The following is a 72,089-nucleotide window of genomic DNA, read 5'->3' on the forward strand; positions in this document are numbered from 1 at the left end:
GAGAACCTTTCAGAGGTTAGCTCTCCCTGAAGGACTTTTGGAGCCCATAAATGTGCTCTCCAAGCCCCAGGAAGGCCATGGTTTTTCCGAAAGGCTAACAACATAATCATCCCACTAACTGTTCCCAGGGCTGATTTTTCACTTTCGTTGTCAGGATGCTTCATATTGGGCCTTGTTATGGATTGAATTGTGTCCCCCCAAATTTGTGTGTTGAAGTCCCCAGTACCTGTGACTATGACCCTATTTGGACAATGGTCTTTGTAACTATAATTAGTTAGGAGAAGGTCATTAGGGTGAGTCCTAATTCAGTATGACTCATGTCCTTATTTATTATTTAAAAAAATGTTTTAAAAATATTTATTTATTTTTGAGAAAGAGAGAGAGAGAGAGAGAGAGAGAGAGAGAGAGAGCAAGCAGGGGGAGGGACAGAGAGAGTGGAAGACACAGAATCCAAAGCAGGCTCCAGGCTCTGAGCTGTCAGCACAAAGCCCGATGTGGGTTCGAACTCATGAACTGTGAGATGATGACCTGAGCTTAAATGACTGAACCACCCAGGTGCCCCATCAGTATGACTCATGTCCTTATAAAAAGGGGATATTTGGAGACAAACAAAGACAACAGGGAGAATGCTTTGTGAACAAAGAAGGCAGAGATCAGTGTGATGTTTCTATAAGCAGGAAGTACAGAAGATTGCCAGCAAATCACCAGGAACTAGATGAGGGCCATAGAAATCCCTCATGGTCCTTAGAAGGAACCAGACCTGCTGGCACCTTAATCTCAGATTTCCAGCCTCCACAACCATGAGACAGTACATTCCGGTTGTTAAAGCAGCAGCAGCTCTGGAAAATTAATACAGGGACCACTTGAAGGTTTGGACTTCCCAGAAGCAAACACACAAATTCATCACTGCAGGGATAATCGACTCCACGTTGTCCACACAACCCTAGATGTGGCTTTTGCCAATAACGTTTTGTGCAGTGACTCTTGGTTTCGTTATGTTCCGGATACCCCTATATCTCTCTGGTGGAAAATTTCCTTGCTGCTTGAGGGTGTAGGGGGGGGGGGGACCAAGAATGGAACTCTTTGTTTAGAATTTGCGTGGTATACATAAATAACGAGCATATGGGGAGCTTTCAAGCCAGAGGCATTTCAGAATTAGGCAAGGGAAGAGAGGCTTCATTTGTTAAAGACATTTCCTGTTCAAATTCATCAAGAGCTTCCCTACATCCTCCTTTCCCGGTGTCCTGCTTTCCCCACAAACCCCAAGTATGTAAGAGGCTTTCTTAGCAGCGTAGGCCCAGCAGGATGTTGAGAGAAATGGATAAGAAAAAATAGTACATCAAACCAGATGAATGGAAAAAGCCCTGTTTCTTTCTATGCCTGTAACTGCAGAATTGTGAAAAACGAGTAAGAAAATTTCTTCTCAGTGAACATGCCATTAAGTGTGTCTAAAGCATTTATACAAAGGCCAGCCTTTAGAAATTAACCCCGGTTGTTTCCTTTTAGATACTGGGATGTGTCCTCAAGTTCTGCCTTCAGGCTTCACACAGAGACTTCTTATACTACTGGCTTGTGTCTGCCCCAGGTTGTATAGTGTGGTGAGTGGGTCAAGTTTAAGGTACAGAAGTTGCTCTGCTCCAGCCCTGGCACTCCAAAAAAGGCTTGGCCCTGGGACGATTTGGACTCCTTGTTCCCTGAATGCATGATGCCCCACTTAGTGAGTGTTATTTCTTATCATCATGTGAATGCTCCATAGCAGCTTTACCTAGTGGTTCTGGAAAAGCCCTTTTAAATTACACGATTTCATTAGCTGCCAGGGAAGTAGTGAGGTGAGCTGTGAAAAAGGCAGTTGCATTTGCTTGTGTCTGGGAAGGAGGTTGCCTTCTGGTTAGTCCAAGCATCCCATTTTCACACCCCATTAACAGGGTGTCAGTCTGATTTCTTCCTTTCAACCCAAACCACAGCCTTGGGAAAGCCAGCCAGCCTTCCAGTAGCTTCTGTTGCAGATCCTCATGGCTTCTTGGCTCAACTTAGTCAAGTGGTTTCTTACAACAGTTTCAGAAGAGGCACTTCCACATTCAAATGTAGCCACAGGAACACATTGTAATGATAAATATACATTATCTGATTGGTTCGTATTTTGACTATGGTGCCTTCTAGACAAACCTCCTGAAGACCAATGTGTATAATTGGTAATTGGTAGTAATATTAGAAATGTAGAAGTAACAAAATAGTCATGATTTCTGCTCATACAAATATTTGCTAAATGGTATGGTGCGAGAGGTAGACTATAGAATGAATATAGAGCATAAAACTGAAGAAGTCAGATTTAGGGAAGACTTGTTTTGTGCTAGGAAATGCATGTGGTTCTTTATCACGTCTCCTTACAGAGAAAAGAGACTGAGGTGCAGGAAGGGAGGGAAAGAGAGAGAGGCAAGGAGAAAGAAAACTTAGGTGCAGTTAGAGAACTTCTCCCATATCATCGAAAGGGTTATTTATATGAGTGTCATGAAAAGTCATTTAAGAGTCTGAGGGGAGGGGTGCCTGAGTGGCTCAGTCCATTAAGTGTCTGACTTAGGTTTAAGTCATGATCTCGAGGTCTGTGAGTTTGAGCCCCGCGTCAGGGTCTGTGCTGACAGCTCAGAGCCTGGAGCCTCCTTTAGATTCTGTCTCCCTCTTTCTGGCCTCCCTCCACTCATGCTCACATGCTCTTGCTCTCCCTCTCTCTGTCTCTCAAAAATGAATAAACGTTAAAAAAAATTAAAAAAAAAAAGAGTCTGAGGGGAAGCATAAGGGAGGTAATCATGTAGTAACCAAACCAAACCATGTTTCTGATTTTCGGTAGGGTGAATTCCTTGAATAATGTTTTCAAGGTCAAGGCCCAAGCTGTTCTTTGAAATAATTGGCCTGTTGCCTGGAGTCAGTGGTTTGGCTTTTGAAGACAAGTACACGAATTAAAAACAGCTTTCAGGAAGATTTTATTCTGCCCCAAGCCTACCACAGCTACTTGCACATAGTATGTCCTCAAATAAGATTTTTGTCTAATGGATGCATATAAGATTTTATACTGAAGGGTTGTTTGTAGCAGGCGGTATCTGTATGTATTTTTTCACTACAAATGAAGAGGAGAGACTTGTCTGAATTGCACTAAGAGAAATACAGTTTAGAATTCCCAGCTGCAAGCAGAAAGAGTACTGGTAAGAGCTTAGCGGGGTTAATGAAGTTCTTTCTGGAAGTATTTATGGCAACATAAAGGCCAAGCATAGTCCCCTATAGAAGAAGGGTAGGGCCTTGATGCTCTGTTCCTTACTTCCCTTTCTCCCTCAATTTATTCTCTGCTAGGAGACCCAGCCATGCCCAGAAAAGTACTAAATCCCCCTGAGTGATGGGATTTTTTTTCTTATAGTCAAGATATTCTGTCTTTTTGAGGACACAAGAGTGACTCAGCTCATATTGCTGGAACCATGTTATAGTATAAAAGGGGTTCATATCACTTAAGAATTGGTTCACCTGAGAGTAAAAGAGAACTCTGAATAAAATGGCAGAAACAGAATAGACATTTAAGAATTTCAGTTGATGACATCATCAGGAACCACTCTTCTGCCATCATGTCTACATTCTACCCAGGAGGAAAGGAAGGATGAATAAGGGCGTGATCCTTTCCTACAAGGACAATTCCCAGAAGTTGCAAAAGACACTTTTGCTTACATCTCACTGGTCGGAACTTTCATGCACATACTCTAACTTTAGAATGGCTGAGTAATGTGGTTTCTTCCTTTCTTTCTTTTTTTAAAATTTTTTAATGTTTATTTATTTTTGAGAGAGAGAGAGAGAGAGGCAGCCTGCAAGTGGGGCTGGGGGGGTAGGGTAGATAGAGAAACACAGAAACTGAGCAGGCTCCAGGCTCTGAACTGTCAGCACAGAGCCCAACGCGAGGCTCAAACCTACGAACTGTGAGATCATGACCTGAACCAAAGTCCATTGCTTAACCCACTGAGCCACCCAGGCGCCCCAGTGTGGTTTCGTTTTTGGGCATTAAAATACCAACTAAATATCTGGGGTTCTATTCAATGAAACCAGAGGAGAATGGTTAATAGGGGACAACTTGTAGTCTCTGCTATAGGGGTAAAATGGGCATCAGGGACGTTTAATGCAAAGCTTGTCACCTCAGCCATCAAAACATTATCTTTTCCTCTAATTGTCCACACTTAGATTCCCACCAATGGTAGGCTACTCTCAAATGGGAATCCCTCAACACTCCCCTTCATTCTTCTCTGGGTTTTTCTGAGTAGCTGAATTTGATTTTGAAATCTTGACAGCAGGAACTTAAAAGGCAAATCCTGAAGGCATTTACAAGGTCTTAGGGTCAGCCTGGGTTTCCTGGAGCACAGTACCATTTCTAAGCTCTAATAGAAAAATGCAGAGGCAATAGGACTGGCTGGGGCCTGGGATTCTGCAGGTCCAACAAGCTCCCACGTGCTGCCATGCTGCTGGTGCCTAGACCATGGTTTCAGTGTGAGGATTTAAAGAAGGTTCTCTATGGCCGTCCAAGTCTCAATCTGTAGTAGAGTTTTTAGGTAGAGATGATGAAGTTTTTAGGTAGAGTTTTTAGGTAGAGATTTAGGTAGAGGTGGTGGTCAGAGTGTATCTGTCAGTGGTTCTTACATGCTGCTGTTCATAAGAATGCTTTGCAGAGCTTGTTAAAATATAGACTTCTAGATCCCAGCTAGCATGTCTCATGTAACAGGTGGCAGACATTTGAGTTTTATAACAGGCACTCTGGCTAATTTCTGATTAAGGTGTTCTAGGAGCTGCATTGTGAGTAATATTGGCACCAGGTATCTCTGCAGGCAACTGTCTGGGTCAAAAGCCTGTAAGATCCTGGCATTCTGAGATTTCTTTAAATAACGTAGCTTACAGCAAGTTCTTACTCAACATGTCTCCAGAGGCAAGGGAAACAAAGCAAAAATGAACTCTTGGGACCTCATCAACATAAAAAGCTTCTGCACAGTGAAGGAAACAATCAGGAAAACTAAAAGGCAACTGAGAGTATGGGAGAAAATATTTGCAAATGACATATCAGATAAAGGGTTAGTATCCAAAATCTATAAAGAACTTATCAAACTCAACACCCAAAAACCAAATAATCCAGTGAAGATATGGGCGAAAGAAATGAATAGATACTTCTCCAAGGAAGACATCCAGATGGCCAACCGACACATGAAAAAATGCTCAACATCACTCATCATCAGGGAAATACATGAGATACTACCTCACACCTGTCAGAATGGCTATTAACAACTCAGGCAAAAACAGATGTTGGTGAGGATGCAGAGAAAGAGGATCTCTTTTGCACTGCTGGCGGGAATGCAAACTGGTGCAGCCACTCTGGAAAACAGTATGGAGGTTCCACAAAAAATTAAAATTAGAACTACCCTATGACCCAGCAGTTGCACTGCTAGGTATTTTTCCAAGGGATGCAGGTATGCTGTTTCGAAGGGGCACATGCACCCCAATGTTTATAACAGCACCATCAACAATAGCCAAAGTATGGAAAGAGCCCAAATGTCCATGGATAGATGAATGGATAAAGAAGATGTGGTATATATATATACAATGGAGTATTACTTGGCAATCAAAAAGAATGAAATCTTGCCATTTGCAACTATGTGGATGGAACTAGAAGGTATCATGCTTAGTGAAATTAGTCAGAGAAATACAAAAATCATACGACTTCACTCATATGAGGACTTTAAGACACAAAGCAGATGAACACAAGGGAAGGGAAGCAAAAATAATATAAAAAACAGGGAGGGGGACAAAACGTAAGAGATTCTTAAATATGGAGAACAAATAGAGGGTTACTGGAGGGGTTGTGGGAGGGGGGATGGGCTAAATGGGTAAAAGGCATTAAGGAATCTACTCCTGAAATCATTGTTGCATTATATGCTAATTTGGATGTAAATTAAAAAATAAATAAAAAAAAATAATGTAGCTTAGTTTATTAAAGGGGAGACATTTTACTAATCTTTGTCACCTAGGAGAATGTCATCAAAGGCATATTCATCTCCATTTCCTGTTTTGGAGTTAAGGGTTTTGTTCCTTTTTTTTTTTAATGTTTATTTAATTTTAAGAGAGAGAGAGCATATGATCAAGGGTGGGGCAGAGAGAGAGGGAGACAGAAGATCCGAGGCAAACTCCACACTGTCAGCACAGAGCCTGACATGGAGCTCAAACCCATGAGCTGTGAGATCATGACCTGTGCTGGAATCAAGCATCAGACTGAGCCAACTGAGCTACCCAGGTGTCCTGGGTTTTGTTCTCCCAGGAGGTTTGGTGGTGCCTTTGTCAGCTAGAGTTGCAATAACAAAATACCACAGACAAGGTGGCTTAAACCACAGGCATTTATGTCTCACAGTTCTGGAGGCCAGATGTCCAAGGTCAGGGTACCAGCATGGGTGGGTTCTGTTGAGAACACTCTTCCTGGCTTACAGTTAGCCTCTTTTTTTAAATTTTTCTTTAAATTTTCTTTTTAAAATTAGTCTGACTAATTTCACTTAGTATAATGCCTTCTAGTTCCATCCACGTAGTTGCAAATGGCAAGATTTCATTCTTTTTGATTGCCAAGTAATACTCCATTGTATGTTATACCACATCTTCTTTATCCATTCATCCATCCATGGACATTTGGACTCTGTCCATATTTTGGTGATTGTTGATGGTGCTGTTATAAACATTGGGGTGCATGTGCCCCTTCAAAACAGCACACCTGTATCCCTTGGATGAATACCTAGTAGTGTCATTGCTGGGTCATAGGGTAGCTCTCTTTTTAATTTTTTGTGGAACCTCCATACTGTTTTCCAGAGTGGCTGCACCAGTTTGCATTCCCACCAGCAGTGCAAAAGAGATCCTCTTTCTCCACATCCTCGCCAACATCTATTGTTGCCTGAGTTGTTAATGTTAGCCATGCAGATAGCCTCTTTCTATGGCTGCCTTGTACCTGTAACTTCATGTGTGTGGGAGAGAGAGAGAGAGCTTGGGCCTTGTCTCTTTTTGTAAGGGCACTAATCCCATCAGGGCCCCCACCCTCATGACCTCATGTAAACCTAATCATGCCCCAATACCATCAAATTGGAGGTTAGGGCTTCAGCATATGAATTTTAGGGGCATAAAAACAGAACATAACAGGGAGATTTTGCATCACTGAGAAGAGTGCTGGCAGATTAGCTAGACGTCTCATGGGGAAGGGGCAGTTGTGGGGAAGGGGAGAGGAAGAATCAGAAGGGAGGAAGGTGGAGGGGAGGGGAAGAAGTCAACCTCTCCTGCCATCTTCTGTATGCAGGCGCTGCACTAGCAATTGTGTTAGCAGTCAGATAATCGTCACCACTACCCTGTGAGGTGTAGGGACAATCCTCATTTACCTCAGCTATGTTTTAATACTCTTTGGCACATATTAAATCTTTAATTTAATAAGAGTTGGAGGAAAGGGATGGGTTTTGTGACCATAGGATGCTAGAGGCCTTTTTGCCTCTACCTTTTTCACTGACTGGAAGGTATTCTTCCCTCCCTTCCTCGCTCCATCCTGTCTCCAGCTCCACTTTATCACTTCTATCCTCTAATCATCTCTACTTATAAAGACCTAGTTCAGCCTTCCCGACTTGTTATCTCTCTTTTAATATAAATAAATAAATATTAAGAAAGATAAAGGGGTACCTGGGTGGCTCAGTCGGTTAAGTGTCAGACTCTTGATTGCAACTCAGGTCATGATCTCACAGTGAGATCGAGCCCTGAGTGGGGCTCTGTTCTGAGTGCAGAGCCTGCTTGGGATTCTCTCTCTCCTCCTTTTTCTCTGTCCCTCTCCCACTATTCTCTTCCTCCCAATATAAGTAAATAAACATTAAAAAAAAAAGCCAATTTCAGGTTCCAAGTGGATTTCTCTGTCACCCTCTCTAGGAGTCATAGATCATAGCCTCGTGAATGGTTTCAATCTTCCATTCACGTGGAAGAGGTTTCCCCAGCTTGGGGACTCATTATATTGGCCACGTCTTTTTATTTTATGCATTTTCCATGCTTTGACATCTGGGGCCTTGCAGAGGCTAGGACTGCCCCTCTCAGGGTTAGCCAATGCCTAGAGATAGGGAGTGATGAGCCTACTAGTATCTTTTATTTGCAAACCAGCAGATATAGAGCCCACCCCTCAACTACCTCCTTTATGGAGCTGTGATATCCCAGGCCACTGTCTGCTTGCTCACATGCCCTCAGGGCTGGGTACCAGGCAAGAAAGGGCAGCCCCTGTGCCATACAGGCTATGGAAATCATTCAAGCTATCCAGCCTTAAGCCTCATCATCTTGCCTGCAGCTCTCATTCCTTCCTGTGGAAACTATAGTTAAGGCTCTTGCCCCCATTTCCCTCCCCCCTCTCTCCCATCTACCTCCTGACTCACTGGTGCTTTCCTGGGTGACCCCCTTGGCCAGGCATGCCCAGCCCTTTGGGATCTAAGTATAACACACTATTTTTTCACTGACATTCATCTCCTGATCTATAGGTCTTACTATACCTGAAAAACAAGAAACCCTACATTTTATTAGCTTATTTTTTATTGAGGCATAATTAACATACCATATTATATTAGTTTCAGGTCTACCATGTAATGATCTGATATTTGTATGTATTGCAAAATGTTCACCACAATGAGTCTAGTTAACATCCATCACCATATTGGATTTTTGTGTGTGTGTGTTGAGAACTTTTAAGATCTACACTTTTACCAACTTTCACATTTTGAAACAAGGCCACTTCCTTAACAGAGCATCCAGTGTTATAGTCACATAGATATTCCCTGTCTTCTGTCCCTGCAAATGTTTGGAACTAATGGTAGTAGCCTCTGCTCTACTACAACATTGAAGTGTATATTATTACTTTTTCTTGATACTGTGATATTTTGACATCTTGGCAAGTCTTTCTAGCTGGGGAGAGACTGCCCCTCTGGAAACCAGGGCAGACCCAGAGATAGCAGGGGCTCAGCAGGACCATGCTTTTGATATGCAAACCAACCAGTCCAGAGGCAACTTCCTCCATCTGGCTCTACATCCCAGGAAGCAGTACACCTCTGCCTTAATTATCCCAGGGCCATGTATGAGGCAACTAGGGACAACCCCTATAGCCAAAGCCCACCAAAATTATTCACACTAGCTGATCCCAAACTATCCTTGCCCTGGGAGGAACCCCAGTAAAGGCCAGGACATAGTTGCTCTCATTACTCCTGTCTTCTGCTTTCTGGCCATGCTAGTGTTTTTCCATGTGATCCCACCTGGTCCCATTTCTAGGACCTGGGAGTGTAATAGATTTTGTCTTCTTGAGTTCTCTTGTGTCTCCTCCTGTGGCTGTACCTGGCTGATCATCTCATAAAAGAAGATAAAACAGCTGACCTTGGGGCTTCAGGTTCATACATGCCTGGCTAAAGCTCCTGGGAGAGAGCTCAGGGGACTGGGCCTTCTACTACTACTCTGCTTGTCATCCCCTCACCCCCCACCATAAACCCTGTTTTCTGTTTGTACCATGCATCATAAGTGCTGTGTGTCCATGACCCCTTTGTTAAACAGTTTCCCAACTGGGCATAAGCCACTCCTGCGTTTAAGGATGAAGTGACTTCTGTGATGACAGGGAGTTAATTTAATCCTCTGATAGATTGTGGACTAATTACAAGTGGTGGAATCATTGCTTTCTTCCCACCTAATAAATATTCCATGAATAATTGAAGCTTATTGAGTTAGTTGGGCCACAAAGGCTTCCTCCTTCTTCGTTGGGAATGCAGCCAGAGCTGTGTTTAAAAGACATGGGCACAAGTGCTCATGCTAAACAAATTCCCTGGGAGAGAGAAAGCAGAGGAGTTAGAAAGGCAGAGAAAAGCAGAAAGCAGCACCAGAGGGAAGAAAGATACCAAAGCTTCAGTAGTTTATACAAAAGGAATGGCGACACATTCCCCATGAGAACGAGATGATGCTATTTGTGCCTTTGTCTATCCTGTTTCTTTTTGTGATTCAACTGAAAGAAATGAATAATGTGGGGAGGGTGGGAAAGCTGATAGAAATTGAGAGTTTGATACCTTGGTGTTCTGATGCTGCCTTTGTCCTTCTTTTCTGACTGCCAACGAGAGCAGCCTCTCCTGCCTACTGGAGAAACAGAACTTGTTTCCACTCAGCCTAAACAGCTGGGACCAGAGATAAGGTGCAGAGTTTTCTTATTGGCTCAGCAGCCTGTGCCTTTTCAGTTAGTGCAGCCAACTTGTGTGGGAGACATGGGAGATAGAGAGTGAACATCTGCTCTGTTTCCAACAGTGGAGGCAGGCCACAAGGGCAGACTGCGTGGAGCTTGTGTTCTGCTTTCTCTCTGAGAGAGGAGGACCATCTCAGAGGCAGTCCTGTGAGTGGAGAAGAGAGAGAGCTCTGGACAAAGACCACCTGGGTGCAAATCTTGCCCATTCGGTGACTCCAAGTCCTTGGGCAAATTACACCATATACATGCCAAGTAGAGTTCTGAGTGCTGAAGATAGAGTCTGTACAGAGGGACTTTGATTCTAATAGAGAAGATACCAGGTCTAAGAACAGGTAAAGAGAAAGCAAATGAATAGCAAATTATAATACATATTACAAAGGAAATGCAGGGGCTGAGAGACTGATGGTGAGGAAGGTGGGGAAGATAATCAAGTTGGCCATGTTCCTACAGTCAGGGGACTCATGTCCTAGTGGGGGTCTCTCTCTCTTTGTCTCTCTCTCTCTGTCTCTCTCTGTCACACACACACACACACACACACACACACACACACACACACACCATGAAAAGTTATAAAAGAAATAAAGAAGAGCCTGAGAGAGAGAAAGAAAGAAGAAAGGCAGCGGCACGTGGGTGGATGAATCTACTTTATGTGGGTTTCAGTGAGGTCAGGGGTGGCCTCTAAGGAGGTGACACCTAAGGCAGTAAAAGATGAGACAGCACTTGCTCTACAGCAATGGGAGAACATTCTGATTCCAAGGGCAGCAAGAACAGCCTATACAAAGGCCCTGAGGGGAGAAAGAGGTTGGAGCTCTAGAGGAAGTGGCAGAAACCCAGTGTGTCTGGAGTGTCTGACACAGGATGAAGCCAGGGAACCTGCTGGGGGCCTCCTCACACATGGCCATGTAGGCTCTGGTAGGGATTTTGGATTCTCCCCTAAGTGCAGAAGAAGGTATTTTGGGCAGGGAAATGACACAAGCCAGTTTTTGTGTGTGTGCGTGCGTGCGTGTGTGTGTGTGTGTGTGTGTGTGTGAAGAGGTTCATGTCAGTTATTTTTTTCTAGTATTATTTTATTTTATTATTTATTTATTTATAATTTACATCCAGGTTGGTTAGCTGTGTACACAAAGGCACAAAATAGAGCAGTGAAACATAATTTTGATGTCACTGAAGCAAATATCCATCTTGGCAGAATGGAGACAGTCCAGTAATTTTAAAGGACCTTGGGTCCTTAAGAAAGGCAGTCACCCACAGGTAGTTGGAGCCATGTTCCATGTATTACTGAGATATGTGCAAAAGGTCTAATTGTAATAGGACAAGTGACCAACCAGAGGAAGGTAAGAATTCCCAAATCCCTTAGAATAAATGAAACAAATTTCAAAGAAGCAAGGAGTTGGTGTCACTGATTGACAGTCCTTTTTCCTTCTTAGTGGTACATAAAGAAATGGTGTGTCTTACAAATTGCTGGCATCTTAGATTCATTGAAATCCTGTATTTCCTAGAATGCCATTTCCTGATTTCTAGCCCATGTATCAACTCCAGTCTTACCTTTCCAGCAGATTTACAGAGAAACAAAGCATAGCAGTTATCCTCAGACTGGTGGAAGATGTGTTTCTCGACATCCCTATTCCCAGCCTCTGATCCCATATACCACAACAGTTTTTATATTGAGGCTTGAGGAGTTATCAGACCTCTAGAGAGGTCCATAGTCTCCCCAAGTGCTTGGAGAGGAAATTGCTACCTGGAGGGACAGTTCTCCTTAGCTGGGGTAATTCGACATTTTATACCTACAAGTCTTGATGGAATAACTGAGAATAGGCCTTAAAATATGATTCTAAGAAGAAATCAGGCTTCAATCAAATAAAAATTCAGTAAAATAGGAACATGTGACCTTCAGCATTGCTGCTATTTTTGTTCAGGATCCTGATGGCCAAGACCACAGTGTCAGATGGCCTTGCTGGGGAAGCTGGTACAGAGGCTCCTCAGATGGAGATGATGGACGCATAGCACTTTATTTAAGTAGAGTTGAAGTTGCGTAAACATATCTATTTCCCCAAATGAAAATAAGCATGATCTGCTCATGTATATGTATAAAAGGTAATGCTGCTTTTCAAATATGATCTTCCCCACATGATGTCCTCATGGATAAATGGCCTAAGTGTGGTCTCTGTGAAGATGAGTTTAGAACTCTGTCCTCAGAGTTGAAAAGAAACTAACTTAAGTAACATCTAGAGGTCTGTTAAAGGGCCATGTACATAAAGGTAGGAATCAGAATCAGAGATGGATGGAGAAACTATGGAGGTGGACATTTTATTTTCAAGATAGTTCAGGTGCTGTGCCAGGTATCCCGCTTTTGTTTCCTGGTCATTCCCACCTCCCTCATTCTCTATGGTTTTGTTTTTTTCTCCACCTGGCTCTGCTCTGAAAGTTGACCTGTGTGGATTCCACAAAGTGCCTCTCTTTCTTTTGGCTTCCAGTTATGTCTGCTCAATGCAGAGCCCAGAGGATCAGAAGAGAGGGATGGATGAGGCCCAGGACTCCTCATCCTGGTTCCCCACTGCGAGGTCACCTAAAATGGCCATAGCCATCTGTGGAATCATAGCTGTTCTCAAGTCGTGGTCTCTCCACATTCTCTACTTTTAGGTTCCGGTGCCTTCTCCTTTCCCTTCCCCTCTTTAGGCCTCGTCAGTAACAGTTTGGCTACTAATAAGTTGCAAGTTACTTCCTTGTCCCTGCGGCTCCCCTATATCCACACCACAGCTTTGTAAATAAATCCTCCTTATGTTATCTTGACTTCAAGTGTTCCATCTGCTTCCCGCAGAACCCTGATGGTGACAGGTCCAGATACTTCTATTTTCATGGGGAATGTTGTCCTCTACATTGAAAGTGAGAAATTGGAATTATTCTGGTTCATTTCATTAGCCCTGAATTTCAGGAGGTAAATGCAAACTGACCTGATGAGCTACTTCTCTGACCCTTTCTGGGTGTCCAGAAGTTTGGATGAGTTTAGACCATTGATTTTTGGGGTTTTGGAGCTCTAGGACTGGGACAAGGAGGCTGACTTATTTGGAAAGTGATGTGTTGGCTTTAGTGTTCATCTGAATAAAATAGGTTAGTGATGACCATTTCCACATCTCTTACTCTTTAGCTTCTCCAACCCTTCTCAGAATAGCAAAATCAGAGACAAGTTCAAGCCTGAAAATTAGTGTGGAAAGCTAAAAAATTTTTGTTTCTCCACAGTGGAGCTTGAATAATAGTAAAAACTTGCTGAATATGGAGTTCGGTGAATTTGTCTTTCTAAAGAGAATTAAACTTTAAGATTTTGTAGTTATAATTGCAAGGGATACCCATGGGGGCAGTAGGGTTTCTGTGGATAGTTGTTGAGGATGTGTACTGATACCTGCAGGGGGCACCATTCATACACACTATTATGCAGTGCACAACCTGCACAAATGTGTGCAGTAGCCCACAGAGGGGCCATAATTACCTTCAGTGCTGATGTGACACAATTCAGGTGGAGCTGAAGTATTGTCCACACTGCCTTTGGCCCTTCTGCAATTTAAGCTTATGCCTTAACTTCAAATATCTAATTTATGGTATGAATTTTGCTTTTATTTTTAGCTCTTTATGTAATATAGCTAAATATTACACTTAAGATATTTCAGTGTTTGAGAATGGTAATTTTCAATGGTAAATTAAATTTGAGGAGCACCAGGATGAAGAGAAGGAACAGTGGATCTAGTATTTGGAGACCTGGATTCAAAACTTGGCCGGACATTTATGAACAGGTTCCTTTGGGACTCTCAAAAGCTCAGGTTTCTTAACTGTAAAACAAGATTAATAGTTGTTATTTTGTAGATTTCAATGGATAAAGAAGATTACATATTTGAAAGAGCCTGACACACAATAAATGCTTGGTAACTATTGGTTTACTCTTATGGCAAAGCCCATAAAAGAGAAATAGCTTCTTATAATGCTGTTATATATAAGCTTTTAGAAAGACATGCCAGTTTAGAAACATCTTCATGCTAGAAGAACTGAGAAGCTTAAGAGGGCCATTCAGTTGGAGTTGAGGCTGGCTGCAGATAGAATTCAGCTCCAGGGATAGAAGTCTGAAATAACTTAGATAGATCAGAAACTGTTCCTTGGCTTGTGCTTTCCTCTCTAACATCTTGAGTTTTCCTATCTATTGACAGGGTCATCTGGTGAAAAGGCATTTATCTTTGCATTCAAATGTTTGCACAGCCTCTTTTGTGATTGGAAAAGTCACATAGTTAGAGCCAGGTTTTTTCACCTTTCTCCTGATTTGGAATTCATCTCATCTATTGATGCTAGATATTGGGGAGGTGATATTTAAACAAAAGCATGGTCCTTCCTATCAAGATATTGGGGTATCCTCAGTGTATAGATGCTCTCAAACACAGTATGTGTGAGGTCCAAAAAGAAAAATAAGGTAAAACCATTGGGTGAGGTCCCCAGGGATGGTCACCTCTGCAGTAGACTCTGGTTTGCTGGCTTGCTGATCTCAACTCTGCTGGTCATGTGTCTTGAACATTGTTTTCTATTGTGATAGGATTGGAGAATGGGAGGTGAAGGATGTTATAGAGAAGGGTTTGATTTGAAAAGGGCCACCATCTATTCCACTAATAAATGACTCCTGATTATTAAAGCCAAATTTTTCCATCTTTTGTGATTCCAAGAGTCAAAACAAGCAAGGAGGATGAGTTCCAGTAACAATAAGGGTATCTTACATTTGTATAATGCTTTCTGTTCTGGAAAGCAGATTTGCCTCTGTAGTCTTATTTGACCCTCATATAAACCCAGTGAGGTGGTTTGGAAGGCATTATTTTCTTTATTTTACAGCTGTGGAATCCCACAAGATATTAAATGTCTCACCATGATGTCATAGCATGTAAATGATAGAGTCCAGGTCTCCTGGGTCCTACTCTAGTATTTTTTTTATATTATACTGAATCATCTTGAGCATTCATATTCTTCTTAAAATAATTTAAATGAAGATTTAATGCTTATGTAATATGTGCACATGATTTAAAATTCAGAAAGGTATAATAGATATGGAATGAAAAGTAATTCTTCCTTTTTTCCACTCCTTCAGCAATGTATTGACCCTTTCTGGTTGTAGTTGCCATGCCTTGTTATATGTTCCTTTGGTGATAGTCTGTGCATTTATGAGTGTAACTGCGTATCTCTCCCCTTTCTCCAAGGACTTAAAAAATAAGGAAAACTCTAGGGAAGTTTTCCTGGAGAAGTCAGGAAATGATCTTACTTGGAGTTTATGAAAAATATAGCTGATCTTTGTAGTTTACCTTTTGAGGGGTCTGAATGGTCCATTTTAGCTTTACAAATATAAAAGACAATAGCTTTGCACTATAGATCTTGAAAGTAATTGAGACACATTTTAAAGAAGTCCTTACTGTGAAACTTTTTCCTCAAATGATAGTAATAATAATAATAATAATAGTAATAATAATAGTTATTAAGAGACTTACTAAATGCCAATTACTATTCTAAGTACTTTTTGTGTAGTATTTCCTCTCATGCTACTATGATAAAGGTACTATTATTATCTATTTTTACAGCTGAGAAAACGGAGTCTCAGAAAAGTGAAGTAATTTTCCCAAGGACACACATATAGTAAATATTTGAACAGGTATTCAAAACCTGACCCCAAAGTGCACATTCTTAACCATTTTATCAGTGTGAAGAAAATAATTCTTGAAAGTTGAATAGCTCCTGGGAAATATTCCATTTAGAAAGCAGGAATAGTTGGATAGCTTGCCCTTTTCACTCCTGGCTTACTTCTGTTGTTAAGGTTATCACTTAGTCTTGGTCTGTTTTTGCTTTCTATCTGAAGTCTTTCTCATTTCCTGCCTAAAATTACGATTGAGAATATGGAATTTGCTTTCTGGTTCATAAGGTAATTTCCTATATTCCTTTACAATCTCTAAACTAGGGCTCTAAGAGTTTTCTTATTAGTGTTTGACAATGTTTTCTAGGACTTGAAGTCATCTAGTTGGGACTTGAGAAATGGCAGTCGGAGAAAGCCACCTAATGTAACAGAACTTTGGGTCCTTCCATACCGAGTCTTAGAGTTACCTTCCCTAATAAAGCTTCACTATTCCGCAGTGTAGCAATGTATCAGCTCTCCTGATAGGGTCTATTGTATATAATCTTGTTCTCTAATTCTCTGAGGTTAAGGGCAAGGCTGGTTTTTCCTAATCTATTGCACACTGATGCTAACGTTCAGTTCACTCCACATGAAAGTCACCAGGTGAGTCCCACACCTGAACTGTTCTGCTCCTTATTCAACAAGGTGAGTCCACAGATAGTGCACTTGGATGTCATGTTATTGTCAAGCTGCTTTAGAATTTATAGGTGCTGGCTCTCTTTGCAAATCAACAGACACAGAATCTGAAGCAGGCTCCAGACTCTGAGGTGTCAGCACAGAGCCCAATGCGGGGCTCAAACCCATGAACTGCGAGATCATGATCTGAGCTGAAGTTGGACACTCAACTATAGACTAAGCCACCCGGGCTCGCTGACAGAACCTATCATTTAACTGACATTCTGAAATGTGGTTTGAGGAAAACTTGTTATTTCTTTGAAAAACAGAAATCCTCAATTGAAGTTTCTTTCTCTTAAGTCAGTGAAAAAATTTCCCCAAATACTATTGATCATTTCTGAGCATTATTAACCCATCAATGGATGCCAGAGACTCTGTAGAGAAGAAAGACTTTGTGATGTTTTGTTGTAGTCCTGGATCACTTAGACAATGCAAAAGATCATGAGGCCCAACTGCCTACTCCTGTGAGTGTTGCTGCATATTGTTGTACACTTCCTTCTTACTCATTGATAGGTAAGACTAAGTTAAAACTTCATGAGAATTAGCTGGAGCTGCTTTTGATGAGAGGCCAAGAAGAAAAATCTCTTCAGGAAAGGTTCTCAAGCTATCATCTGAGTATTATACAGACAAGATAACTTGGTACTTAAAATAATGCAGATACCAGAGACTGAATCAGAATCTCTAGAGGTGGGGTTGTAGCATCTAAATTTTTAACAACCTCCCTATGGAGTCTTAAACTTATAAAAGTTTAATAACCACTGGCTTGGGGGTGACACTCATTTCAATGTAATCTGTAGGCTCTGCCTATGTATTTCCAGGTGTTTCTCCAGATACCATTATCCCAAGTATGCTAAAATGAAAGAATTTGTGTCAAAATAACACTGGCAGCAATGAAAAGGCCTAATCTTCCCAAAAGTCCCAAACATCTCCCTGAAGCTGTCACTGTTGATAGGCTCCCAGCTCTGGTTTTCCCTCACTGTTGGCTTCCTCACTTATGGCGCACTCCTCCTGTGCTGGGGTCTGCTTTACCCCTAGTACACACTACCAGCATTTTCTTGTGAGTCTGTCACGAGCAGGTTGCTGTCAGTCTGTAAAAGCTCAGCTCCGAAGGTCGGACCAACTAGGGTTGGGTCCTGGCCCTGTTGTTGACCATCTGTGACCCTATGTTGGTTAAACTCTTAGACTCAGTTTCCTCATTTCTGAAATGGAGAGAATAATGGTCATACTTTATAGGTTTGTGTCAGCATTAAATGAGACGATCCATGTGCCTGACACATATTAGTACTCGGTAAATTTTAGCTGTCATGATACTAATATGAAACATGGAACCATAGCATTTATTATCAACATTACCACAATCCCTGGGTATAGGGCCATATCCTTGGGCTTGCACCTCAGTCTAGGTGGTGGACTCCTCTACCCAGTCCCAGGCAGAGCAATTCTTGCCTCTTGAGGCAAGCACTCACTTGGCCAGAGTGCTGTTTGTGAGTGCACAAATCCACCAATTATCCCTGCCTACTCTACATCTTTGTCTGAATCTCCCACAGGGTCTGTATACTCACATGTCCGAAGGTGAGCATCCACCTTCCCTCCCAGGCTGAACTCTTCCACATTTCCTTTCTTAGCAAAAGGCACCACCATCTTTCCAGTTGTACAAAACAAGAAACCTGAAAGTCATCCTTCATCCTGACACCACCTTACCCTTTAACCCTCGTACTAAATCTGTCACCAAGGCTGGTAAACTTAACTTTAAAAATTTCTCCAGCCCATCTGTTTCTCTCATCTTTACTGCCACCACAATAATTCAGGCTATACTATTATTATTTTTTAATAACCTGGGCCATGTTGGTCGTCCCCCTAACTGTTTTTCTGATTCCCCATGTGCCCTCTCCAATGCATTCTCTCCATGTCAGACAGAATAATTCAAACACAAATTTGGTGAGAGGACCATCCTCCCCTTTCCATTTATTCCAGGATATTGTTCTTAGCATTTATTTTACTTGACATTCTTGACAAGTATATTACTTGACATTATATTGCACAGTTTTTGCTTGATTTCTGGCTGCCCCCTGGAATATGAGCTTCATGAAGGCAGGAACTTTGTGTTTATTGTAGATGAGTCCCCGACTCATGGGAGACATTTGACTCTTCAGTGAATAACCTCACCCCCTTCCAAGGCCTTCCCATTGCTCTCAGGTTAAGGAACAGATCCGTAGCATGGCCTACCAGGGCCTGTGGACTCTGGCCCTTAAAATCTCTCTGGTTTTAGCTCCCACTCATCCCCTCAACCTTGAGCATTGAGGAAAAGCCACTTTTTCCTTTCCTGAACAGGTCAGGCTACTGTCTGCTTCAGGCCCTTTGCACATGCTGTTCATTCTGCAAGGATCCTCTTTCTTCACCTAGCTGACAACTTCACCTCAGTTACATCTTCTCTCTGGAGGGATATCTATACTAGCCTCCCCAGACTAGGTTAGGTTTCCTTGTTATGCTATTGACCCTGTAATTGTCTTCGTAGCATTTATCACAGTGTGCAATTCTATACCCGTTTAAGGGGTTATTTGATTCATATTTCTGGTCTAGTAGACCAAAGATCTGCAAACTTTGTTCACAGACCATATCTGGGCCTGCACCTGTTTTGTACAACCTGAAGATATTGTCACAGTTGTTTATTTATGTGTTGTCTGTGGATGCCTACATGCTAGAATGGAGAGTATGTGACCTCATCGACTGAAAATCTAAAATATTTACTATCTGGCTCCTTAAAGAAAAGTTTTGGTGACCCTTCTCTAGACTATAAACTCTACAAGGGCAGGGGCCATGTTTGTCTTCTACATTAGAGCCCATTGTAAGTATTCAATAATTATTAATTGAATGAATGAATGACTTCAAGTAGCTAATATTCCTTTCTCCTACCGCCTCTATAGAAGGTAATAAGTCTCCATTTTGGTCTCCATTCCTAGGCTTTTATTTTATTTTTTAGAGTTTATTTATTTTTGAGAGAAAGAGAGAGTGCAAGCAGGGGAGGGGCAGAGAGAGAGGGAGAAAGAGAGAATCCCAAACAGGCTCCATACAGTCAGGGCAAGATCCCGTGAACTGCAAGATCAGGACCTGAGCTGAAATCAAGAGCTAGAAGGGGGTGCCTGGGTGGCTCAGTCCGTTGAGCGTCCGACTTCGGCTCAGGTCATGATCTCATGGTTCATGGGTTCGAGCCCTGCATCAGGCTCTATGCTGACAGCTTAGAGCCTGGAGCCTGCTTCAGATTCTGTGTCTCCCTCTCTCTCTGACCCTCTCCTGCTCACACTCTGTCTCTCTCCCCAATATAAATAAACATTAAAAAAAAAAAAGGACCGGAAGCCTAACCAACTGAGCCAATGGGATGCCCCTCCATTCTTAGACTTTTAATTGACTTGAACTAGTAGTTGCACAGAGGAAAGTTATGACTCTCATGCATTCATTATGATTAGTATTTGTTAAGTGTGTTGAATTGGATGTATGCATATTGTACAGTGGCAAGTGGAATGGTTGTATAAGCAGAACTGAGAACGCCATTTATTTGTGGAGATCAATCAAAGACAATAGAATTAATACCTATTGTCTTTTATTTATAATGGAAGCATCAAGTAAGTCTAATAAAAATGTTTTAGGTGGAGTAGAAGTGCATATTTGGAATGAAAAGAAAAGGAAAGAAAAGAATACATTGTCTGAATGTTTAACATTCTGTTCCATTAGTTCTTCCTTCCTCATCTTGCTTTGGGATTCTGAACTCCTCATTAATAGCCTGGGGCTACAGAAAACACTTTTTATTGGAAAATAAAGTATCCATTGGCTGAAATTTTGATAGATGTTTGGGTCAACTTAATGGTTTTTCTTTTCTTTTCTCTTTTCTTCCTCTCTCCCTCCTTTCCTTCTTCCAGAAAGCAGTAGTATCTAATAAGTTCTACTGGGCTGATTTCCTGGGATTAGATAGAGTAGTGTATTTTACCAATTAGGAGTTGGTTGGCTACAAATAACATGATATCCTTGTTCAAGCTGGGTTCCATCAATGAAGAAATGTATTATGTCACAAAAATCAAGTTCAGAGGTGAGGCAGTTCTAGGTGTGAGGCATTTGTTCATTTAACAAATATATATTATGTGTGCCAGGCATTGTTCTAGGTATGAGCAATATGACAATAAATAAAACTGACAAAAATCCCTACCCTCTCAGGGATACACTCTAGTGGGGTCAGGGAAGATCATTGTAGGGCCATAGTTGGCCTTTCTGAGACTTTGGATTTTACTCTGAGCAGTATTGAGAGTCATGGAAGGATTTTGAGGAGATGAGTGACTTAAATTGATCTAGGTTTTTAAAATGTTTATTTATTTATTTTGAGAGAGCAAGAGAGAGAACTCAAACAGGCGAGGGACAGAGAGAGAGAGAGAGAGAGAGAGAAAGAGAGACAGAGAATCCCAAGCAGCCTTTGTGCTGCCGGTGAGGAGCTCACTGTGGGGCTTGAGCCCATGAACCATGAGATCATGACCTGAGCCCAAACCAAGAGTCTGACACTTAACTGACTGAGCCACCCAGGAGCCCCAAACTGATTTAAATATTTAAGAGGATCCCACTGGCTATTGTGTTGAGGATAGTTTGCAGGGACAAATTCATAAGGGTAGAAGCAGGGAAATCAGGAGGCTACCACAGTAATTCAGACCTTGGACCAGGGTAGTAGTGGTGGAAGCATTAAGAAGTGATTGGAGTCTGTATACCTCAGGATGAAATATAGTGAAATTTCAAGAGCTAGAGATGATACTACTGTTCTGGTGGTTGTGAAATGTGCCTGAAAAAAATGTTTGGCAACAGAAATCTTTGTAGGCATAGAGTGATTTTCATTAAAATAATAATAGCAGCAACAGTAACAAACAGAAAGATAAATAAAAAAAAGAGACTCAGATTCTATAGACCTCTGAAGAGCATTTGTGTCAGTTATTAATTTGTTACTAACCTATTAATTCCATCTCTATCCTTCATTACTTGCTCTGAGATGATGGATCTGGACCCTTTAAACATTCTTCTTTGCAGCAAGAACAGTGATGTTGATAGAAGGCACTGGTAAGGCATTAGAGGAGGAAGGGGGCTATTCTTGCTGGTTCCAGTACGTTCAGCTTATCAGTCTTCCATATTGACATGGCTGATGAGTATGCATACTGTGTACCTGTAATGGCATTTTGCCAAGTTAACCTGACATAGATTCTAGGCAGCATGGCAAATGATGAATCAGTATACATTCCACTTCCGTGATCAGAATATGCCACATAACAATACTGCCACTGTCACATTCAGTGCAGTCATGAAGATGGTCTGGATGCTGTTATCCACTAACGCACATCAGATGGTCTCAGTTTTTCCTCTGTTCAGGATGAATGCCATGTTTTTTTGCTCTGCTCTTCTCTCAGAACTAACAAAGGACAACTGAACAGGGCTTAGAAATAGCTTTGATTGTCCCATACCTAGAAGTGGAAGGGCTAGCCACTTCACACTCCCTGAAACACAAGTGACCCACATTTCCCTTTTGTCTGTGTCTTTTTTGTGAATTTTATTTATTTATTTTGAGAGAGAGAGAGAGAGAGAGAGAGAGAGAGAGAGAGAATGAGGAGGCGTGAGTGTGAGTGGGGGAGGGGCAGAGAGCGAGGAAGAGAGAGAATCCCAAGCAGGTTCCATGCTCCATATTGAGCCCAACAGTGAGAATATGACCTGAGCTGAAATCAAGAATCCTTCACTTAACTGACAAAGCCACCCAGGCATCCCTGTGAATGTCCCTTTTTAATGTTTCTCTGAGATACTCTCACCCCACTCCATTCCTGGTTTTGCCGCGTAGGTCCCTTTGCTGTGTGCCACAGAAAGTTGACAATAGGTCATTTAATGCCTTGGTGCTACATGTCTCAGGGCTAGGTCCCATTCTGTTGTTCATTTCTGCTTATCAGCTGCAATTCTCTACGTGATCCATGTCTCTATCTGATGCTTTCACTATGTTTGTAACATACTTCCAAAGTTATACTCTTGCCCTGTCCTAGATCAGATGTCACTGGTTCTCTGTGTATACCTGGGATTGGCCCTGCCTCTCTTGAGTCTGGTCTCTGATTATGGATCCTTGCCTGGAATTCAGTACGTTTTGTCCCCTTTTTTGCTCTGATTATCTTCCTACCAGCTCTCTGCCTCCAATTCAATACCTCCTTTGCTTCCTCAGGCTGAGTATCCAGTGCCACTGCCTGGAAGCAAAGAATTAACCCTGATTTGGTCTAATTACATTAATTGTGAATCTAGAGCCTAATAAGAAACCATCTGGGGTTTATTGCATCCCATTTATATATGGGAATATATCATATACCAAGATATCAACAGTGGTTATCTATGGATGATGTGATTGTGAGTTTTAAAAATTCTCTTCTCTTTTATTTTATGTTAGGCTTTCTATGATGAATATACATTACTTTTGTTATAAGAAAAAGAACAAAGTTATTTATTTTTCTGACAGGAAGCATCATTTATTGGTGGGCATGAATGGGGAAGGGCAGTGCTGAGGTTCTCATGAGTGCAGAGCCTGCCATTTGTCCAAGGGGCCATGATTAGGGATGTATTTGACCCCATAGCCATCTGGGATGAACCGCTTTTCAGCCACCATGTCTTCAAATTTGTCTACATTAAACTTAGTAAAGCCCCACTTCTTGGAAATGTGGATTTTCTGGTGGCCAGGGAACTTGAACTTGGCCCTATGTAGGGCCTCAATCACATGCTCCTTGTTTTGCAACTTGGTACGGATGGACATGATGACTTGGCCAATGTGGACCCTGGCCACTGTGCCCTTGGGCTTTCCAAAGGCACCCCGCATACCTGTCTGGAGCCTAGATTGGAGAAAGAGTGAGGCCAAACCTCAATGTCCACTGGAAAAAACTGTCTCCAAGGTCCCTTAGGGCAACCTGTACAATCAACAGGCTGCATACACTACCAAGGAGGCTGCTGTTTGCAGCCATTGCACACTGGGCCCCATGGAGAAGAAAAAAGTTACTTTTAATTTAAAAATGTATACAACCCTTCATCTTCACAACTGAAAACAATGGCATGCCTTCCTGGTTTTTAATATTAAAATTTCCATGAGAGAAATAATTCAGAGATAACCTCATTTAGCTGTGATTTGGGGAGGGAAAACTCAGACTCTCCAAAGGAGGTAAATCTTATTTTTATCATTTTCCCCTGCTTATTTTCATTGCTACATGCACATCTCCAGGGAGAAGTCATGTGAACATTTGAACTTCCTGAACACATCCTAGTTAGAATAAATATCTGTAGTTGTTAGAGGTACCTCAGGGGCCTGGTGTTACTGAAATTTGAATATATCCTCCATTTTGGAAGACAGGTCTATAATAAGGACATGTCTACTGTTGTTTTGGGACCTCATTTGCAAGACTTTCCTTTCAGACCTACAGTTTGGACAGGGTTCACATGCCAAGGTGTACGATGAAAAATAACCAGACCCAAAATAAACCAGGCAACAGGACAAGTTTTGAATTTTAATGCATATTAATAGTGTTACTCCATCTTGGGGCTGCATTCCAAAGAGAGATTGAAAAATAAAGGTAGGTATTTGGAGGTATATTTTACTGGGTGACATTGTATGGTGCAATAAAAGCTGACAACTGCTGTGTTGGACAACGACTACTTAGGGGCTCACTTACCATTCGTTTATTTTTGAATCTATGAACTGTAGGGGTTAAGAACATAAACTCCGAAGCCAAACCGTGTGAGTTTGACTCTGCTGCTCACCAGATGAGTGACTTTGGGAAGCTACTTACTCTATATGTGCCTCAGTTTCTTCACCTATAAAATAGAGATAGTAGAATCTCAGAATTGTTGTGAAGATTAAATAAATTAATAGGTGCCAAACATTTGCATTTAGAATAGTCCTTGGCACATAGTACGTGCTGTAGGAGGGTGAACTGCTCTTGTTGTTTTCATTCTTTGGGGAACTGGGTAGATGAGGAATTGTTGAGATTGCGGTATGGCAGACATTCTTGTGTGGTTAAATCAACAATCCTTCTCAATCCTTCTTCTCTTACCCTTTTCACCACAAAGGCAAGAAAAGCTAACATTTGCTCTTGCAGTCGACCTTGCAGTGAGGGATGGTCGTACACACAGCTCTACCTAGGAGACATCAGTGAAATTCTATGGCACAATTGTTTGGGATGCTTTTGCTTTCCCTATAAAAGGGACAGTTGCATGTGTCACTGCTCACCCTTCTTACTCTTGCTTGGATCATGTGATATTTGCCACTTTAGCAGGAATTTATCACCCACAAGATAACAAACAACTAGAAACCAGAAGAATCTCAGAGATACCAGCTCTAATATCCAGAAGCCTGATGTACATTAAATTTGATAAGCCCTGTTCTCAGGTATTCATTTTTGTTGGACACTCATGGAGCATTTAAGTGTTAAGTGCTTTATTAGGCACTGTGGATACAAAGGTGGGTAAAACAACAACTTTTCCCTGGAGGGGCTTACATTCTGGTAGTAATTTCAGTACAAGGTTGCTTGCAAAAATGTTAGCAAAGCAGGAGGCTGGTCTGGGAGATGTACAAACTCTACCTGGTTAGGAAGGATATTTCAGTCCTGTAGTTCCAATCAAATGGATGGTTTTACGCTGCTAACTTGACTCTGTGGATGTTCCTTCTCTATATTTGTGAATGTAACATTTAAAATAGTGTCATCTCCACTTTGATAAAACTGACAGCATATTGTATGGAGCTAGTTCCATAAAGCCAACTTAATACCTCCATCAATTTTCCAGATAGTTAAAGTAATCCATTACTATCTATTTTTGTTATTATTTTACCAAAATTATTTTCCTTCAGAGAAATTCTTTTGCATGGAAAATTCACAAGGACAGTTTGCCAGCTTATAGTTGTGTAGTTGTTGTATTATATTTTGTGGTAACTATGTCAACTAGGCCTAATTTACTCAGTGAAATATTGCAGATTCACATTTAGTCAAGAAGGGTTGATTTGTCTGTCAAACTTAATTTTTACCATGTCATATTTTAGTTGTGGTTAGTTTCATATGATTTTGATTATTTTTCATAGGATAATTTTAGGTTTACAGCAAAATGTAATTCTTAAATAAGGTTTAAAAAAATCTTTTAAGGCTTCCACTTATGGGATGAATATGTCACAGGAATAAAAGGTACAACATAGGGAATATAGTCAATGATATTGTAAAAGTGATATATGATGACCGATGGTAGCTACACTGTGGTGAGCGTAGTGTAATACAGAGAGAAGCTGAACCACTAGGTCGTACATCTAAAACTAATATAATATTGTGTGTCAACTATACCTAAGTAAAAAAAAAATCTGTTAGAAGTTTTCCACATACATTTTTTACTTTGTCACTATTTTAAGTTGATTATTTCTACCTGTTTCTATTCAATTTGAGTTAAATATTTCTAATATTTACTATAAAATTAAAAAAGCGTTATTTAGTTTTCTAAGCTCATTCATGAGAAAATTGGACCAATATATCTCAGCTATTGCAGGGTGAAATTTTAGGCAGTCCCTGGGAAGAAACGGAAGGAAGCCCCACTGAGGAAAATGCTGAAGTGCAGGGAAAGAGGATTATCAATAGAGCACCACAAATGAGGAAAAGTGAAGAACAGGACCAAGGGCACAGATGGAAAGCTCACTTTGAACTAGAAGGCAGGAGTAAAGGTTGGTGCATACGTTACTTTTCCCAGTAGAATAGGAGGCTAACTAAGTTCTCTGCTGAGTAGCAAGGATAGTTGAGGACTGGGTTATGTAGTGGGGTATGGAAATGATTAATTTGTCTTGGCCTGCAGGCTTTTCCATCTCCTTTCTGGTAATAACACTCTCCTTCATTTGAGATTTGGCATGGAATCCAGACTGAGTCATCAACTGAAATGAGGGAAGCCTTGTGTCAGTCTAAGTGAACACAATCAGAAGGTCAGTTTGAGTCATATTAAATTTAACGATGTCTGTTACACAACCAAAAGGAAATATTAAGTAGAGAACTGGATATATAAGTAGACATGTGGATGTATAAGTTCAGAGCTCAGAGGAAAAGGTAGACATCATCTGAGTAGATGGCATCCAATGACAGAACTGGATGGATCAGAGATCATGTAGATAATGAGTCTCCATGAATTGGAAAGGAGGCCAAATAAGGAGTCCTGGAGCATCATTTAGCTCTACAAGGTGGGCTGGAAGAGGAGGAAAAGGTCTGAGCTAGGAAGAAAGCTGGAGAGCATGGATTTGATGAAAAGCATGTTAAAAAAATTAAAAAGGTGGGAGGGATTCACTGTGCAAATGATGCTACAGGTCATGAAAATTGAGGACTGCGCTGACATTGGATCTGGCATGGTGAAGGTTTTCGGCTTTGACAAGAGCAGTTTTAGTGGAGAGTAGAGATTAAAAGTCACATTAGACTTGGTTGAAAGAGACAGAGTGGGTTGAAGAAGAGGAGAGGAAGTGTAAGTAATCTTGCAGGGAGCAGAGAAATGGAGTAATAGTTGGATGATGGATGTGGGGTTAGGGGAACGTTTTGGTTTTGTTTTGCTTTTTGTATTGTTTTGCTTTTTAATAAGAAATATTACATCACACATATATGCTGGTGGAATGATCCTATAGCAAAGGGAAAACTGAAGAGGTAGGACACAGAGGGAATAACTGTAATGGCGAAGACCTTCAGAAGGTAAGAGGGGATGGGAATAGTATCAAGTGGAGGGTTTGGACTTAGGGTCAGGGACAGTTCATCTTCTGTCATTTACATGAGGTAGAGTATATGGTACAGATGAGGCTAGGTTGGTAAAATTACTGTTAGGGAAATGAGGCAGTTTTCTGTTGATTGCTTTTAGTTTCTTAAAGAAGTAAGGAGCAAGATTATCAGCTCTGGTTTCCTAGGGTAAGGTCAGTCAGTTTGGATCATGTAAGAATGTAAATAAATTAACACTAGTGTTGGAAACATTGAGGTCATTGGTGACCTTAACCAGAGCCCTGACCAGGCTGTAGGGGTAAGGCAGGCAGTGCTGGGGCTGGGGAAGGAACTGGCTCTCTAGGAGCAGGAGCTCTGTGCTTCTTCTGTTATCCTGCTGAAGCCAGGATTCAGACTGGAGGAGGGGGGAGGTGGCCACAATATCACTGGAAGTGAGGATATTTCCAGTGGGAAAAGTTAAGAGAGGAAAGATTTTTTTCTGCTCTGGTTCCTAAGTGTTACCATGTAAGCCTGGTACTTTGTCTACTTGCACAAAAGAAGAAGCCTGACTCCAGAGAGAAGATACCTCAAGGAAGGCTAAGGCAAGCAACAGTGAGAGAGAGAGAGAGAGAGAGAGAGAGAGTGAGTGAGACAGACAGGGACACATCATATCCACTGTTGCATCCAACTGTGCCATCCATTCGTCCTCCCATCATTTCCAAATTGTGAAAATAAACAAAGACCACTCAAATGAGAACAAGAAAAGCCTATTTATTTAGAGCTTGCTTTGGTGAAGGAGTCAGCCATCATCACTTTTGCTTGCCAGAGACTCAAGGACAGTCAGAGCAGTGTGAAGGCTTTATATTGGAAAATGTAAAGGCTTCAGGTGTGTCCTAATTGGAGGTTGTTGTTATGGGACATCCTGTGTGATTGGTTGGGGAGCCATACTTCACTTTGTCTCGTTGGTCCTAAGTTGGAAGCAGGGTCAAAAATTAGAGAAGCGGGAAGTTACTGACCAAATCTTGAATATTTTGAGCCAATGGCCATGAGGGTTGTTGTTTGACTTCCTGGGGTGGTTGCTACAGAGATTGGGGATAAGAGTTCTCTTTTTATATATGGTCTGGCCATTGTCTGTTTCTATATTCAGTTTCTCAAAACCTCTATATTCTCTTTTTGCTTAAGCTAATTTGCACTGGATATCTGTTGTTTGTGATTGAAGGACTCCTGACCACTATGGTAAGGGAGTTTGGGGGCAATTTGAGAATGACATTGGAGGTTGGAGGGCTGGGTGGGTAAGCAAAACAAACCCCAGAGATGATAATCACCATTTTTAACATCTACTTTCTTTAAAAAATTGTTTTAATGTTTATTTATTTTTGAGAGAAAGAATGAGTCAGAACACAAATTGGGGAGGGGCAGAGAGGGAAGGAGACACAGAATCCGAAGCAGGCTCCAGGCTCTGAGCTGTCAGCACAGAACTGGATGTGGGGCTCAAACTCACAAGTTGCTTCAAGAAGTGGAAGAGCCAAGGATTCACACTTGAGTCCTCTGTTCTGAGGTGCAGGGTTTCTGCTCTCAGGTTATGCTACTTTGGATCAAATAGAAAATGGATTTTCTTCCTTCCAGGTCACCAGCTGGTGACTCTATACCATTACTCAGAAAAATACCTACGGATTGTCTGCATGTTTCCTGCATCATATTTAAAGAATTCCTAGCAATGTGTGTTAACACATCCTTTATGGCTGATTTATTGGTAGATGTCTATTTTGTGACCTGACTTTATAAAGAGCAGCTGTGGTATGCATGAACACTTAATTTTGAATCCTTGACCAAAGTTTTCTCTCTTTCTTATCTTACTTCTTGAAACTCATACAGCGTTCAAGATGATTTATTGATGCTAACAATGATTATGATGGGCAATTCTGCCATGCAAATTGATCTTTAAATTTCACATTGTATGGTCCAAGAGACATCATGTCTTGATGATAGTGGGTATGTGTTAAAATAAATGCACAAACAGTAAGAAAGAAATTATCAGTGTATTATTGAAGGAGCATTTTGTGAGAAAGTTATTTTCCAACATGAGGAAGAAAGTCTATCCCTTAGGAGAGCTGTGGGACAGGGAGGGAAATAGTCTTTATGAGGGTGGAAGGGTTCGTTAGAACTAAATAGAAATTGACTGGCATGATTTGAGAACTCTGTTCTCCACTCAGATCAAATCACATTGCTTTAGCCAAGAAAGACCATGTATTTATTTTGTTTTGTTTCATACATTCATGGAATCTCCATGGCTGATTAGGCAATTTCACTGCTTTCTGGATCTTGATAGAATTAAAACAAGCTCATCTTTCCTCTTCTGTAAGATTCTTGGTTAGAATTCTTGATTTTCTCTTGTTCCCTCTCCCCCTCCTTTAAAAATCTTTCTCCCTTAGAAACTTTTGGTAAAGATGACATGTTTATTATGTGCAGGTGATAAAAATTATTGATATCCCTAACGAGGCACTCTTAGTCTTCAAGTCATAGAGAAGTTTTTCTTTTAGCATTTGTATGATTTGATATACTTTACCTAGTTTTGCATACTAATACATTCCAGGAAAAGAAGGAAAGATCCACTTGGAGAGATTACCATGATCCCCAGGGCTGGTCCAGATCCTTAGACCTGTGAATTTGTTGTAGTCTCTCACGTGTGAATTTGGTTAACACCTCATTAATTTATTAAAGCCATAGAACAAAAAGCTGGATAAAATAATGGCTGTGTTTCCAGAATAATTTTCCACAGATGGCTGACTGAGTCTAGTGAACAAAACAAAACAAAACAAAACAAAAATCAAAGGTGTCATTTGGCCTGTTGTTGATGGTTGCCTCTAAAACTTCTTATTCCCCTTTTGGAATTTGGCCTTGGAAATGGGCCAATCAATCAGCCAACCTTCTTGCAATAATTAGTATTGATTTCGGTTAGACCCAGGAATCTTCACTGGATTTTATCTACTCAAAGTCACAGCAGCTTTTTTAGAGGAGATTTTACCTGGTGTCCATATGGGTAGATGTTCTTCAAGACAATGACATGTAAGCTTTAATGTGCAAAAATCTTTTGATGTAAAGGATGAATATCAACATGTTTCCTGAAGTGAGCAATGGTGGGCTTGCTTTAAAAATGATGAAAAATTTTCATACATATAAATTAATATTGATAATATCAAGAATAGCTAAATAACATCTGTGTAGTCACCATTTACCTTAAAACCAAAACATTCCCTGTAAATTTTAACACTTGTCATATAAATCTCTCTCCTAATCTTATTTCCTTTTTGCCCCATGTACTCTCCTTCTCCATGAAACCACCATCTCGAATTGTGTGTTTATCATTCATTGATTTTTAAAGTATTTTTCCGTATTTGTATTACCCATAAACAATACATTATTTAGTTTTGCATTTAAAAATTTCACTAAACAACATCTGCTCATATGTAATTTCCTTTCCCACCCCTCAATATAATGCTTGGCAGTTGGTGTTTGTTAATAATTCTGTGATGGGCAAATCAAGGGCTGTGTGTCTAGTGGAGGGGGAGAAGTAGACACAAATGGAGTGAAGTCTTGGAAGACAGAGTCTGTGAAAAGAAATTGAGAAATTAAGGCACTGGGATAATGTATATGCAGATTAAAAGGTGGCTGGGATGTTATAAAAACAATGCTTTTATAATGGATTTTTATGAAAGACTCTAGATTTAAACAGACCTGGGTTCAATCCTACCTGCGCCACTTAGGGGAATTCCAAAGGAATATTGTTCCTATGTCACCTTTGGAAAAAGTAGGGTGAGAGTCATTCTGAAAAAGTTTAGGTTAAGATGTTGAATGTGTTATATGGATTCGAATGTTTTCTTTTGAATAAATGAAACATGACCAACCTCCCAGACATCTGTCTTGGAAATGTTGTTCAGACTGAAAATATTCTGTCCTAAGGTCCTGGCAGGGTATGGGGGTGAGTTGATATGGGAAAGGCTAGTGATGATGAGGCATTTCCTTTCCTTTTCTCCACCTCCTGCATTTTTAAAAGTGGGTAGTAATAAAGCTCACTTTACTTGGGCTTGGTGAATGAGTTAGGGAAAATCTGAATGTGTCCCAATTCTTGCTTCTCTGGCTAGTTCACCAAAATAATTTGGAACAACTGCATACTTGCTATGTAATCTTTTAAGTCTTTGTTTCCTTGTCTGTTAAATAGAGATTCTATCTGAATTGGGACAAAGATAAATGAGATGATGCTTGTAAAAATGCATCATTTTATTGCATAGGTGCAATGCCTTGTTCATGGTTGTACTATTATTATTATTAATGCAATTACTTGTTTCAAAGGCTCAACTTAGGAGTGACTGAACTATGGAAGTCTCCTCTGACTTTCCTCTGTCCTCATTCCTCTTGTCAAATCTCTTATGTGTTTTTTTTGTTTTGTTTTGTTTTTTGAGCACTTAGTGTTTTTTAGCATTTGCTGCTTATGCCAGTTATAGCTTTTAACATTTTAGTGCAGAACTTGCTTACTTTTTTGTCTTTCACATTAGTCTATGAGTTCCTGGATATGGAGCTATTCCATGATTAGATTATTAGATTAAAATATGATTAGATAAAAATATGCCTTAAGACATTAATATTATATTGACTAAGTATGATTTTGTATGACTCATTTTCACATATTTATCAGCAGCATTCATTAATGTTAATTTAGTGTCAATGAGCTGTTAACTCTCCTAAACACTTGAACCATAGACCAGCATGGGAAATAGCCACCTTGTATCACCATGAATGAAGAGCCAAAATAAGATATGGACACAACTCTTGGAAAACTAAAACAAACAATTAAGACAACCAATTAGAGCTCAGAACCCACACCTCAAGTGAAAACATCTTTCTGGATTTTTTAAAAGTCTGAAAGTTTAAAATTTCTGTTACTAGTTTAATTGAAAACCTATTACATCTGCGGAAAATTGTTCTTATGTCTGATGAACTGCTTTCATAATTAGGAATCCAACAGTTTAGAGCTGTAAATGGGAGGAAAATTTATTGAAGTTCTTAGCAAAAGAAGGCATTTTAAAACAATTTTTGGCCATCATTTTCATGAGAGAGTAGAATCTTCATTTTTTTGAATAAAGAAATGAAGCTCGGGGTGGTTAAGAAATTTATCCAAGGAAATTTTAAGCGGGGGTGGGGGAGTGGGAGTCACAATTCCAAGTTTATATTACCTCTCTAAATTTTTAAAAAAAGTTCCAGTCCGCTGTAGTGGGCCCAGTCCATCAGATACTGCAACATTTGGAGTGTCTTAGTGGGTCCACAGGTGGTGCCTTTAATGAATAAGATGCTCTAGGCCATTAATTTTAGTTAGAATTTTCTTTACAATTAGAAGTTGCCTTTGTGTGAAATTTTTAGAGTGTAGCTTAAGTGTAGAGTGGGCCTTGTACAGAAGCCCACCCTCCCTTTTCGGTTAGCTCTCTCTGCTCCTTCCTGAGAACTCTATTGAGCAGGAAGAGAAGGGTGAAGCAGTCACCTCTAGGGATAAGTTTAGGTCCTAGGTGCATAGCTGGTCAAGGGCAAGGAGTCCAGTGTGAACTCCAGAAGGGTCAGGGAGTTATACAGAGAATCAAGGAAGTGTGTTTTTTCACAAAACATGCTAGGACGGAGACAATATCCGCTGAAAAATAACATTAATAAGTGGCATCTGTCATTCGAAGAGCTCAAAGTATTTGGGAATATTTGCTCACTGAGCTGTGAGCCACACCTATGTTGTATCTATGGATCATTTAATGAACGAGAAACTGCATTTTAGCTTAAAGTTTGCTCCTGTGACTCAACGAGGAATTGGGGAATGGACAAGAACAGAACCCAGGTTTCAAGTCTTTTCACTCAAAATAACCATGGGGGTGAACAGATGTTGGCAAGTGACAGTAAGCATCTTTGTTATATTTACAACATTCATTGGCCATTATTTTGAACTGTGGGAATTATAGAGAGAGGGAAGTAGCTTCTTTTCTAGAAGAACTTCCAGTTCAGTTTGGGAGCTTTGGCTCATAGGCAAAAACAAGAAATAGATGAAGCCAGCATATGCTAAGTGCCAAATAAAGAATCCAGACAGGAAGTTCAGAGGAGGGAGCTGTTGCCTAGGCTGAGGCAGTCAGGGAACACTTCATATAGAAAGACCTCATAGGAGCTTTGAGGAAAGATAGAACCTGGATATAAAGAGAGGCATGGGCAGGTGATTTACATGTTGAGAGATGTGAGGGGAGTGGGAGGTGCATGGAGTCTTTTGGGGGTGCCCCCACAGGTATAACAACTGAGAGGCATGTGCCACCTGAAGTGAGTTATTATTTTGTATTTTTTATTAAAATTTTTAAAAATGTTTTTATTTATTTTTGAGAGAGAGAGAGAGAGAGAGAGAGAGAGAGAGAGAGAGAGAGAGAATGAATGAGGAGCAGGGGAGGAGCACACAGAATCCAAAGCAGGCTTCAGGTTCTGAGTTGTCAGCACAGAACCCATTGCAGGGCTCAAACTCACAAACTGTGAGATCATGACCTGAGCTGAAGTCAGCCACTTAACTGATTGAGCTACCCAGGCACCCCCTGAAGCAAGTTTTTAAAAATGCTTTAGAGCCTGTTTGATCAGGAAATGAGCTATCTTTTCTCTGAAATTCCTTGAAGTGTAATTTCTTTTGGTCTGAGGTAACTGACCCTGTCCAATGAACCCTTCTTTGTTATGATGACCAGCCCAAGCTTCTACTTTGCTGGTTGAATTTCTTTTCGGCACAGTTCTGCTGAGAGGAGCAGTCCCTCTCATTGCTTCCTTTTCTGAATGGAGAAATTGTTCATGCCTATAGGGAGTGGACCAAGGCAAACTGGGGTAGTCCAGTTTTGTGAAAATCAAAAGAAAGATTTTAAAGAGAGAACGGTCAACGGTTTTGACAGATGCAGAGAAGTCATGGAGAATGGGGTTCTGTGTGTCTGATTTTCTATGGTCAGTAAAGTACAATTACATATTAGTTTATTCTTGAATTAAGGTGATGCAGAGAATATGAGTCAGCCATTGCTAGCTGTTCTGCCTAAACTCGAATAACCTTTCCTATGATTCTTACAATTGTTAAAAAAAATGTTAAAAAATTCCACCATTATCTATATTAATAAATTTAAATTCTGCTTTAAAAAATTCTTTTTTAATCTACCCTCCTTCAAAATGCATGTATCTGATGCATGTGTTCTGTAGGCTTTTTATTTTTATTTTTATTTTTATTTTTTTTTTTTAATTTTTTTTTTCAACGTTTATTTATTTTTGGGACAGAGAGAGACAGAGCATGAACGGGGGAGGGGCAGAGAGAGAGAGGGAGACACAGAATCAGAAACAGGCTCCAGGCTCTGAGCCATCAGCCCAGAGCCCAACGCGGGGCTCGAACCCACAGACCGCGAGATCGTGACCCGGCTGAAGTCGGACGCTTAACCGACTGCGCCACCCAGGCACCCCTGTAGGCTTTTTATTTTGTTAAAGAGTTATTATAGCCTGTTAAGAAAGTAAGAAGTTTATTTCAACATTAGGCAGAATGGTGTGATTAATGTTAATATTCTGAAAGAAATTATGGAAAATGGTTTTAAGTTGAAGTATCAGTGCAACTGATACTAATTACTAACTTCCCAGTAAAGTTTATACATTTTTTTGCAGGGAAGTTGAAGGAGGCCTATCAGTGGAAGAAAGGACCCAGTTGATTTCCTAGTTAGAAAAAGTCCAGAAATGAATCAATGGGAAGGAGAGATGCTTTTAGTAGGGAAGTAAAGGAAGAGTGAAATGGACAGATTTCTTTGGGAGGGAAATATTTAATTGTAATGGAAGCTATTAAAGAAAAAAATGTTGGGGCGCCTGGGTGGCTCAGTCGGTTGAGAGACCGACTTCGGCTCAGGTCATGATCTCACGTTTTGTGAGTTCGAGCCCCGCGTCGGGCTCTGTGCTGACAGCTCGGAGCCTGGAGCCTGCTTCGGATTCTGGGTCTCCCTCTCTCTCTCTGCCCCTCCCCCGCTCATGCTGTCTCTCTGTGTCTCTCAAAAATAAATAAACATTAAAAAAAATTAAAAAAAAAAGAAAAAATTGTTAATTTCAATTCAATACCAATATCACAGCAACTATATTTTACTTTTTGAAATATCCTGCCCCTGCCGTGTTAAGTTACTGTCCATAATCATGCATTTTTAAAAACATTGTTGTAATATGGGGTATGTAAAACGAAATATTCTGCCTTTGACTTAAGATGCACCTGATGTATGTGGATATTTCTACTTAGTCTTTATGAGTAACTTTCAAAGTTGCAATGTTATATTCCAGCACGGTTTCCTTTCCATTCCTGGATCTGGCCAGTGACTTCCATTTTTCTCTCTGATGATTGTCATCTCACAGCCCAGGGGCAGAGCCAATGAGAAGTTTGGGTTTAGGATCTTGAAAATAATTGCTTTTAGTTGATCTTGACAGGGATATGCTGTCAGTGGGCATGCCATGCCACTGTCAGGCTGCAGAAGACCATTCAACAAGAGAAAAAGGCCTGTGGAGCATAAGAGAGTGGAGCTCTCAGGAAGTGGGAGAGGTGCTAAGGTGGTGGGTGGTGGTGGTGGTGGGGAAGATGGCTTCCTTTCTCATACTTGCCCTGCCTCTCCTTCTCCTTTTGACTTTCTCTTTCTGCCTATGTTCAAGCTCTCTGCATCCCTCTTGCTTATCCTCTTGTGGTTCCTTCATTATCTCTCTCCAGGGACTTCTGCCTGTGCTTGGTATAGTTCAGAGATTCTCAACCCCATCAATGTCTACCTTTTAAATACATATTTTGTAATGTCCCTTTTATTATCTTGAAATGAAATTTATAGGTCATTGAAACACAAAACACATAACTAAATAATCAATATGAGGTTCTAACTATAATACAAAGAATAAAAGGAAATCAGTTTAAAATAAAATGATGCGGGGGGGGGGGTGCCTGGGTGGCCTAGTCGGTTAAGCATCCACATTTAGCTCAGGTCATGATTTCACGGTCCATGAGTTTAAGCCCCTCATCAGGCTCTGTGCTGACAGCTCAGAGCCTAGAGCCTGCTCTAGATTCTGTGTCTTCCTCTCTCTCTGCCCCTCCCCGCTTACTCTCTGTCTCTGTCTCTCTCAGAAATAAACATACATTATAAAAACAAAATAAAATGATGCACACATGCAGATACTCAGGCACAGCCATACTAGAAGTCTTACTGAAAGAGACAGATGCTTGTAGGTAGTGATAATGAATGTGCTCTGTTTTAAAGGAAGCAGACATCATTTAACTGGATATTGTTGGCTCTAGAAATATTTGACAGTGTGCAGTAAGGGCAAGAGAAACGCAACATCTTCTTTTTAAGGCATCTCTGGTTCCTTCCCATTAAATGCCAGTTGTACCCCATGGTTCATTATGACAATCAAAACTGCCCTGGTAACATTTTAAATACCTGTAGGGTGGAGTTACACTTCCATTAAAAATCACACCTGTGTTGAAAGGAATGCTAAATTCTGAGCTTAGGAACCTGGGCCCAAGTCCCATTTTTCTGCATCTATGTCTTGACGAACAGGACCAGTGGGGTTTTCATGGTTGCTGGAACTTTCTGATTGGTGTCTGGGAAGGGCTTTTTGAATGGGAACCAATCCTCTAGGGAGATCCTACTGATTTCTGTGACACAGTCACATGGTATGCTTGGCCTGGTGTGCATGCATCACCTCTTTTTTTTAGAAAGCAAGCCTCCTCTCTCCTTTAGCCGTGAGGTTCTGGACTCCACACTAGAACTCTGAGGTACATAATGCATAGTGCATAGCATGGTATGGGATTCCACACACAGTATCCTGCCCTCTGTGCCACACAGGTGGACTTACTACCCTGTCTGGGCCAATCAGAATCCTTCTCTGGGAGTTTTTACATCAAAATTGATGGAGGAGAATTCTCTCTGTTCTGGCCATGATGCTAGATGGTATGAGTTCACATGCTTCTAGAAGTTGTAGTTCTAGATTGTGGAGAGAGCTGGCACATGGAAGCAGAAATAGGAGAGATACTGATATCTGGTAGCAGCCTTTGAGGTAAGTAGTATCTCTGTCTCTTCCCCTCCTTGCCTATGCTAATTTGAAATGTATTTCTGATATGGGAAACCTACAGAATCCTGACTAACATAACTGCATTTCCACAAAATCCTGTCCTTATCCAGGACTCTAGTGGGATGCAGCTCTTCCAGAACTGTGCCGTGCCATTTGATAGCTACTAGTCCTGTGTAACTTTTTGTAAATATACTTCATTTTTTGGGAGCAGTTTTAGTTTCGTAGAAAAATTGAGCAGAAGGTTCAGAGATTTATCACCTACCCATGCCCCTCCACATGCACATCCTCCCCCAATATCAGTATTCCTCACCAGAGTGGTACAGTTGTCATAGTTAATGAATCTGTAAGACACATCATCATCACTCAGAGTCCATAGTTTACATTACAGTTCATTCTTGGTACAGTTCAGTCTGTGGGTTTGTACAAATGCATAACGACATGTCTCCACCATTATAGTATCATACAGAGTATTTTCACTGCCCTAAAAATCCTCTGTGGTCTGCCTATTCATTTCTACCTCTACTGTAACTTCTGGCAACTATGGCCTTAGTTTTGACTATTTGAAATGTGACTAGTCCAAATTGAGATGAAAGTGTAAACACACTGGATTTCAAAGACTTAGTACTAAAAAAAGTATAAAATACTTCAATAATTTTTATATTGATTGTATGTTACAATGATACTTTTTGGATCTATTGGGTCAAATAAAATATACTGTTAAAATTGATTTGTTTCTTTTTCCTTTTTAAGTGTGTCTAGAAGAAAATTAAAAACCACATGTGACTTCCATCTGTGGCTTGCATTATAATTCTTTTGGACAACTCTTCTCTAGAATACCTACCCCTAACCCTTACCATTCCCCCATCAACTTTCCTAGTAATTGAGCCAACAGGTCACTTTTGTAGACTTATATACAGAAGAGTTCCGATATGCAGATCTCAATTTAAAAGTATTATTCTGCTATTTGCATGTGAACTTTGGCTATGAGACTGGAGGGATTTCAGCTGCTAGTCCCTTACCAACACCTCTGTTTACAGTGATCAGCAGTGCCATGGCTTAACAATTCCATCTAATGATACGCTGCTGGTTTCCAGCCAGTGCATAGTGATTTTTTCTATGAGAAGAAAGAAGCCTATAATCTTGTCCTTTCACTCCATTGACATTTATTAGTGCTTTTCAAAAAGGCAGTGACATAGATTAAGGAATTCAGGTTGCAGGTGCAGTTTCCACCATATTTTAGCTGTTGATGGAATACGAGATTTTATGTGGCTGTCAGCAACTCCAGTTTCGTCATTGACAGTAATTGTGGGGTATATGAACATCAGAGATCCTTAAATTATAGTTTGACACATTACACAAATTAGGTCTTGATTAGTCCCTGGAGAGGTTTCATAGTAATTGATTGAGAGAGGTAAACTGGCATACACACATACGTGTGTGTTCTTACACACATAGATACACAATATGTGTGTATGTGTGTCTGCATATTCTGAAATGTTCCTCATTCCTAGGAAGTGATCAAGGCCCTATAAATGAACATGTAGGGTCTAGATTCTGAATTCACTAGCTCAGAGAATATTTATTGGGGTCACAAGTGTTTACTGAGGGCCTCCGAGCTAAGCAGAGTATACTAATCAGTATGCTATTGATTATTTGGGGGCTACTGAGGGTAATAGTCACTACCAGAGAACTTACTGCAGGAGTCCACAGGACTCCCAACCTAGCAGGGAACAGGAAAATGCTGAAAGGTTTTGCTGAAGAATCATAGTGCAGAGAGAAGTATATGGAATATTGAGTTACAAGATAAGACCTGAATCTGGGTCCTAGAAACCATCATTCACTAGCTGCTATGACTTCAGATATGTTCATTAGCATAGTTTCCAAACCTATAATAATGGTGTTAATAGCGATAAAAATAATAATCTTAAACTTGTAGGGTTGTTTAGAGGATTTGAGATGACATACCTAACAGCAATTTTATTAATACAAAAACACCTTTATAAATATTACTTAACTTCCTGATTAATAAATACTTTGGCTCTAGGGAATTGTTACTTATAGTTTATACATATAGGGTGGCAATTTTCAAAGAACAATTGAACATGAAATACATTAATAGTAAAATTCCACTGAAAATTTGATAGTTTTGGATTATTCTGAACACATTTTAGTTTAGGTTTTTAATGTGGCTTGTCATTATTTTTTTAAAAATTTTTTAAATGTTTATTTATTTTGAATGTGGGGGAGGGAGAGAGAGAGAGAGAGAGAGAGAGAGAGAGAGAGAGAGAGAGAATGAGTGGAGGAGCGGCAGAAAGGGAGGAAGAGAGAATCCCAAGCAGGCTCTGCCCTGTCAGTGTAGAGCCCTATGTGGGGCTCAATCTCATGAATCAAGAGTTCATGACCTGAGCTGAAATCAAGAGTCAGACACTTAACTGACTGAGCCACCCAGATTGCCCTAACATGGCTTGTAATTCTAAATTGCCACACTGATTACTCTAGAAGATATGGGAGATTAGGATAATCAGTTTATCCTTGGGATGAACAAAAAAAGGCTTTTCTATACAGTGTTTTAAAATGGACCCTGTCCTTTTTGTGATCTTCATAGATGCTCTAATGATAGTCCATAACTAAAACCTAACATCTCTTGCAATTTGCTTAGTAGATTCTATTAACTGCTGGGCTAGGCTAGACCAAAGAGACTGGTCCATGTTCAAGGATGGGTGAGAATGATGCCTTGGAGGTTGCTTTTACTTGATTTTCTCTATGGTGGATTATCAGCAGTATAAAGGATACATATAATATATGACCTGAATGGATGTGGGTTCCATTGCTTCCTTTGTTTTTCACGGAGATGCCTTCACAATTTGTTGGCCTTGGCCAACCTTGATAAATTGAAAGTTTGTCTGCTTGAAAGAGCACAGAATCAACTGCCTTTTATATCTGGCATCCATAAGTATCTTATTTGGGCATATAATGAAACCATTTGCCCTCCCTCTCAGCAAGCTGAGTCTCTGAAATCCAGGCTTTGGGGCTTGAAATTCTAACTGGTCCCGCACTGTGACAATATACTCTGGCCAATATACTAGGCTATGGGCTACCTTGTTCTTAGAGGGACAGTTCTTTCATTAGCTGTGTGAATTTAGGGTATCTAAAACACATACCTGGGTTTATGGTCTACTTTAAACTCTGTTGTTTAGATGAGACAGGTAGAAACAATGTTAAAAATTCAAGAATTCAGGATTTAATGGGGTGCCTGGATGGCTTAGTCAGTTGAGTGTCCGACTTTGGCTCGGGTCATGATCTCACAGTTTGTGAGTTCGAGCCCCGCGTTGGACTCTGTGCTGACAGCTCAGAGCCTGGAGCCTGTTTTGGATTCTGTGTCCCCCTCTCTCTGTCCTTCTCTTTCTTTCTCTCTTTCTCAAGAATTAAAAAAAGAGGGGCGCCTGGATGGCTCAGTCAGTTAAGCGGCCGACTTCGGCTCAGGTCGTGATCTCATGGTCCGTGAGTTTGAGCCCCGCGTCGGGCTCTGTGCTGACAGCTCAGAGCCTGGAGCCTGTTTCAGATTCTGTGTCTCCCTCTCTCTGACCCTCCCCCGTTCATGCTCTGTCTCTCTCTGTCTCAAAAATAAAGAAATGTTAAAAAGAATTAAAAAAAAAGAATTAAAAAAAAAGAATTAGGGAATTAGTTCATTGGATTTACACTGTCCTTTCTCAGTGATCCTGTTTTAAAATATAATTTCCCCTGAGAGGGCACCAGCGTGTTATTCAGAATTAGTTTTTATCTGCTTTATTAGATTTCTTCCATAATGGGACCAAGGCTGCATAAGCACATTGGATCACTGTGGAATGAAATGAAGTTTAGAAAGGTGGGTGACTGGGCATAAAGGGTAAATAGAGTTCACTACAAATATATTTACATCCTTTATGATTTTGTTTAGGGTCTGTCTAGCCAAGATGACTGCTTCTTTGGCTTTCTCTACAGTCAGTCTTGCATTTTTCCTCTAAAAGCAAATTTAGTGGAATTGTTCACAGTGGAACATTAGAGCCTGCTCTAGGCAGTGGCTGAACAGGTAGCCCCAGCTGCTGCCTCTCAGTCAGTCACTGCTGTCAGGTGCAGAGCAGCATTTCCATTGCTGAAGGACATCCTTTCCCAAATGGCTTGTTGGTTTTTAAGGAATAAAGGTTGGGTTTATATGTGTGCCCAGTTTGTCAAAAGTGGTTTAGGAATTCTCTCTGTGCCTTGTTTCTCAGCAATGGCCGTGGATGAGTATTACTTCTTTCAAAGTGAGTTGGAGACTGGGCCCATGACTAGAAGAACTAATAGCCAAAGAACTTTGAAAAAAATGTATAGATTATCTCCATATATCCATCCATCCATCTACCCATCCATCTATTCATCCATATATCCAGTCTTCCCACCTTACTAATTTCACAAGTGTTTATTGAATACCTGTTACTGTGCAGGGCACTGGTTAAATGCTATCGATCTAGCAATAAGTTAGATGTGGTTTCCAACATTAAGGATTTAATACAAGAGGTAAAACTTATGTGCACTAAATTTACATATTCAGTGAGCATTCATCTTATGCCCATGCAATATATCTTACCTATATTAAAACATTGAGAAGACACAGTCTCTGTCTTCAACAAGCTTGCACCGTGTGACTGGATTAATTAAACAACCAAAATAACTCTGAATAAAGTCATATTATGATACAAGACATGAAGGAGACACAAAGATAATGCCTTGGGAATGAGCAGGAAGGTCATACATTTAGTTGAGTGGTACTGAGGGGAAGGGGAAAGTGAAAGTCTTGAAGAAGGCAAATTTGAGCTTAGAGATAGAAGATGGATTGGGTGAAGAGAGATGGAGTTACTGGGGGGAGCAAAGACATAGAAGCAGGGAATGCTTAAGGGAGAATGAGATGTCCAGTTTAAATGAATGTAAGAGTACAGAGATGGGAGTAGCAGGAAAGTGGAACATCTGGAATCATTGGAGATAGGTTGAAGGTTGTCAAGTGGGTGAGTGACCTGAGAGGAACTGAGAACTGGGAACTGGCAGCGACTCACAAAAATGAGGCAGAGGAAGTAGAGATGGTAGGTGGAGAGATCCATTCAGGAAGCAGTTAAAATGGCTCTCAGAGAGAGGTAAATCATGTTTAAACTAAAGAGGAGTACAAAGAAGTTTCAGGTTTAGGAACCTTGCAGAATCTCTGTTATTTGGCAACTAATTAGACAATACATTTCCATAGAAATATTTAAAAAGAAGAAGAGAAAATAATTATTGAGCTCTTTTTATGTACCACACACTGTGCTAAATGGGTTTTCTCATTTAATTTTCATGGCAACTGTTTATGGTAGAGAATTTTATTATCTGCACATTACTGATGAGGAAAAGGCATTTTCTAGAGGTTAAGGTACTGGTTAGGTCACTTATCTTTACATGACAGAGTCTGGATTAGAGTTGCCATCAGTCAGCCAGCAGGCCACTCTGTGTCTCCAGGCTACAGCCCAATAGAACAGCCTCTGCAAAGCCTTTTTGCATATGGTTTTTATGCTCTAAACGAGAACAACAATGGCTTTGCACTAAATAAATATAAGATCAATGTTATTTTCCATATATAAATGAATATTTAATGGATGCTGTATTATTAATTTTCTTTCTATCCCTTGGAGCCAGACTGCCTGGCCTTGATTTCCATCCAGCTCTGTCAGTGACTAGCTGTGTGCTTTTGGGAAAGTCACTCAACTCCTGTGTGCCTCAGTTTCCTCATCATAGTGAATATAGTAATAGTACCCTCTTACAGAGTAGTTGAACAGATTACATGAGGGAAACCCTTTGAATGGTGCCTGTCACAAAGTATGTGCTATGTATAATAGTTATTATTATTGGATTACTTGGAAGTTGCTAATTTCTGCCTCCTCAGATTTTCCTTTTAGGGCCTGCCTCGGCTATCCTACCCCCCACCTCTGCAACCTACCTCCTCCATCAGCTCTTATACAAGTCTCAGTAACTTTTCTGTTGTCAAATGTCATAATAGCCCAGTTCTAAGGCGTCTTGGTTTATCTCTTCCAAGGCTTTGCAGTTAATGTGGAGGCAGTCTGTTTTCACTGGCAATTGTCTGGACAATACAGTCAGACAGAAGTAGGTTCAAATGCTGGTTTTATCATTTAATCACTATTTGACCTTGGACAAGTTAGTCATCTTCCCTTTCTTTTTAAAAAAATTTTTTTTTCAACGTTTATTTATTTTTGGGACAGAGAGAGACAGAGCATGAACGGGGGAGGGGCAGAGAGAGAGGGAGACACAGAATCGGAAACAGGCTCCAGGCTCTGAGCCATCAGCCCAGAGCCCGACGCGAGGCTCGAACTCACGGACCGCGAGATCGTGACCTGGCTGAAGTGGGACGCTTAACCGACTGCGCCACCCAGGCGCCCCTTCCCTTTCTTAATTAAAGCAATACTGGGTGATGTATGTAACCAATAAACTTTCAAGGCATAGCCTTGATCCAGGAGAAGCTTATTTTTAGTAGAGTAAGAAAACAGACAAACAAACAAACACAACAGGTGTTCCTGAGTAGAGGGAGAATGCAGGTGCCTTTTCAGGTTGTGGTCTCCTGTAGAAGAGAAAGGAGCATGGAGAATGATGTTTGGTAGTTTTCAGGGCCAGAACTTAGAGTTCTCTCATCACTTTGACTCACTTTGTAAAAACAGTAAGCATTTATTGTCACACTTGTGGGTTTTCAGGTTGGCTGCAGCCTCACTGATTTAGGCTTGGCTGGGTGGCTTGGTCTCAGGTCCACTCCCCATGTGTTCATCCTTGGGTTCAGGCTCAAAGGACAGAAGCTACCTGAAGGAAGCTCTTCTCAAGGTGATGGCAGGACCATAGGAGGTCTATTTATTTCCTAGGGCTGCCATAGCAAAATACCACAAACTGGGTGGCTCAAAATAACATAAATTGATTCATTCACAGTTCTGGAGGCTAGAAGTCTAAAATCAAGACATCAGTAGGGCCATGCTCCATCTAAAGGCTCTAGAGAAGAATTCTTCCTTGCTTCTTCCAGCTTTTGGTGGCTTCAGGTTTCTTGGCTTATGGCAACATAACTCCAAACCGTCTCCATTATCTAGGTTGGTGTTCTCTGTAGGTCTGTGTTCTTTTTTGTCTCTTATTGGATTTAGGGTGCACATTACTTTGGTATGATCTCATCTAAATCTTTACCTTAATTATATCTGTGAAGCCCCTATTTCCAAATAAGGTCACATTCTGAGGTTCCAGATAGACGTGTTTTTTTGGGGGGACATTATTCTACTTACTACTAGAGAAGAAGACCAACCTGACAAGTGCATCACATGTGCTTATCATGGCCAAAGCAAGTCACATGGCTAAGCCCAAAGTGAAGGGGCAGGGAAGTAGAACTCACCCCTAGTGGAAGGGTGACATAGGGAGAGATAAAGAAATGGGCCAATAATTAAACCCATCACAAGAGCATAGTTTGCTGTGAGCCCAGAAGTAGAGGAGATTGGTTGGTGGCTCTGTAATGGTCCTAGACCTCCACACCCTCCTCTGTGTAATGGATTTTTGGGGAAGTACATGTCTCATGGGGATTATGAATATTAAGTGACAATATATGTGAGCTGCTTAGGACAGTATGTGACATATAGTAAGCACTAAATTAATGTTAATGATTATTGTCTTTATAGAACTTCCATTCCTCCTCTTCCATCTGCTTCACTTCTGTTTATTATTCTCTTTGTTTCCCCCCATCTTTTCCTAATTTTCATGAACACAATTAATTTCCATTTTACATAATTCACATAAACTAGAAAAGAAATTTTCCTGGTGATGAATCCTGTTAGGTTAGAATTTAGAATAAGGAAGTCTCAATTATACGGAGAGAGAATTATTTAGGACATTAACTGTGAAGACAGTGCATAACAATGGGCAATTAACAAGGTAGACAAGTGCTTTGACCTCCTGCAAGGGAGGTTGCTGTGAGTGCAAGTATTTGGTGAGGCTCTCACAAAAGGAGTGGGAATCTAGCTGAAGCATTACCTTTACTGAGCAGAAATGATCCAACTCAGTTTTGAAGCAAAGTTGATCAGATAAGGACAACATGGAAAAGGATGCTGTGGCATCACCCAGGCTGGCCTCTTGGCTGAGAGTTAAGTACACGTACCGTGGGAGCAATTATACTGTTTGGAATATGAGTTGTTCTATGCTAATGAGTCATATTTTATCATTTCCGGGAATTGATGCCAAGAAAGGGACTGTTGTCACATAAAAGCTTTTAATAAAAACTATTTATTTGGTGGAGTCTTTATGTTTCACTTTTGTACCAAAATAATTTCTGAATGATGATTCACTACCAACCTACATGGCAGGCACAGACGCAGCCTATGTGAAATGATGTTAACGCTCATTGTTTTCATTTTAAAGAGCTAGCATGCTGCTTTTGCTAAGGTCTCAGGATTTCTTGAGATTTCTATGAATGCAGAACTGCAACCCAGGCAGAGTGTTATGGGAAAGGATATGACTTTTTAAGGACTGCATGCTTAGTTGAAGTGCACAGGAAGCCCAAACACTGCAAATAGACCCAGGGACTCTTGGTTTTCTTTTGGCTGTGGATGATGTTTGTAATCCTGAAAACAGAGAGCAATTGTTTCTACTAGCTATATGAGTTCAAATTTCTGATTTGGTTTAAATGTAAACTTTTATGTTAAGATAGTAAAATGGGTTCCCCTGCAAAGCATGGAGCAGGCTTCCCCGTGTTCAACATGCTTCTGTGCAGAGCAACAAATTCTTCTGGCTGAGTGAAGTGGGTGTGGGTTACAAACTTGAAGCCCTTAGCTGAAGATGGAGAAAGGGCTCTTAGACTTTAAAGTGGGAAGCAGCCTCATCCAACAGAGGACAGAGCTGTAAGAAGCCCTTGCAGGAAGTTTTGCACATGTGTCACTTGGAGAGTGAGGGATCACCCTTCTGTCACTGATCTCTGGGTCCAGGAGGTGATCATGTGCTTCTTGGTCCCTCGTCCACCATCCACGAGCCTGTGTGTGTGGTGTGGGGGGAAACGGTGGAGAACAGAGGTGGGTGTGGATGTGTAAAATAGGGGATGGAGAGAAGCCTGGAATACCAAGACAAAGGGTAAGGTGTCCATGATCTGCTTTCCCTTGTGCTTTACTGCTATGTCAATGGCATTCAAATGCATGCATTTAGCTTTTCCTTATTTTTTAAAAAAATTATTTATTACTTAATTTATATCCAAGTCGGTTAGCATATAGTGCAAGAATGATTTCAGGAGTAGATTCCTTAATGCCCCTTATCCATTTAGACCATCCGCCCTTCCACAATCCCTCCAACAGCTGTTTGTTCTCTATGTTTAAGAGTCTTTTATGTTTTGTTCCCCTCCCTGTTTTTATATTATTTTTGCTTACCTTCCTTTATGTTCATCTGTTTTGTATCTTAAAGTCCTCATATGAGTGAAGTCATGATATTTGTCTTTCTCTGACTAATTTCGGTTAGCATAATCCCCTCCAGTTCCATCCACATAGTTGCAAATGGCAAGATTTCATTCTTCTTGCTTGCCAAGTAATACTCCATTGTGTGTGTGTGTGTGTGTGTGTGTGTGTGTGTGTGTGTGTGTATCACCTCTTCTTTACCCAAATCATCTGTCAATGGACATTTGGGCTCTTTCCATACTTTGGTTATTGTTGATACTGCTGCTATAAACATTGGGGTGCATGTGCCCCTTCAAAGCAGTATACCTGTATCCCTTGGATAAATACCTAGTAGTGCAATTGCTGGGTTGTAGGGTAGTTCTAGTTTTAATTTTTTGTGGAACCTCCATACTGTTTTCCAGAGTGGCTGCATCAGTTTGCATTCCCACCAGCAGTGCAAAAGAGATCCTCTTTCTCTGCATCCTCGCCAACATCTGGTGTTTCCTGAGTTGTTAATGTTAGTCATTCTTACAGGTGTGAGGTGGTATCTCATTGTGGTTTTGATTTGTATTTCCCTGATGATGAGTGATGTTGAGCATTTTTTCATGTGTCTGTGAGCCATATGGAGGTCTTCTTTGGAAAAGTGTCTATTCATGTCTTTTGCCCATTTCTTCACTGGGTTATTTATTTTTTAGGTATTGAGTTTGATAAGTTCTCTATAGATTTTGGACACTAATCCTTTATCTCATATGTCATTTGAAAATATCTTCTCCTATTCTGTCGGTTGCCTTTTAGTTTTGCTGATTGTTTCCTTTGCTGTGCAGAAGCTTTTTATTTTCATGAGGTCCCAACAGTTCATTTTTGCTTTTGTTTCCCTTGCCTCTTCAGACGTGTTGAGTGAGAAGTTGCTGTGGCTGAGGTCAAAGAGGTTTTTGCCTGCTTTCTCCTGGAGGACTTTGATAGCTTCCTGTCTTACATTTAGGTCTTTCATCCATTTTGAGTTTATTTTTGTGTATGGTGTAAGAAAGTGTTCCAGGTTCATTCTTCTGCATGTGGCTGTCCAGTTTTCCCAGAACCATTTGCTGAAGAGACTGTTTCTATTCCATTGGATCTTCTTTCCTGCTTTGTCAAAGATTACTTGGGCATACATTTGTGGGTCCATTTCTGGGTTCTCTATTCTGTTCCATTGATCTGAGTGTCTGTTCTTGTGCCAATACCATACTGTCTTGATGATTACAGCTTTGTAATACATCTTAAAGTCTGGGAGTGTGATGCCTCCAGCTTTGGTTTTCTTTTTCAAGATTGCTTTGGCTATTCAGGGTCTTTTCTGGTTTCATACAAATTTTAGGATTATTTGTTCTAGCTCTATGAAGAATGCTAGTCTTTCTTTGATAGGGATTGCATTGAATATGTAGGTTGCTTTGGGTAGTATCGACATTTTAACAATATTTGTTCTTCCTATCCAGGAGCATGGAATCTTTTTCCATTTTTTTGTGTCTTCTTCAATTGCTTTCATAATCTTTCTATAGTTTTCAGTGTACAGATTTCTCACCTCTTTGGTTAGATTTATTCCTGGGTATTTTATGGTTTTTGGTGCAATTATAAATAGGATCAATTCCTTGATTTCTCTTTCTGTTGCTTCATTATTGCTGTATAGGAATGCAACCGATTTCTGTGCATTGATTTTATATCTTGCGACTTTGCTGAATTCATGGATTAGTTCTAGCAGTCTTTTGGTGGAATCTTTTGGGTTTTCCATATAGAGTATCATGCCATCTGCGAAGAGTGAAAGTGTGACCTCCTCCTGGCCAATTTGGATGCCTTTTATTTCCTTGTGTTGTCTGATTGCAGAGGCTAAGACTTCCAATACTATGTTGAATAACAGTGGCGAGAGTGGACATCCCTGTCTTGTTCCTGACCTTAGAGGGAAAGCTCTCAATTTTTCCCCATTGTGGATGATATTAGCAGTGGTCTTTCATATATAGCTTTTATGATCTCGAGGTATGATCCCTCTATCTCTACTTCTTGAGGGTTTTAATCAAGAAAGGATGCTATATTTTGTCAAATGCTGTCTCTGCATCTATTGACAGGATCATGTGGTTCTTGTCCTTTCTTTTATTAATGAGATGTATCACATTGATTGTTTTGCAGATATTGAACAAGACCCACTTGGTTGTGGTGAATAATTCTTTTAATGTATTGTTGGATCCGGTTGGCAACATCTTGTTGAGATTTTTGACATCCATGTTCATCAGGAAATTGGTCTATAGTTCTCCTTTTTAGTGGAGTCTCTGTCTGGTTTTGGAATCAAGGCAATGCTGGCTTCATAGAATGAGTTTGTAAGTTTTCCTTCCATTTTTATTTTTTGGAACAGCTTCAAGAGAATAGGTGTTAACTCTTCTTTAAATGTTTGATAGAATTCCCCTGGAAAACCATCTGGCCCTGGAGTCGGTGTTTTTGGGAGATTTTTGATTACTAATTAGATTTCTTTATTGGTTATAGGTCTGTTCACATTTTCTGTTTCTTCCTGTTTCAGTTTTGATAGTTGATATATTTCTAGGAATTTGTCCATTTCTTTCAGATTGCCTGTTTTATTAGTGTATAATTGCTCATAATATTCTCTTATTATTGTTTTTATTTCTGCTGTGTTGGTTGTGATCTCTCCTCTTTCATTCTTGATTTTATTTATTTGGGTCCTTTCCTTTTTCTTTTTGATCAAACTGGCTAGGGGTTTATCAATTTTGTTAATTCTTTAAAAGGACCATCTTCTGGTTTCATTGATTTGTTCTACTGGTTTTTTTTGTTGTTTGTTTGTTTGTTTGTTTGTTTGTTTTTGTTTCTGGTAGCATTGATTTCTGCTCTAATCTTTATTATTTCTTATTTTCTGCTGGTTTGGGGTTTTATTTGCTGTTCTTTTTCCAGCTCTTTAAGGTGTAAGGTTAGGTTGTGTATCTGAGACCTTTCTTCTTTCCTCAGGAAGGCCTAGATTGCTATATACTTCCCTCTTATGACTGCCTTTGCTGCATCCCAGAGGTTTTGGGCTGTGGTGTTATGATTTTCATTGACTTCCATGTACTTTTTAATTTCCTCTTTAATTTTTTGGTTAGTTCTTTCATTCTTTAAACAATTTTTTTAAAATGTTTATTTATTTTTGAGAGAGAGAGAGAGAGAGAGAGCAAGTGAACAGGGGAGGGGCAGAGAGAGAGGGAGACATAGAATCCGAAGCAGGCTCCAGGCTCTGAGCTGTCAGCACAGAGCCCGACATGGGGTTTGAACATGCAAACCACGAGATCATGACCTGAGCTGAAGTTGGACACTTAACTCAGTGAGTCACCCAGGAGCCCCGGTCATTTCATTCTTTAGTAGGATGTTCTTTGGTCTCCAAGTATTTGTTATCTTTCCACATTTTTTTCTTGTGGTTGATTTCGACTTTCATAGTGTTGTGGTCTGAAAATATGGATGGTATGATCTTGATCTTATTGTGCTTGTTGAGGGCTGATTTGTGTCCCAGAGTGTGATCTTTTCTGGAGAATGATCCATATGCATTCGAGAAGAATGTATATTCTGCTGCTTTAGGATGAAATGTTCTGAATATATCTGTTAAGTCCATCTGGTCTAGTGTGTCATTCAAAGCCATTGTTTCCTTATTGATTTTGTGTTTAGATGATCTGTCCATTGTTGTAAGTGGGGTGTTGAAGTCCCCTACTATTATGGTATTATTATCAATGAGTTTCTTTATGTCTGTGATTAATTGTTTTATATATTTGGGTGTCTCATGTTTGGAGAATAAATGTTTACAATTGTTAGGTCTTCTTGGTGGATAGACCCCTTAATTATGATATAATGGCCTTGTTCACATTTTGTTACAGTCTTTATTTTAAATTCTAGATTGTCTGATCTAAGGATGGCTACTCTGGCTTTCTTTTGTTGACCATTAGCATGATAGATGGTTCTCCATCCCCTTACTTTCACTCTGAAGGTGACTTTAGGTCTAAAGTGGGTCTCTTGTAAACAGCATATAGCTGGATCTTGTTTTCTTATCCATTCTGTTACCCTATGTCTTTTGATTGGAGCATTGATTCCATTGATGTTTACAGTGAGTACTGAAAAATATGAATTTATTGCCATTATGATGCTTGTAGAGTTGGAGTTTCTGGTGGTGTTCTCTGGTCCTTTCTAATCTTTGTTGCTTTGGTATTTATTTCTTTCTCTCTCTCCATATATATATATATATATATATATATATATATATATATATATTCATCTTTTCTCCCCTCAGAGAGTCCCCCTTAAAAGTTCTTGCAGGGCTGGTTTAGTGGTCACAAACTCCTTTAATTTTTGTTTGGGAAACTTTTAATTTCTCCTATTTTGAATGACAGCCTTGCTGGATAAAGAATTCTTGGCTGCATATTTTTCTGATTCAGCACATTGAATATATCCTGCCACTCCTTTCTGGCCTGCCAAGTTTCTGTGGATAGGTCTGCTGCAAACCTGATCTGTCTTCCCTTGTAGGTTAAGGACTTTTTTCTTTTTGCTACTTTCACCATTCTTTCTTTGCCTGAGTATTTTGTGAATTTGACTATGATATGCCTTGTTGATGGTTGGTTTTTGTTGAAACTAATGGGAGTACTCTGTGCTTCCTGGATTTTGATGTCTTTGTCTTTCCCTGGGTTAGGAAAGTTTTCCACTGCTATATGCTCACATAACCCTCCTACCCCTTTTTCTCTCTCTTCATCTTCTGGGACCTCTATGATTCTGATGTTATTTCTTTTTAATGAGTCACTGATTTCTCTAATTCTTAAATCGTGCTCTTTTGCCTTAATCTCCCTCTTTTTTCCTGCTTCATTCTGCATAAGTTTGTCCTCTATATTGCTGCTTCACTGCTCTGCCTCATTCGTGCTTGCTGCCATGGCATCTATTGGAGATTGCAGCTCATTTTTAGCATATTTTATTTCATCCTGACTAGCTTTTACTTCTTTTATCTCTGCAGAAAGGGATTCCAATATATTTTCAATCCTCGCTAGTATTCTTATCATGATTCTAAATTCTGGTTCAGACATCTTGCTTATATCTGTGTTGATTAAGTCCCTGGCTGACATTTCTTCATGTTCTTTCTTTTGGAGTGAATTCTTTCATTTCATCATTTTGAAGGAAGAAAAGGAATTAATAAGAAAAACAATTAAAATTAAAAAATTAAAAATATGACAAAGAAATAAAATAAAGGATGCTAGATCCTAGGTGTGTTTTGGTCTCATTGTTGAAAAAAGCTTGATAGATGAGAGAAAAAAATGGAAAGATAATAAAAGGAAAAAAAAAGGAAAAATAAGGAAAAAGAAAAGAAAAAAAAGGAAAATGTTTGAATACGTGAAAAAAATGAATACAATAACAAAGAATAAAATGAAATGATAAAAGTAAAATAGAATTTAAAAAATTTACAAGAAAGTAAAATATATAGTGGAAAAAATTAAAGAAAAATCTTTTTAATAAAAATGGAAAATAACAATAATTTTTTTCTCTTTCTGTATTCAAGAATAAGAAAAGAAAAAAATTGAATAAAAGGACTACCAAACAGAATGAAGTACAGTTGAAATTACATCTGGTTTCCCCTAGAAGTCAATATATGAAGCACTTTATTGGTCTGTAAACTAAGCAGGCAGAGAGACTTGTGTTTGTAAAGAGCGCTGTTGGCCCAGTTGGGTGGGATTTAGTGTAACGGCTTCTTTCTCCATTAGATGGTGCTTCTTAGCTTACTGGGGTGGATTCCTGTGGCATGTGTAGGCATGTTCGCAAATCAGCAGGAGGAGTGAAAATGGCATCATCAGCTATGCAGTCTCTAGTATTGGAGCTCTATCCTCTCCATGAGTGGTGTTCACGCATCTGTCCTTTATCCCCGGCTTTTGTCCACTCCCCATTTCTACCCTCTCTGTGACCAAGCTCTCAGGCTGCCAGGCGGCACCTACATCCTGAGTTTTATCTCAAATGGGGCTGTGTTTCCCAACCTCTCACTTCTGAGGGACTGTGGCTTTGACCTGCTTCAGATCCTCTGCAGGAGGGTCTCAGTGAGCAATGGCCAGGTGCTGGCCTACTGCTAGGAACGTTTGGGAGACTGCGCTACCGCCAATGCCCAGAGACTGTGGATGGGTGCCAGCCCACCCCAGAAAAAGTTCACATGATCGTTTCAGGGATTATGGAAAATCACAAAACCCATCTGGCGCCAGGCTTCCCCCTTAATGTCCTTGTTCCAGCACCAGCGAATGTGGCTATTCTCTGAGGTCTGCTGGAATCACCTGTCAGGAGTCCACACAGCCTCTATCAAGTGTCCTCCCAGAACAGGAACTGCCACTCCCTGTGTGACCCACAGAGCCATTGGATCTCTCTCTCTGCTCCTGGGGATTCGCCCTTCGCACCAGAGCACTACCAGGTATCAAGCTGCGAAGTTTCAGACTCTATGCTTCCCCTGTTTATAGAGTCTTAATGGAATTTAAACCCTCTACTTTCTCCTTTATCCCTTTTTTGTTCAGTCCCTGGGGCTGTTTCCACTTTCTCTCCAGCTGCTTTTGGGGGGGGTGTTTTCTGACTCTCCCTTTGTTTCTGTCCTCTCTCTGCAAGCAAAAACAGCTCCTTGCTCTCTGCAGCTTCTCTTTCCCCCAGTTCACCTCTCCACACTGTGTACCTGCTGAATTCTCAGGTTCATGTTGTGGAGAGGACTCTTCCCTAGCACCTTGAGAGGGAACATGACTCTGCTGACTCCTTGATTTGGACTTCTAGCTTCCGGACCTGTGAGAGAATAGTTTTATGTTATTTGAAGCTCTCTGGTTTGTGGTAATTTGTTATGGGAGTGGGGAATGGGCACAATAGGTGAAGGGGAATGGGAGATACAGGTTTCCAGTTATGGGATGAATAAGTCATGGGAATAAAAGGAACAGCATAGGGAATATAGTCAATGAAATCGTAACAGCCTTGTATGGTGACAGATGGTGGCTACACTTGGGGTGAGCACAGCATAATGAATAAAGTTGTCAAATCACTCTGTTGTATACCTGAAACTAACATAAGAAATACATGCCTCATTTAAGGGGGAGCACTTATTACTATCCTCCGCCCAGTGTTGCCAGAACTTCTAAGTTTTCCGGAGGACGTGAAGAAAATACTGATTTTCATGTGAATTCTTCTGATTTTAATGGTTGGCATTTAAGTTCAACTTTTTAAAATGCTTTGTGACCAAACAGCATTGCTGATGGCATCCCTTGCTAGGGGGGGGCTTCAGTTTATAGCCTTGGTGCCACAGAGTCACTCTCGAAGGTTCTATTGATGGAAAGATGCCCATAGGTACTGGAAGGATGAGATATACACCCAGAGATGATAGGTGAGATAGAGGTGGCACGTCAGTGTAACAGGAGTGCTTTCATTAACAAATAAAAACTAGAGGCGTGCCTGGGTGGCTTATTCAGTTAGGCATCTGACCCTTGATTTTGGCTCAGTTCATGATCTCACACTTGGTGAGTTTGAGCCCTGCATCAGGCTCTGTGCTGACAGTGCTAAGCCTGCTTGGGATTCTCTCTGCCCCTCCCCTGCTCATGCTCTCTCTCTCTCTCAAAATAAATAAACTTAAAAAGAAAAAGAAATAAAAACTGGAATCCAGTGATATTGAGAACAAACAAGGCTTTCTTTAAATATCCATTGATGGAGGATTTGGTACTGAAAGACTGTACTTGTTCAAGTTCATAACTTGTTCTAGTTCATAAAAGAATCATAAAATAAATGTGAGTACTTGATACCAAGGGACCTGACCTATAAAGGAGACATCTCTGTAGATGATGCAGAACAAGTGAAACAGAACAAATGGAGGAGACAGGATGGGGAATTGTTCTGTTAGCCACGGTATTTAAGAGTTATCACCAGTTCTTTAGGAAGAAGAATTAAAAGTCGGTATCAGAATTCATTTAGATGTCTACATGAAGTCCTGAGTTAGAATTAAATTTGTCTGGGGTGCCTGGGTGGCTCAGTTGTTTGAGTGTCCAACTTCAGCTCAGGTCATGATCTCACAGTTCCTGAGTTGGAGCCCCACGTCCGGCTCTGTGCTGACAGCTTGGAGCCTGGAACCTGCTTCGGATTCTTTGTCTCCCTCTCTCTCTGCCCCTTCCCCATTCATTCTCTCTCTCTCTCTCTCTCTCTCTCTCTCTCTCTCTCTCTCTCAAAAATAAATAAACATTAAAAAAATGTAGTGGAAAGATGGTGGCGTAGGAGGATGCTGGGCTCACCGCGTCCTGCTGGTTACTTAGATTCCACCCACACCTGCCTAAATAACCCAGAAAATCTCCAGAAGACCAGAAGAATGGATTCTCTGGAGCCAAGCGTAGACAAGAAGTCCACGGAAGAGGGTAGCAAGGGCGGAGAGGCGGTGCGCGCTACATGGAATGACGGGAGGGAGCTGGGGCAGAGGGGCAGCCCGCTGGCAAAGCAGAGCCCCTGAGTCTGGCTTGCAAAAACGGAGGGCCAGAAGGAGTGTGTTCTGACAGCAAGCAGGACTTAACATCTGGAAGGTTATAAGTTAACAGCTCTGCTCGGAGAGCTGGAGGGCTGGAGGACAACGGGAGGGAGAGTTGTTGAGCCCCGGATGACAGAGCTCAGATTGGCAGGGAACAAAGGAGCTCACCAGCGCCATCTCCCTCACCCATCCCCCAGCTGAAACCACAAAGGGAACCAGTTCCTGTCAGGGAACTTGCTTGCACTGCGCAAACACCCAACGCTGTGCTTCTGTGGATCCATCCCTCTGGCGGTGGGTCTGACTCCCTCCCAGTGCCTCAGGGCCCCTCCTGAAGTGGATCTCTGAAGGAAAAGTAAGCTGAGCCTGCCCCTCCCACCCCTGTGCACCTTGCCGATCTACCCCAGCTAATATGCCAGAACCCCAGCACCACAAACCTGGCAGTGTGCAAGTAGCCCAGATGGGCCACGCCACCCCACAGTGAATCCCAACCCTAGGAGAGGGGAAGAGAAGGTACACACCAGTCTGACTGTGGCCCCAGCAGTGGGCTGGGGGCAGACATCAGGGCTGACTGCGGCCCTGCCCACCAACGCAAGTTATTCAAGACAGCACAGGGGAAGTGCCCCACAGTTCTGCACCACTCCAGGGAGTATCCAAAATGACAAAACGGAAGAATTCCCCTAAAAAAAACCTCCAGGAAATAACGACAGCTAATGAACTGATCAAAAAGGATTTAAACAATATAACAGAAAGTGAATTTAGAATAATAGTCATAAAATTAATTGCTGGGCTTGAAAACAGTATAAAGGACAGCAGAGAATCTCTTGCTACAGAGATCAAGGGACTAAGGAACAGCCAGGAGGAGCTAACAAATGCTATTAATGAGCTGCAAAATAAAATGGAGATGACCACAGCTTGGATGAAAGAGGCAGAGGAGAGAATAGGGAAGTAGAAGATAAAATTATGGAAAAAGAAGAAGCTGAGAAAAAGAGAGATAAAAAAATCCAGGAGTATGAGGGGAAAATTAGATAACTAAGTGATGCACTAAAGAGAAATAATCTACACATAATTGGTATTCCAGAGGAGGAAGAGAGAGGGAAAGGTGCTGAAGGTGTACTTGAAGAAATAATAGCTGAGAACTTCCCGGATCTGGGGAAGGAAAAAGGCATTGAAATCTAAGGCACAGAGAACTCCCTTCAGACGTAACTTGAATCGACCTTTTGCATGACATATCATAGTGAAACTGGCAAAATACAAGGATAAAGAGAAAATTCTGAAAGCAGCTAGGGATAAACGTGCTCTAACATAAAGGGAGACCGATAAGACTCGTTATGGATCTCTCTACTGAAACTTGGCAGGCTAGAAAGGAATGGCAGGAAATCTTCAATGTGATGAACAGAAAAAATATGCAGCCGAGAATCCTCTATCCAGCAAATCTGTCATTTAGAATAGGAGGAGAGATAAAGGTCTTCCGAAACAAACAAAAACTGAAGGAATTCATCACCACTAAACCAGCCCTACAAGAGATCCTAAGGGGGATCCTGTGAGACAAAGTACCAGAGACATCGCTATAAGCATGAAACCTACAGACATTACAATGACTCTAAACCCATTACTTTCTATAATAACACTGAATGTAAATGGACTAAATGTGCCAACCAAAAGACATAGGGTATCAGAATGGGTAAAAAAACAAGACCCATCTATTTGCTGTCTACAAGAGACTCATTTTAAACCAGAGGACACCTTCAGATTGAGAGTGAGGGGATGGAGAACTATTTATCTAGCTACTGGAAGTCAAAAGAAAGCTGGAGTAGCCATACTTATATCAGACAAACTAGACTTTAAGTTAAAGGCTGCAACAAGAGATAAAGAAGGGCATTATATAATAATTACAGGGTCTATCCATCAAGAAGAACTAACAAATATAAATGTCTATGCACTGAATTCAGGAGCCCCCAAATATATAAAACAATTACTCACAAACATAAGCAACCTTATTGACAAGAATGTGCTAATCGCAGAGGACTTTAATACCCCACTTACAACAATGGATAGATCATCTAGACACACGGTCAGTAAAGAAACAAGGGCCCTGAATGAGACATTGGATCAGATGGACTTGACAGATATATTTAGAACTCTGCATCCCAAAGCAACAGAATATACTTTCTTCTCGAGTGCACATGGAACATTCTCCAAGATAGATCACATACTGGGTCACAAAACAGCCCTTCATAAGTATACAAGAATTGAGATCATACCATGCATACTTTCAGACCACAATGAAGCTTGAAATCAACCATAGGAAAAAGTATGGAAAACTTCCAAAAGCATGGAGGTTAAAGAACACCCTACTAAAGAATGAGTGGGTCAACCAGGCAATTAGAGAAGAAATTAAAAAAATATGGAAACAAACGAAAATGAAAATACAACAATCCAAACGCGTTGGGAGGCAGCAAAGGCAGTCCTGAGAGGAAAATACATTGCAATCCAGGCCTATCTCAAGAAACATGAAAAATCCCAAATACAAAATCTCACAGCACACCTAAAGGAAATAGAAACAGAACAGCAAAGACACCCCAAACCCAGCAGAAGAGAAATAATAAAGATCTGAGCAGAAATAAATAATATAGAATCTAAAAAAAATGTGAAGCAGATCAATGAAGCCAAGACTTGGTTTTTTGAAAAAATAAACAAAATTGATAAACCTCTAGCCAGGCTTCCAAAAAGAAAATGGAGATGACCCAAATAGATAAAATCATGAATGAAAATGAATTATTAAAACCAATCCCTCAGAAATACAAGGAATACTATGAAAAATTATATGCCAACAAACTGGACAACCTGGAAGAAATGGACAAATTCCTAAACACCCACACTTCCAAAACTCAAACTGGAGGAAATAGAAAGCTTGAACAGACCCATAACCAGCGAAGAAATTGAATCGGTTATCAAAAATCTCCCAACAAATAAGAGTCCAGGACCAGATGGCTTCCCAGGGGAATTCTACCAGACATTTAAAGTGGAGATAATACCTATCCTTCTCAAGCTCTTCCAAAAAATAGAAAGGGAAGGAAAACTTCCAGACTCATTCTATGAAGCCAGTATTACTTTGATTCCTAAACCAGACAGAGACCCAGTAAAAACAGAGAACTACAGGCCAATATCCCTGATGAATATGGATGCAAAAATTCTCAATAAGATACTAGCAAATCGAATTCAACAGCATATAAAAAGAATTATTCACCATGATCAAGTGGGATTCATGCCTGAGCTGCAGGGCTGGTTCAACATTTGCAAATCAATCAATGTGATACATCACATTAATAAAAGAAAAGATAAGAACCATATGATCCTGTCAATTGATGCAGAAAAAGCATTTGACAAAATTCAGCATCCTTTCTTAATAAAAACCCTCGAGAAAGTCGCGATAGAGGGAACATACTTAAACATCATAAAAGACATCATCCTCAATGGGGAAAAACTGAGAGCTTTCCCCCTGAGATCAGGAACATGACAGGGATGTCCACTCTCACCACTGTTGTTTAACATAGTGTTGTAAGTGCTAGCATCAGCAATCAGACAACAAAAGGAAATCAAAGGCATCAAAATTGGCAAAGAGGAAGTCAAGCTTTCACTTTTTGCAGATGACATGATATTATACATGGAAAATCCGATAGACTCCACCAAAAGTCTGCTAGAACTGATACATAAATTCAGCAAAGTTGCAGGATACAAAATCAGTGTACAGAAATCAGTTGCGTTCTTATACACTAATAAGGAAGCAACAGAAAGACAAATAAAGAAACTGATCCCATTCACAATTGCACCAAGAAGCATAAAATACCTAGGAATAAATCTAACCAAAGATGTAAAAGATCTGTATGCTGAAAACTATAGAAAGCTTATGAAGGAAATTGAAAAAGATATAAAGAAATGGAAAAACATTCCATGCTCATGGGTTGGAAGAATAAATATTGTTACAATGTCAATACTACCCAAAGCTATCTACACATTCAATGCAATCCCAATCAAAATTGCACCAGCATTCTTCTCGAAACTAGAACAAGCAATCCTAAAATTCATATGGAACCACAAAAGGCCCCAAATAGCCAAAGTAATTTTGAGGAAGAAGACCAAAGCAGGAGGCATCACAATCCCAGACTTTAGCCTCTACTACAAAGCTGTCATCATCAAGACAGCATGGTATTGGCACCAAAACAGACACATAGACCAATGGAATAGAATAGAAACCCCAGAAGATGACCCACAAAAGTATGTCCAACTCATCTTTGACAAAGCAGGAAAGAACATCCAATGGAAAAAAGACAGTCTCTTTAACAAATAGTGCTGGGACAACTGGACAGCAACATGCAGAAGGTTGAAACTATACCACTTCCTTATACCATTCACAAAAATAAACTCAAAATGGATAAAGGACCTGAATGTGAGACAGGAAACCATCAAAACCCTAGAAGAGAAAGCAGGAAAAGACCTCTCTGACCTCAGCCGTAGCAATTTCTTACTTGACACATCCCCAAAGGCAAGCGAATTAAAAGCAAAAATGAACTATTGGGACCTTATGAAGATAAAAAGCTTCTGCACAGCAAAGGAAACAACCAACAAAACTAAAAGGCAACCAACGGAATGGGAAAAGATATTTGCAAATGACATATCAGACAAAGGGCTAGTATCCAAAATCTATAAAGAGCTCACCAAACTCCACACCCGAAAAACAAATAACCCAGTGAAGAAATGGGCAGAAAACATGAATAGACACTTCTCTCAAGAAGACATCTGGATGTCCAACAGGCACATGAAAAGATGCTCAACGTCGCTCCTCATCAGGGAAATACAAATCAAAACCACACTCAGATATCACCTCACGCCAGTTAGAGTGGCCAAAATGAACAAATCAGGAGACTATAGATGCTGGAGAGGATGTGGAGAAACGGGAACCCTCTTGCACTGTTGGTGGGAATGCAAACTGGTGCAGCCACTCTGGAAAACAGTGTGGAGGTTCCTCAAAAAATTAAAAATAGACCTACCCTATGACCCAGCAGTAGCACTGCTAGGAATTTACCCAAAGGATACAGGAGTACTGATGCATAGGGGCATTTGTACCCCAATGTTTATAGCAGCACTCTCAACAATAGCCAAATTGTGGAGAAAGCCTAAATGTCCATCAACTGATAAATGGATAAAGAAATTGTGGTTTATATACACAATGGAGTACTACGTGGCAATGAGAAAGAATGAAATATGGTTCTTTGTAGCAACGTGGATGGAACTGGAGAGTGTGATGCTAAGTGAAATAAGCCAAACAGAGAAAGACAGATACCATATGTTTTGACTCTTATGTGGATCCTGACAAACTTAACAGAAACCCATGGGGGAAGGGAAGGAAAAAAAAAAAGAGGTTAGAGTGGGAGAGAGCCAAAGCATAAGAGACTGTTAAAAACTGAGAACTAACTGAGGGTTGATGGGGGGTGGGAGGGAGGGTAGGGTAGGTGATGGGCATTGAAGAGGGCATCATTTGGGATGAGCACTGGGTGTTGTATGGAAACCAATTTGACAATAAATTTCATATATTAAAAAAAATTTTAAAAAACCCGAAATTTGTCTGATTTTGGGTATCTGGTATATGGGTGGGTAGATAGATGACTGTGTAAGTGAGTCAGCAGGTAAGTACCTGGATGCATGGACCTTACAAAATTAAATCAGAATTAAGACACTGGTGACTCTATTGGGCAAAACCAAGTGGACTGTACTTCTTATGGATTTCTGCCTTCATTTCTCTGTAGTTGTGATACAAGCTATACTTATAACAAATGAAGCATAGGAACAAAAGTCTACCTGGGGCTAATAGTCCTACCTGTAATATACCAAACAAAGTGCAGTATTGATAAAATTCTTATATGAACTCTCTCAGCAGCAATATTAAAAAAAATAACCATAAGTAATACTGTATCAGACTCCTTCATTATCACACTAAAAACCAGGGGTCCCTTCTACTGTAACCAAGGCAAAACAGATGGGTCTAGGCCTGACTCTTGACAACAGTGTTCTCCCATCTGCAACAGTTATGTCACTGCTTTTCTAATATTTATGATCTTTATTTTATTGGTCATGTTCTTTTTAACCAGGCTTTCTCTATAAAGATGCTTCAAGGGAGAAAATAATTATGATGGTCTTCTGTGCACTATACCCTTTAGAAATGCCGTGTTTCTAAAGACCATTTACCCACTTGTTCATGTTAGCAGTGGTTGTACTATGTTGAATACTGTGCCCCCAAATTAATGTCCTCCTAGAACCACAGAATGTGACTTTATTTGGAATTAGGGTTATGCCAATGTGATTGGTAAACATGAGGTCATACTGGATTAAATTCATTGACTGGTGTCCTTATAAGAAAGCTATGTAGGGGCACCTGGCTGGCTTAGTCAGTTAACATCTGACTTTTGATTTCGGCTCAGGTGATGATCTCATTATTCGTGGGATTGAGACTCACATTGGATTCTGTGCTGAGAGCAGATGGAATTCTCTCTCTCCTTCTCTCCCTGCCCCTTCCGCATTCGTTCTCTCTCTCTCTGTCAAAATAAATGAATAAACATTAAAAAAAAAGAAAGCCACGTGAACATACAGACATATCTGATGATGGAGGCAGAAACTGGAGTCTTAATATTACAAGCCAAGAAACACCAAAGATGGCTGGCATCCACTAGAAGCTACAAAAACACGGGGAAGGACTCTTCCCTGGCACCTTGAGAGGGAGCATGACTCTGCTGACTCCTTGATTAGGACTTCCAATCTCTGGACCTGTGAGAGAATAGTTTTATGTTATTTGAAGCTCTCTGGTTTGTGGTAATTTGTTATGGCAGCGTTAGGACCCTGATACAGTGCTGGGTCAGTTTTCTTTACTCATGTTTCCTGTCATATGATTTGAGTTCCACTAGTCACACACCTGGCTCTGTACTCACTTAGGGAAGGAAGAGTGACTTAATCTGATTGTTGACTTTGGAAGCATAAACCGGGGATATGTACTTATCCCTTTCCCCGCTTTTTGTCTCTTGGGAGCAGACTGTGCACACAGAGCAGGTGTTCTGTGTGGGGAGGCCGGCAGTGGGTCAGCTTTAGGAAGCCCACCTGATAGCAATATAAGTCATGTCTCCTAACATCAGCCTTGCCGCTAATGAAGTTGATATTTTAATTCTTCCCACATATTGTTTTGGTCTTGTTTGTCAATTTGTTCGGTACTCAGCATGTGTATGGGTTAAGGTAGAAGAAAGAAAGCCCCTTCACACCCTAGTGCTAATCACATTCTTTCTGTTCTCAGAAAAGGTGTGTTTAGTTTCCATTGATACAAACATTGTAAGGGGAAGGATATCCTGAGAGTTGTGTTCTCTGCTCCAGCCAGGGTCATAATACCTTGGTCATGCCCCAAAATAGAAAATACAGCCACTTTTTGTATCTTCCAGGAAGATGACTTCAACAGTTTCTGAAAGACTTCTTGAGTGTTTCATATGATTTTTGTCAAGGAATTCTCTTCCTTGAATTACTCCATTGATAGAATAAAAATGGTTTGGGATTGGTTAAAAATTTTAAAAATAAAATATTTTCTCTTTAAAAACTTGTTAATTATTATGATGATTATGTTTTGATTACACATTTTTATTTTGAAATAATTATGGATTCACAGGAAGCTGCAGAAAAATGTAAAGGAGGTCCTGTATACCCTCAAACCTGTTTTCCATAATGATGGCATTTGGCCATAACTAATAGAACATTATCTAAACCAGGCAGTGGACATTGATACTGTCCACAGAGTTTATTCAGATTTCGAAAGTGCTCCTAGACTTTTTGTGCCCTACCTGGGTAGGAGTCCGTTCCTTTTCTCCTCTGCCCACTTACGGGGTTTGCTTTCCCAACCCTGTTCTCATGCTTTTCTGAGGACAGATAAAGAAAGTGGAGGAAAGGGAACTCATGAGAGGTTTGGAGAAGTTTTTCAGAGTATTTTGAAGAGAGTGGATCTAGTGTATGAGAGAAATAGGTAAAGAAATAAAAAGAAGGATTTTAAATATTGCTGTAGTCTTTGGATGTGCCCCCTGTCCATGATGTTAGAAAATTTCAGTTCTTTTTTAAAAATTTTTGTTAAAATATTTTTTAATGTTTATTTATTTTTGAGAGAGAGGGGCAGAGTGAGCAGGGGAGGGACACAGAAAGAGAGGGAGACAGAGAATCTGAAGTAGACTTCAGGCTTTCAGCTGTCAGCACAGAGCCTGACACGGGGCTCAAACTCACAAACTGCAAGGTCATGACCTGAGACGAAGCTGGGCCCTTAACCAACTGAACCACGCAGGCACCCCAAACCTACTTTCAGTTCTTATGTGGGAGATCGAATAGTTGGTTTCAAGATTGTTTAAACTAGGTGTTTCCCCCCGGCCCGGTTATTTTAATGTATTTTTCCTTATCCTTTTGTATGCATTAATTTTTTGCTTTACATATATCAGATTTATTGTGTTATACATATATATATATTTATATATGTATATATTCACACACATGTGTGTACTATCATTTTATATAACATTAGAATCTAAATATGTCTTAAAGGAATCTATCATTGCAATTTATCCATGGTAATAATTTTAAATACTTTATGATATTTCATGGGTGGACTATTATTTACTCAACTTTTGTTCAGTTTCTGACATTTTGAGTTTTTTGCCTGCTAATAATGTGTTAATGAGTATCTTTGTACCAAAGTCTATTTACTCTTGGGAGTATTTTCTTAGAATAGATTCTTTGAATTAAAATTATTGAATTAAAGGATGTTAATTTTTTCTTTATGTGCATTGCCCAAATCTGCATCTATTTTATACTTTGTCAAGAGAAAATATACATTCCATGTTCTATAATATTGAAAGATTAAAGAAGAATTAGGTAGAATTTTAAAAATCATTAAAAATTTAAAAAAATGTTTATTTATTTTGAGAGGGAGAGTGGGCAAGAAGGGGAGGTGCAGAGAGAGAGAGAGAAAGAGAGAGAGAGAGAGAAAGAGAGAGAGAGAGAGAGAGAGAGAGAGAGAGAGAGAGAGAGAATCCCAAGCACTCTCTGTACTATTACCACAAAGCCTGACCTGGGGCTTGAACTCATAAACTGTGAGATCACGACTTGAGCTGAAATCAAGAGTCGATCATTTAACTGACTGAGCCACCCAGGTGCCCCAGAATTTTAAAAATTAAAATCAAAACCATGTGCACATATTATGTTGTGGAATGAAATGTGGGAACTATATGTCTACAAAATAAGATTCCCAAGTAACACCTATGGAATCAAAATCTCTTGAAATGTGACATGGTAACGTAACATTTATAAATTTTTTTTTCAATGTTTATTTATTTTTGGGACAGAGAGAGACAGAGCATGAACGGGGGAGGGGCAGAGAGAGAGGGAGACACAGAATCGGAAGCTGGCTCCAGGCTCTGAGCCATCAGCCCAGAGCCCGACGCGGGGCTCGAACTCACGGACCGCAAGATCGTGACCTGGCTGAAGTCGGACGCTCAACCGACTGCGCCACCCAGGCGCCCCAGTAACGTAACATTTAAAACACACTCCCTAAGTTGCTCTTCTGTGTGCTGAAGTTCATTTCATTTCACAGAAGATGACTGGAGGCTCAGAGAAATTATATGTTTTGTGTAGGGACACAAGCCCTTGGTTTATAATGTGATGGTTTTGAGCACACTGTGAAAAGGTTAAACCAGAAGCCATTTGAGAGTTATTAATTCCTGTGATCTCCTGCTCATTAGAGCCGTCTCCTGATCTAACCTGCTGTAATTAAGAGTCAGGAGATAGTTCTATTACGATCTCTTTTTAACTTAGGATTGTCATTCAACTTATTTTTGCCTCACTCAATAGAGGAAGCCTATTTATTAGGCCATTAGTCAATTTGCTCTTTTAAAAGACAGCTCATATCCTTTGTCCTTTTCTAGTACCTAAGTCTTATTTTCTCACTTTGAAATGTATTGTCATGACCTGGCATTTAGTTCAGTAGTCTGGAGGAAATTGAAAGAGAGTTGGAGATAGGGAGCAGAGACACCGGGTCCCAGAGTGTCCTCTCAGGGCTGGGTCTCATCATCTCAGTTGCTTGGTGGAGGTGGGGGAAGACTTCATTTAATAACTCTATTTCTTAAGTCCCATCTCTGTGCCCGAATCAGAGAATTTTTCTGGAAAAGTGATGACACAAGAGGACCTGATTTTTGGTGTTACTCTGCAGAAATGTCAAGTGTCTGAGATCTTTTAGGAATCAACCTCTATAATAATGACATTTTCTTTCAAAACGCACACATCGGTATCCTCCACTGCCTTGCACTTTAATTATTGGGAGTAGGGGTCAGGGAAAGCTACTGAACATTTATGAGATGGTGATGAAAACCTTTTACTAAGAATGCAAAAGGCTGGGGGTGCCTGGGTGGCTCAGTCGGATAAGCGTCTGACTTTAGCTCAGGTCATGACCTCATGGTTTGTGAGTTCGAGCCCCGCGTCAGGCTCTGTGCTGACAGCTCAGAGCCTGGAGCCTGCTTCAGGTTCTGTGTCTCCCTCTCTCTGCCCCTCCCCAGCTCATGCTCTGTTTCTCTCTCTCTCTCTCTCTCTCTCTCTCACAAAAATAAATAAATATTAAAAAAAAAAAGAATGCTGAAGGCTGTATGACCAGGTGTCAGATGACTTGAATTGTCCCCCTCAGTGTTGTCCTTTGTTAGATCTGTCATACAAATCAGAGGAGGCAGCAGAAACTTGACCACATCATTTTGCCATGGAATTGGCCCTCAAATCTTTTCCCTTAGTTCCACTTTTAGTCCTTTGGGGACCTAACCCACTTGTTGTACATTCTCATTTGTCTTGTACTCCTGAGATTCCACCACATTATAGAAGTAAAAGAAATACTGCTAACTACTAGTTCCATGAATCTCCTCTTAAAACTGAAGTTCTTGGGGCGCCTGGGTGGCTCAGTCGGTTAAGCGTCCGACTTCAGCTCAGGTCATGATCTCATGGTTCGTGGGTTCGAGCCCCTCGTCGGGCTCTGTGCTGACAGCTCAGAGACTGGAGCCTATTTCGGATTCTGTGTCTGCCTCTCTCTCTCTGCCCCTCCCCTGTTCACGCCCTGTCTCTCAATAATAAAGGTTTAAAAATTCAAAACAAAACAAAAACAAAACTGAAGTTATTAATGTGAATACAGATATTTAGGATTTGCAACGGTTATTTTGAAAAGGATAACCCCCACTTTTTATACCCCCATCATGCATAATGAATTCTTCTAAATTATAAAGAAAAAGGTAAGCAAATGAATATCAACAAATGTTTCATTATGGTTTATAACTTCTCAGCTAAATGATTAGTTTGGGCCAAATTGGTGATCCTACAAGTTATTTTTTCTATAATCTGTGTACCAGTTGGTACATTGGGATCACCTATGTTATTAATTAGATAACCTGTGTGCCAACTCTGCTACTGAACACAATCTTAAATTATAATGTTGTTCCAATGGGACCATGCAAGCTGCTTTACAAATATGTGCTTTGAAGTGATCTACCTTATGCTAAATTCCTTTATAATGATCTACTTCACTATGTATTTTTAAGGTATACATAGTAAGCAGAACAATAAAAAAGCTCATAGGGTTTGAAAAATCTCACCTGTCATTCATTGCAATGCCTATCTCTGGTATGTTTCTTTCCACATCAGTTGCTATAATTTCTTTCAGGGATTAATTATATATCCATGTTATTTCACTTCCATTTTCTTTACTCATTTTAGGACAAGAAATTTTAAACAAAATGACACTTAGAACACTGAGGTATATAACTTTTTGGGAAAGACATTATGAAACTGCATAGTGAGGGAATATAATCTTTTCAACTTAATTAAGTCCATGTGTATTGACAAAAGATAAAAGAATTTCACATCATAAAGGAAAATAAATGTAACTCTAAGAATAGTGTATTTCCCTCTCCAGACTATTCATTCAATATTTCTAGTATGTATTTGATCTTTGGTGTTTTTCCAAAGTCTGAGCCAAAGTGAATATTGTCAAAGACCATCCTCTTAAATCAGTAGATGGCTCCCCACATGCCTTGAATTTAGTGCAAGAAACATTTGTTAATCACCTCTGCCTTTGGGTGGTGATACAGACAAAAGACATACAATCAGTGCTTTCTTTCTGAAGGAAAAGGCCACAGTAAGAGTATAAGCAATAATAGGACAATATGGAGTTAAATGCTGTTTTCAGTAACAATTGCTATTTATAACAATGTGGGAAACACTGAGCTAGTTATTGTGATTATATGGGAGAATAAGAAGACATGGTCTTTCCCCCCATGGGTCTTACAGTCCAGTGGGGAATGGGGAGGAGGAGAAATTTAAGGGAGGAGTGATATTTAAGCCAAGATGAAGGATGATCCATTAGTCAGGTTCTCAGCACAAGCAATGATAGTATTTGAGGAGAATCTACCATAAGATTTTTTTTTTATGAAATTTATTGACAAATTGGTTTCCATACAACACCCAGTGCTCATCCCAAAAGGTGCCCTCCTCAATACCCATCACCCACCCCCCCTCCCTCCCACCCCCCATCAACCCTCAGCTTGTTCTCAGTTTTCAACAGTCTCTTATGCTTTGGCTCTCTCCCATTCCAACCTCTTTTTTTTTTTTTTCCTTCCCCTCCCCCATGGGTTCCTGTTAAGTTTCTCAGGATCGACATAAGAGTGAAACCATATGGTATCTGTCTTTCTCTGTTTGGCTTATTTCACTTAGCATCACACTCTCCAGTTCCATCCACATTGCTACAAAAGGCCATATTTCATTTTTTCTCATTGCCACGTAATATTCCATTGTGTATATAAACCACAATTTCTTTATCCATTCATCAGTTGATGGACATTTAGGCTCTTTCCATAATTTGGCTATTGTTGAGAGTGCTGCTATGAACATTGGGGTACAAGTGGCCCTATGCATCACTACTCCTGTATCCCTTGGATAAATTCCTAGCAGTGCTATTGCTGGGTCATAGGGTAGGTCTATTTTTAATTTTCTGAGGAACCTCCACACTGCTTTCCAGAGCAGCTGCACCAATTTGCATTCCCACCAACAGTGCAAGAGGGTTCCCGTTTCTCCACATCCTCTCCAGCATCTATAGTCTCCTGATTTGTTCATTTTGGCCACTCTGACTGGCGGGAGGTGATACCTGAGTGTGGTTTTGATTTGTATTTCCCTGATGAGGAGCGACGCTGAACATCTTTTCATGTGCCTGTTGGCCATCCGGATGTCTTCTTTAGAGAAGTGTCTATTCATGTTTTCTGCCCATTTCTTCACTGGGTTATTTGTTTTTCGGGTGTGGAGTTTGGTGAGCTCTTTATAGATTTTGGATACTAGCCCTTTGTCCGATATGTCATTTACGAATATCTTTTCCCATTCCGTTGGTTGCCTTTTGGTTTGTTGGTTGTTTCCTTTGCTGTGCAGAAGCTTTTTATCTTCATAAGGTCCCAGTAATTCACTTTTGCTTTAATTCCCTTGCCTTTGGGGATGTGTTGAGTAAGAGATTGCTACGGCTGAGGTCAGAGAGGTCTTTTCCTGCTTTCTCCTCTAAGGTTTTGATGGTTTCCTGTCTCACATTTAGGTCCTTTATCCATTTCGAGTTTATTTTTGTGACTGGTGTGAGAAAGTGGTCTAGTTTCAACCTTCTGCATGTTGCTGTCCAGTTGTCCCAGCACTATTTGTTAAAGAGACTGTCTTTTTTCCATTGGATGTTCTTTCCTGCTTTGTCAAAGATGAGTTGGCCATACGTTTGTGGGTCTAGTTCTGGGGTTTCTATTCTATTCCATTGGTCTATGTGTCTGTTTTGGTGCCAATACCATGCTGTCTTGATGATGACAGCTTTGTAGTAGAGGCTAAAGTCTGGGATTGTGATGCCTCCTGCTTTGGTCTTCTTCCTCAAAATTACTTTGGCTATTTGGGGCCTTTTGTGGTTCCATATGAATTTTAGGATTGCTTGTTCTAGTTTCGAGAAGAATGCTGGTGCAATTTTGATTGGGATTGCATTGAATGTGTAGATAGCTTTGGGTAGTATTGACATTTTGACAATATTTATTTTTCCAATCCATGAGCAGGGAATGTCTTTCCATTTCTTTAAATCTTCTTCAATTTCCTTCAGAAGCTTTCTATAGTTTTCAGCATACAGATCCTTTACATCTTTGGTTAGATTTATTCCTAGGTATTTTATGCTTCTTGGTGCAATTGTGAATGGGATCAGTTCCTTTATTTGTCTTTCTGTTGCTTCATTGTTAGTGTATAAGAATGCAACTGATTTCTGTACATTGATTTTGTATCCTGCAACTTTGCTGAATTCATGTATCAGTTCTAGCAGACTTTTGGTGGAGTCTATCGGATTTTCCATGTATAATATCATGTCATCTGCAAAAAGCGAAAGCTTGACTTCCTCTTTGCCAATTTTGATGCCTTTGATTTCCTTTTGTTGTCTGATTGCTGATGCTAGCACTTCCAGCACTACGTTAAACAGCAGCGGTGAGAGTGGGCATCCTTGTCGTGTTCCTGATCTCAGGGAAAAAGCTCTCAGTTTTTCCCCGTTGAGGATGATATTAGCTGTGGGCTTTTCATAAATGGCTTTTATGATCTTTAAGTATGTTCCTTCTATCCCGACTTTCTCAAGGGTTTTTATTAAGAAAGGGTGCTGGATTTTGTCGAAGGCCTTTTCTGCATCGATTGACAGGATCATATGGTTCTTCTCTTTTTTTTTGTTAATGTGATGTATCACGTTGATTGATTTGCGAATGTTGAACCAGCCCTGCATCCCAGGAATGAATCCCACTTGATCATGGTGAATAATTCTTTTTATATGCCATTGAATTCGATTTGCTATATCTTATTGAGAATTTTTGCATCCATATTCATCAGGGATATTGGCCTGTAGTTCTCTTTTTTTACTGGGTCTCTGTCTGGTTTAGGAATCAAAGTAATACTGGCTTCATAGAATGAGTCTGGAAGTTTTCCTTCCCTTTCTATTTCTTGGAATAGCTTGAGAAGGATAGGTATTATCTCTGCTTTAAACGTCTGGTAGAACTCCCCTGGGAAGCCATCTGGTCCTGGACTCTTATTTGTTGGGAGATTTTTGATAACCGATTCAATTTCTTTGCTGGTTATGGGTCTGTTCAAGCTTTCTATTTCCTCCTGATTGAGTTTTGGAAGCGTGTGGGTGTTCAGGAATTTGTCCATTTCTTCCAGGTTGTCCAATTTGTTGGCATATAAGTTTTCATAGTATTCCCTGATAATTGTTTGTATCTCTGAGGGATTGGTTGTAATAATTCCATTTTCATTCATGATTTTATCTATTTGGGTCATCTCCCTTTTCTTTTTGAGAAGCCTGGCTAGAGGTTTGTCAATTTTGTTTATTTTTTCAAAAAACCAACTCTTGGTTTTGTTGATCTGCTCTACAGTTTTTTTAGTTTCTATATTGTTTATTTCTGCTCTGATCTTTATTATTTCTCTTCTTCTGCTGGGCTTAGGCTGCCTTTGCTGTTCTGCTTCTAGTTCCTTTAGGTGTGCTGTTAGATTTTGTATTTGGGATTTTTCTTGTTTCTTGAGATAGGCCTGGATTGCAATGTATTTTCCTCTCAGGACTGCCTTTGCTGCGTCCCAAAGCGTTTGGATTGTTGTATTTTCATTTTCGTTTGTTTCCATATATTTTTTAATTTCTTCTCTAATTGCCTGGTTGACCCACTCATTCGTTAGTAGGGTGTTCTTTAACCTCCATGCTTTTGGAGGTTTTCCAGACTTTTTCCTGTGGTTGATTTCAAGCTTCATGGCATTGTGGTCTGAAAGTAAGCATGGTATAATTTCAATTCTTGTAAACTTATGAAGGGCTGTTTTGTGACCCAGTATATGATCTATCTTGGAGAATGTTCCATGTGCACTCGAGAAGAAAGTATATTCTGTTGCTTTGGGATGCAGAGTTCTAAATAGATCTGTCAAGTCCATCTGATCCAATGTCTCATTCAGGGCCCTTGTTTCTTTATTGACCATGTGTCTAGATGATCTATCCATTTCTGTAAGTGGGGTGTTAAAGTCCCCTTCAATTACCACATTCTTATCAATAAGGTTGCTTATGATTATGAGTAATTGTTTTATATATTTGGGGGCTCCGGTATTTGGCGCATAGACATTTATAATTGTTAGCTCTTCCTGATGGATAGACCCTGTAACTACTATATAATGTCCTTCTTCATCTCTTGTTACAGCCTTTAATTTAAAGTCTAGTTTGTCTGATATAAGTATGGCTACTCCAGCTTTCTTTTGGCTTCCAGTAGCATGATAAATAGTTCTCCATCCCCTCACTCTCAATCTAAAGGTGTCCTCAGGTCTAAAATGAGTCTCTTGTAGACAGCAAATAGATGGGTCTTGTGTTTTTATCCATTCTGATACCCTATGTCTTTTGGTTGGCGCATTTAATCCATTTACATTCAGTGTTATTATAGAAAGATACGGGTTTAGAGTCATTGTGATGTCTGTATGTTTTATGCTTGTAGTGATGTCTCTGGGACTTTGTCTCACAGGGTCCCCCTTAGGATCTCTTGTAGGGCTGGTTTAGTGGTGACAAATTCCTTCAGTTTTTGTT

The 72,089-nt window shown here is 40.3% G+C and overlaps 1 protein-coding gene and 1 non-coding gene across 2 annotated transcripts; both read right to left on the bottom strand.

Annotated features, from left to right (window-relative positions):
* Positions 1 to 23,143: 23,143 nt before the first annotated feature.
* Positions 23,144 to 23,548, bottom strand: LOC122473883 (60S ribosomal protein L10-like). Its single transcript, XM_043564749.1, has one exon. It carries the CDS (start codon positions 23,500 to 23,502, stop codon positions 23,200 to 23,202), a length of 303 nt encoding a protein of 100 aa, XP_043420684.1. The 5' UTR covers positions 23,503 to 23,548; the 3' UTR covers positions 23,144 to 23,199.
* Positions 23,549 to 23,562: 14 nt separating this feature from the next.
* Positions 23,563 to 23,698, bottom strand: LOC122496725. Its single transcript, XR_006300916.1, has one exon. It is a non-coding gene; the product is annotated as a small nucleolar RNA SNORA70 (small nucleolar RNA).
* Positions 23,699 to 72,089: the final 48,391 nt, after the last annotated feature.

Source organism: Prionailurus bengalensis, chromosome A1 (genome assembly GCF_016509475.1).
Source record: "Prionailurus bengalensis isolate Pbe53 chromosome A1, Fcat_Pben_1.1_paternal_pri, whole genome shotgun sequence".
NCBI classification, from domain to species: domain Eukaryota; kingdom Metazoa; phylum Chordata; class Mammalia; order Carnivora; family Felidae; genus Prionailurus; species Prionailurus bengalensis.

Excerpts from the sequence above, each read along its gene's own strand:
- LOC122473883 (XM_043564749.1), bottom strand. The coding sequence starts at position 23,502 with ATGCGGGGTGCCTTTGGAAAGCCCAAGGGCACAGTGGCCAGGGTCCAC.